This window comes from Macaca nemestrina, chromosome 9 (assembly GCF_043159975.1).
Source record: "Macaca nemestrina isolate mMacNem1 chromosome 9, mMacNem.hap1, whole genome shotgun sequence".
In the NCBI taxonomy this organism is placed as follows: domain Eukaryota; kingdom Metazoa; phylum Chordata; class Mammalia; order Primates; family Cercopithecidae; genus Macaca; species Macaca nemestrina.
Window position 1 is genome coordinate 135,811,106 of NC_092133.1, and position 70,350 is coordinate 135,881,455.

The 70,350-nt window shown below is 49.5% G+C and overlaps 1 protein-coding gene and 1 long non-coding RNA gene across 6 annotated transcripts; both read right to left on the reverse strand.

Annotated features, from left to right (window-relative positions):
* Positions 1-24,701: 24,701 nt before the first annotated feature.
* LOC105494343 (GATA binding protein 3) lies at positions 24,702-54,489 on the reverse strand. 3 transcript variants are annotated; one of them, XM_011762669.2, is made up of 6 exons: positions 54,189-54,489; positions 43,770-44,379; positions 40,839-41,375; positions 35,491-35,636; positions 30,008-30,133; positions 24,702-25,852 (listed from the first exon to the last, which is right to left on the reverse strand). In XM_011762669.2, the coding sequence occupies exons 2-6, from the start codon at positions 44,008-44,010 to the stop codon at positions 25,568-25,570; spliced, it is 1,335 nt and encodes a 444-aa protein (XP_011760971.1). In that variant the 5' UTR covers positions 44,011-44,379; positions 54,189-54,489; the 3' UTR covers positions 24,702-25,567. The 3 variants fall into 3 exon arrangements, with proteins under 3 accessions (XP_011760971.1, XP_011760973.1, XP_011760970.1); XM_011762671.3 differs by lacking the exon at positions 54,189-54,489 and adding an exon at positions 44,783-45,000 and having other exon boundaries at positions 35,491-35,633; XM_011762668.3 differs by lacking the exon at positions 54,189-54,489 and adding an exon at positions 44,783-45,000.
* Positions 54,490-57,146: 2,657 nt separating this feature from the next.
* On the reverse strand, positions 57,147-64,441 carry LOC105494344 (uncharacterized). Of its 3 annotated transcripts, XR_011608305.1 has the most exons (5): positions 64,302-64,441; positions 63,089-63,190; positions 59,010-59,177; positions 57,885-58,246; positions 57,147-57,518 (listed from the first exon to the last, which is right to left on the reverse strand). It is a non-coding gene; the product is annotated as an uncharacterized lncRNA (long non-coding RNA). The 3 variants fall into 3 exon arrangements; XR_011608306.1 differs by lacking the exon at positions 59,010-59,177; XR_011608307.1 differs by lacking the exons at positions 57,147-57,518; positions 57,885-58,246; positions 59,010-59,177 and adding an exon at positions 62,404-62,723.
* Positions 64,442-70,350: the final 5,909 nt, after the last annotated feature.

Here is a 70,350-nt window from a genome sequence, read left to right on the forward strand (position 1 = left end):
ATCCCAGCACTTTGGGAGGCCAAGGCAGGAGGATCCCTGAAGGCCAGGAGTTCAAGGCCAGCTTGAGCAACATAGGAAGAGCTGATCTCTTAAAAAAAAAAAATTATTTTAATTAGCTGGGCATAGTGGCACACACCTATAGTTTCAACTACTCAGGAGGCTGAGGTGGGAGGATCATTTGAGCCCAGGAGGTTGAGGCTGTAGTGAGCCATGATTGCACCACTGTAATCCAGCCTGGGGGAGAGAGAGAGACTGCCTCAAAAAGAAAGAAAACTTTAAATACATACATACATAAATAAATAAAAACAAAAATAAACAAATATAAATCCAGGCCGGGCGTGGTGGCTCATGCCTGTAATCACAATACTTTGGGAGGATGAGGCGGGCAGATCACCTGAGATGAGGAGTTCAAGACCAGCCTGGCCAACATAGCGAAACCCTGATTCTGTCTGATTCCAGTAATGTTAATTTCATCTTCTTATGAATGGGAAGTCAAGAGACTGGGACTCAGTGTTGGTTCAGTCAATTCCTCGTGGGTATTCTTGGGCTAATCTCATAGCCGTTGGATGCCCTTTGTTCATCTGTTTAATCAGAAGATTAATTTTAGTCTCGACTAAAAATACAAAAATGAACCGGGCATGCTGGCATGCACTTATAAGCCCAGCTACTTGGGAGGCTGAGGCAGGAGAATCACTAGAACCCGGGAGGCACAGGTTGCAGTGAGCTGAGATCGCACCACTGCCCTCCAGCCTGGGCGACAGAGCAAGACCCTGTCTAGAAAAAAAAAAAAAATCCAGGAGTTTGAGAGATTAAGCCCATCATAGGAGTCCAATAAATACTTCAGATCGATTATCAGATTTGTTTGCTGGCCTGGTTGGTTGGTTGGTTGGTTGGTTGGTTGGTTGGTTGGTTTTAAGTGGAAGCTATAAAGAAAAATTACAGGACCAGAAATTGCATCGGGTGAAGTGAGGTTGGGTGCGCTCAGAGGAGAGAGGAAGACATTTTCTTCATCTTCCCCAAAGAGAGGGATCCGGTGAGCACACAGGAGGCTAATGTCATGCTAGAGCTTTCTTTCTCTGATTATTAAAGCAATATAATTTCATTGTAGAACATCTGAAAGGAAACTGACAAAGTAGAAGTCACCATGGCGGTAATCACTGTTAACCTGGGGGCAGACTTCCAGAGCTCTTTAAAGGCAGAAAACGGCCTTTCTTTCTCCAATGGTGTCAATGAGGCTCTATTCAGAGGCAGGACCTTCTGCTTCAGCAACAGGGAACCCCAGGGTGCTAAGCTTCAGTTCCTGCCACAGGAGCCTTTGCATTCCGTGCAGCAAGACGACTAAAGCAGAGGGACCTGGAAAATAACAACCCCGCATTCTCAGGGCCCCTGCCCACCGCAGAGCAACGGGGCCCAAGCCTGGGGAGTTGTTGCCTGGCCCGATCCCCACCTTGCCCTCCTGCAACGTGAGACATCCGTCCAGGTGAGGGTGGAGTACACCACGTACTGACAAATGGGAAAGTATCACCCTGAGGCACTCACAGCTCCTACATGGAGCTCTCGGTTCAGGGAAAAAAAATAAACCGAGGGAGGAATTTTCCACTGTCGCATTAATCATGAGAGCAGCAGGCTCAGTGCAGGAAACTCATTGCAGGCACTCCAGGTCTTGGGACCCACCCAGCCCCACCACGAGTCAACACTTCCCTGGTGGGGTCACCGTCTGTTGCATAGTGCCTAATGGATCTTCATGTGTGTGAACAGCTTCTGAATATTTTTTACCTAATACGGGCACGGGCCTGTAATATGGGCCAAGTGGCCTTAGCTCTTCGCACAGCTCCAGTAGGAGAAGCTACTTGAAAAGAGTTAGAAGAAAACTCACGACCACACGTCTTCCCCATCTTGGTTCACAGTGGCTGTGAACACCCCTGAGATTTAAATCCTCAACTGGAGCCTTTCCCGGCCCCTCTAAGAGTGGATAAGAGGTCGTTCCATCACCAACTAGCTGTGCAAACTTAGGCAGGTTATTGAACCTCTTTAAGCCTCTGTATCCCCATCTGTAAATAATAGCAGCATTTCCCCTTTTAAGTTGTTATGAAGATTCAATGAGATAAATACACACATGCAACCTGACACATCACACTTAGCAAATGTGAGTTGTTAATATCAGCAACTCATGTATTCAACAACTACTTACTGAGAGCCAACATACCTCTGGGGACACATGGTTTCTGCCTTCAAGGATGACATCGTCTAGTCGGGGAGAGAAATGTTAAAAACAAACAATGACTGGCTGGGCGCGGTGGCTCAAGCCTGTAATCCCAGCACTTTGGGAGGCCGAGGCGGGCGGATCACAAGGTCAGGAGATCGAGACCATCCTGGCTGACACGGTGAAACCCCGTCTCTACTAAAAAATACAAAAAAACTAGCCGGGCGAGGTGGCGGGCACCTGTAGTCCCAGCTACTGGGGAGGCTGAGGCAGGAGAATGGCGGGAACCCGGGAGGCGGAGCTTGCAGTGAGCTGAGATCCGGCCACTGCACTCCAGCCTGGGCGGCAGAGCGAGACTCTGTCTCAAAAAATAAAAAAAATAAAATAAAATAAAATAAAAAAAAAACAATGACTACATGCTGTGATCGCTTCTGTGAGGAGTGTAAAATAATCACCCTTTTGTAGCCTATCACATGTATCTCCCCAGTGATGCTACAAGGCACATATTAGCATGCCCATTTTACAGACGATGAGTCTGAGGCCCAGAGGTCACCTTGTGGACTTCAACCCAGGTTTGAGGCCACAGTGCTCTTGGTCCACGTTCACCGGTCTTGTTTTTTTTTTTTTTTTTTAGACAGTCTCAATTTCTTGCCCAGACTGGAATGCAGTGGCAAGCTTGGCTCACTGCAGCCTCCACTTCCTGGGTTCGAGTGATTCTCCTGCCTTAGCCTCCCAAATAGCTGGGACTATAGGCACACACCACCATACTCAGCTAATTTTTGTATTTTTAGTAGAGACAGGGTTTCATTATGTTGGCCAGGCTCTCCTTTTCTGGGGAGGTGGGAGGATGGGAACAGAGTCTCGCTCTGTTGCCCAGGCTGGAGTGCAGTGGCACAATCCTGGCTCAGTGCAACCTTCACCTTCCAGGTTCAAGCAATCCTCCTGCCTCAGCCTCCTCTAGTAGCTGGGATTACAGGCATGTGCCATCATGCCTGGCCAATTTTTGTATTTTTAGTAGAGACAGGGTTTCTCCATGTTGGCTGGTCTGGTCTCGAACTTCTGACCTCAGGTGATCCACGTGCCTTGGCCTCCCAAAGTGCTGGGGTTACAGGTGTGAGCCACCACACCTGGGCTTTTTTTTTTTTTTTTTTTTAATCTATTATAGGATCCACCAAAGTTTCAGGCGGACCTGCTGAGGATAACTCAGATGATCCCTTGACGCTGTACGTGGCTTTAAATCTGAACCCAAATACACTCACCCATTACGCGAGCCATGCTGCCAGGTTGATGCAAAAAACCCTGCAGATTGTCATCAGTCGTGGTTCATGCTGTGGTCACCGCGGCTGTTCTTTGTCATTGCAGAATTGCAACCCTGCATGTCACTCTGGGACATATGGCCTTGGGCCTATAAACTGCCACCAGGCCACCGACGGCTGCTCCTCCCCGCCTGACAGTGACGATTAAACATGGTCTATTAGAGGAGCCGTAAAGAAGCCAGACATCCCTCGCAGAGGAGCAGAGGGGCGCACAAACAATGGGACAGACTTTCCCATCTCTCGGGAGAGTCACTCCCTCGTCTTTCGCCGAGAGAAAGAAAGTCATGCAATGAGAATCTGGCAGCAGAACCCAAGGGGGGTTTCGGGGCAGGAGAGGCAGCCAGGACATGGATGCCCGCCCAACGCTTCCGCTGCCCACGCTCCTACCTCAAGCAAAGAAATGGAAAGCACTTTTATTTCTTCTGAACTCACGGCCTGTCCCGCTAGTTTGGTTCATTTGCTGCTCTTGAAGGTAGAAATCTCCCAGCCCCAAGACAGCCCACCCACCAAGCCAGGCCTGTCCAGTCTCCATCCAGTTTCTGTGCCCTGGTACCCAGATTTCAGGATACGGCTGCAGAAAGCCCCTAACTTCACCCAAGCCAGCCCAAGGGCTCCACCATCCTTCAGTCATCCCCCGCGGGTTCCCTGCTGCTTTCCCTGGGGAATTCCCTGGCATCTCCAACCTGCCCAGCCCTGCGGTTCTCCCTGCAGATGGCCTGGCCTCTTCCCGCCATGACCGTCCTCAACTGCCCTGTTCGTCATTAACATCAAATACCCAGAGATGCCACAGCTGTGTGGAGACACTACCTTGTCTACCCCACTCCTTACCCCAACTTCTGAATTTTTTTCCTTCGATTTTTCTCTGTCTTGGGAGAAGGCCTTTGTCCCTGATCCTTTTCTCTTCTGACTCCTGGAGGATTTTTTGCCATTCAGCTCCATCAGTTTTGCACTTTTATTTTATTTTGTTAATAGAGATGAGGGTCTCACTATGTTGTCCAGGCTGTTCTCAAACTCCTGGCCTCAAGCAGTCCTCCCATCTTGGCCTCTCCAAGTGTTGGGATTACAGGCATGAGCCACTGTGCCTGGCCCTGTCTGCCACCTTTTATCTTTCTCTTCACTCCAGTGACTCCTTCTCTTCTGTTTGATAACCTGATTGCATCACTTCTGACCTAAAACACACGTGAGCAACCCTTTCACCCCCTCAATTTATTAATTTATTAATTTATTTAGACAGAGTCTCGTTCTGTCACCCAGCCTGGGATGCAGTGGTGTGATCTTGGCTTGCTGCAACCTCCCTCTCCCAGGTTCAAGCTATTCTAGTGCCTCAGACTCCTGAGTAGCTGGGACTACAGGCATGCACCACCATACCTGGCTTTTGTATTTCTAGTAGAGACAGAGTTTTGCCATGTTGGCCAGGCTGGTCTTGAACTCCTGACCTCAAGCAATCCACCCACTTCAGCCTCCCAAAGTGCTGAGATTACAGGCATGAGCCACCGTGCCTGGCCTCATTCATCAATTTAATACCCCAGTCTCTTCTCTGACAAAGATTTCCAAGATGAATCTCCAGGACTTCTTCCTCTCTTCCAACATGTGCTTTTGCCCCTAACCATCTGATACCCACCATGGCTATCTCACTGAAACTCTTTTCCCAGGTCAAAATAGCCACCTCCCTCCAAAAGCTAGTGATCTCTTTAACCCTGATTTCTGCAACATTTCACCTTCCCCCTTGAACTGTCTCCTGGCTTGGCTTCCAGGAGACAAGTCTTCCTGGAGGCTTCTCTCACCTCTCAAACAGGCTTCTCATCTCCCTGTCCGGCTCCAGTGCTCTCTGCCTTCCACCTCGTGTGCAGGGCGATCGTCAAATCAATGGCATTCCCCACTGATAAATCCATGCTCTCCACTGTCAAGGTCTCTCTTTATGGCCTCACAGCCTTCCCATGACTGCAAGGGGGATTCTACTCAGATCGCCCCATCATATCTCTTCCTAACTCCACTCTCTACCTGTTGAACCACTTGATCAAGATACCCCACCAGCAACTCAAGATGTCTGAAGCTTGGTTTATCATCTCTTCTCAAACACTGCCTCCTCAGGACTTGATATACCCTTCAAAGAGGCTATAGGGGTGTTTGAGAAAGCAGAATCAAGAAGTTGCCTCCGCATCACCCGGCGCAGACTCATTCTACCTCAGTCCACCTCATCTAGTCAATTTCCAGGTTCCCCTGATTCTCCTTTGCAAGTTTTCGCCCATCCATCCCCATGGCTCCAAGTTGCCCTCTTAGATGCCCCCTTTTACCTGGGCTCCTGCAATTGCCTCGGCTAGTTTCTCCTTTTCCCATCTTTCTACCCTATAATCCATCCCATATCCATTGCCAAATGTGGAGCTGTGATAAGATCACTCCTCTGCTAAAATGCCTTTAATGTTTCCATTTTGAATGGAGAAGAAAGTCCCAATTCTTTGTTTTGTTTTGTTTCCGGGTTTTTTTCTTGAGACGGAGTCTCACTCTGTCACCCAGGCTGGAGTGCGATAGCACAATCTCGGCTCACTGCAACCACCGCCTCCCAGTTTCAAGAGATTCTCCTGCCTCAGCCTGCTGAGTAGCTGGGATTACAGGTGCACGCCACCACACCCAGCTAAATTATTATTATTTTTTTTTTTTTTTTTTGAGACAGAGTCTCCCGGGCTCAAGCAATTCTCCCGCCTCAACCTCCCAAGTAGCTGGGATTACTGGCATACCCACCACGCCCAGCTAATTTTTGTATTGTTAGTAGAGACGGGGTTTTACCATGTTGCCCAGGCTGGTCTTGAACTCCGGACGTCAGGTGATCCACCTGCCTCAGCCTCTCAAAGTGCTGGAATTACAGGTGTGAGCCACCGCATCCGATTTTTTTTTTTTTTTTTTTTTTGTATTTTTTAGTAGAGATGGGGATTTCTCCATGTTGGCCAGGCTGGACTCAAACTCCTGACCTCAAGAGAACTACCTGCCTCAGCCTCCTAAAGTGCCGGGACTACAAGTGTGAGTCACCGTGCCTGGTCTGATTTTCAAAAGTGTTAAATACATTGATAGTCAGGCCTTTTTTTTTTTTTTTTTTTTTTTTAATAGAGAGACAGGGTCTTGCTGTATTGCCCAGGCTGGTCTCAAATTCCTAGGCTCAGCGATCCACCCACCTTGGCCACTGCACCCAGCAAGGCCTTTCTAATAATAATAGTCACTATCTATGGAACATTTACTCTATGCCATGCACTAGGTTAAATGTCGTACCTATGTTATCTCATTCAATTCTCATTGCAGCTCCCATTTTACTGGTAAGAAAATATATTTTCTACAGTCTAAAAGTATGTGACTCCTCCACCTCTGCCCCACTGCCAACCAGACCCCCACGGTCCTGCACTCCACTTCAGCTCTGGAAGCCTGGGGAGTTAAATGGCAATTCGCCTTGATGCCTCATTTTAAGAATATCTGAGTTTATGGAGCCACTAATTCTCCTTAGGAGGAGCCACTCATAAAGAATTTGCCACTGCTGTTAATCAGCACTAGCCACGAGTCAGCACGATAACAGGCAGGAGAAGCAGTCAGACCTGTTGGTCTTAATATGCCTGAATCATTTCTACTTCAATATTGAAGTTTTATGCATCTTTCACACCACTGGGTTACCAACAAAGGTACAGCACAATGTGTGGGACACAGTGGACACTTTATATTTTTATTGAATTTTTTTTTTCCTTTTTAGGGTGCAATTGAATTTTTGTACATGCACTGCTGTCATACATGCACTGCTGTACATACACACAAGTCTGCCTTACTCACATGGAAACACATGTCCAGAAAGTGCAGAGGAGAAAGTATTTCCCTCGTCTGCCTGCCCAGGATTCTAAAACCTTCATATTTTAGGAGAGTCGGAGATCTGAGTCCTACGTGACGGCTGACTGCAGCCCTGGCCTGAACGCTTTGGGAGACTGGTCTGCGTAAGAGGTCAGGCCTTGATTGACCCTGAAACAAGGACCTAAGGGCTCTTCCCAGTCTCTCTGGGCTCCATGGAAAGCATGAGGCAAGCACCAAACAGAACAGAAACCTGTTTACACAACAGAGAGCACACTCCCCTACACCTGCCTCACCAAGGGAGAACAGGGCCCTGAACTTTTTGGGACCCTGTCAAAGCTGGTCTCCAATCCAAACAGCAAATCAGAGTGGATCTCACTGCCTTTTCCTATTTAAAGGAAGGGCAATCCTAAAAAATATTCTGGGCCGGGGACGGTGGCTCACGCCTGTAGTCCCAGCACTCTGGGAGACCGAGGTGGGCGGATCACGAGGTCAGGAGCTTGAGACCAGCCTGGCCAACATGGTGAAACCCCATCTCTACTAAAAACACAAAAATTAGCCAGGTGTGGTGGTGGGCACCTATAATCCCAGCTACTCGGGAGACTGAGGCAGGGGAATCACTTGAGCCCGGGAGGTGGAGGTTGCAGTGAGCTGAGATTATGCCATTGCATTCCAGCCTGGGTGACAGAGCAAGACTCTATCTCAAATATATATTCTCTTCCCCACCCAAATATTGAGCCTCAGATATCTGCTCTGATGGAAGAAGGAAAAAAATACAGGCACTAAACTAATTTACATTTGGATTTGGGATGTCAAGTGAACACACAAGTAAATGCTTGCACGTCCATTAAGACAGACACAGGTACACATTCTCCAAACATAAATAGTCACTTTTGTAGCTATCTGCCATATGACTTTAACCTGATCCTATTATTGGGGGTCAATGCCTTGATCACATTAAGCTATAAACTTTTTCTTTTTTCTTTTTCTTTTTTTCTTAAGAGGCAGGATCTCTCTCTGTCATCCAGGCTGGAGTACAGTGGTGTAATCATAGCTTGCTACAGCCTTGATTTCCTGGGTTCAAGCGATCCTCCCGCCTCCACCTCCCAAGTAGCTGGGACTGCAGACCCCACCATGCCTGACTATTTTTTTAATTTTTCTGTAGAGACAGGATCTCACTATGTTTCCCAGGCTGTTCTCCAACTCCTGGCCTCAAGCAACCCTCCCATCTCGGCTTCCCAAAGTACTAGAATTATAGGCATGAGCCACCATGCCCGGCCCAACATGTTCCTTTTCTGAGGATCCCCTGAGTCTGTTTGGGGCTGATGTCCACACCACCGATATTCCACTCTGGATACCAAGAGTACATTTAGACATTGAGTCAAATAGCACGTTGCATTGTGACATTTTTCAAATACTGTCCAACTATTTGACCTCACCCTAGGCTGGAATAACAACCCTTGGGGGGGGTCACAAAATAGGCCACCATGGACAACATATTCTTATCAATACTCCCTTTGCCAAAGGACCCACAAGCTATAATTACCATTGTATTCCACCGTCTTGAAAGGAGAAAACTAGCACGAAGGAAGTAAGGCCCTGGTCTGGTATTGTGTAACAAGTGAACATTAGGACAAAGACGACGAATCTCACACGTTCTGCATATTTTTCAACACTTTCTCTCATAAACCCAGTGATTCCAAAAGGAAGAAAAGAGAACTTGAAGGATCAAATCCCAGCCCTTGGCGGGCATCCATTTCTCTTCATAAGGATGATTTTCCTTCTTGCCTTTTTATAGCACTGACAGTTGCTATAAAAAAAATGACAAATGAAAACCTGAATTGTACCTAGCATTGCTCTACTCATCCTTCCAACTCTAGGGATGTTTTTTATATATATATATTTTTTTAAGAGGAATTTCAGACACTTAGAAATTTGACTTTATTGATCTCATAAGTGGGAGCTGAACAATGAGAACACATGAACACAGGGAGGGGAATGACACACACTGGGGTCTGTCAGGGGGTTGAGGGAGGGAGAGCATCAGGATAAATAGCTAATGCATGCGATCCTTAATACCTGGGTATTGGGTTGATAGATGTAGCAAACCACCATGGCACATGTTTACCCATGTAACAAACCTGCACATCCTGCACATGTATTCCAGAACTTAACATTAAATTAAATTAAATTAAATTAAATTGGAAATTTGACTTTATTGGCCAATTCCTGGTAGGTAGCAGCATTCATATTCCTGTTTATTGCCTTCGTATGACTGATATTTCATTGTCCAGTAAATGCCTTAATAAAGTCCAGTAGCCACCTCTCAGAAGGCAAGTTATTTTGATCTTCATTTAGTTTTGCTTTGTTATAAATGCTTCAGTTTGTTCTGCCGTCCCTTGAAGGATGTCACGTATAGTAATGACAGAGTGGGGCCACCTATTTTATGCCACACGGGAATGTTTGGTTTCACAGGGTGTGCTAGGTGCAAGACGAATTCAGGACAGTGACTCCTAATACCCAGCCTAACCTTGGATATCACAGAGAGTTCATAAGTCTCCTTCACAACCCCTAAGAAATACAATGGGTGGCTGGGTACAGTGGCTCATGCCTGTAATCCCAGCATTTTGGAAGGCTGAGGTGGGAAGATCACTTGAGCCCAGGAGTTCAAGATCAGCCTGAGCATCACAGCAAGACCCCTTCTCTACAAAAAGAAAAAAAAGTTAAAAACTAGCTTAGCATGGTGGCACGTGTCTGTAGTCCCAGCTTCTCAGGAGGCTGAGGCAGGGGGATCGCTTGAGACCAGAAGTTCGAGGCTGCAGTGAGCTAGGATCAGTCCACTACACTCCTGCCTGGGTGCCAGAGCAAGATCTCGCCTGTAAAAAAAAAAAGATTTATTTATTTATTTGTTTATTTATTCTGAAATGGAGTCTCTCACTCTGCCGCCCAAGCTGGAGTGCAGTGGCATGAGCACGGCTCACTGCAACCTCCGCCTCCTGGGTTCAAGCGATTCTTCTGCCTCAGCCTCTCAAATAGTTGGGATTACAGGTGCCCGCTAACACGTCCGGGGAATTTTTCTATTTTTAGTAGAGTTGGGGCTTCACTATATTGACCAGGCTGGTCTCGAACTCCTGACCTCAAGAGATCCGCCTGCCTCAGCCTCCCAAAGTGCTGGAATTACCGGCATGAGCCACTGCGCATGGCCAAAAATTTGAATTTAAATTTTCAAAAAAAACCTTCTGTTTTCCTATTAATTCTGTTCAACCTCCAAAAGGGGGAGTGAGCCAGGCTAAGACCACCACTTCCACTTCCCCCAGACAAAGTAGGACGGGGCTCACGGTGAAAAACAGACAGACAAAGCATTGCTGCTTCTTTTTCTAGATCCATGTACAGTTCTAACAGGGCCAATCACACTTGCTGACGTTAATTAACCAGTCAGCCACTCTCAGATCTGGGACGAAAGGCAAAAGGCATGCAGAGTGTACCTCTATTAATATTACCATGGTTATAATTATATCTTACGGCAGTTTCCCTACCCTCTCCTGCTCAAGACTGGTTAATTTCTCCATCATAAAAAGAGGGGTTCTTTTATGGGACTAAGTGTTTTGTGATGAGTTTGGTTTGAGTTTTACCAGCCTAGACATAATTCAGGGTAGCAAGCCTCCACGTGGGGCCTGAAATCCGTTATGTGCTTAAGTGTGTGGGCAGGCAGGCAGTCTGAAAGGAAATGGCCACTCCCTGCAGTCTGTCCAATAGGAAACCACATCCTCCTTCTGCATTAGAAGGGGATTTTCTTTTTTTAATTTAATTTAATTTTTTTTTTTTTTAAGAGACAGGGTGTTGCTCTGTCTCCGAGGCTGGAGTACAGTGGCACCATCACGGCTCACTGCAGCCTCAAACTCCTGGGTTCAAGTGATTCTCCTGCCTCAGCCTCCCAAGTAGCTGGGACTCCAGGCATGCACCACCATTGCCATATAATTTTTAAATTTTTTGGTAGAGATAGGGTCTCTCTATGTTGCCCAGGCCGGTCTTGAACTCTTGGGCTCAAGTGATCCTCTGGCCTCAGCCTGTAATCTCAAAGTGCTGAGATTACAGGCATGAGCCACTACACCTGGCTATGGGAGGAGAATTTTTTTTTTTTTTTTTTTGAGACAAAGTCTTGGTCTGTTGCCAGGCTGGAGTGCAGTGGCATGATCTCCACTCACTGCAATCTCCACCTCCCAGGTTTAAGTGATTCTCCTGCCTCAGCCTCCCAAGTAGCTGGGACTACAGGTGCACACCACCACGCCCAGTTAATTTGTGTAATTTTAGTAGAGACAGGGATTCACCATGTTGGCCAGGATGGTCTCCATCTCTTGACCTCATGCTCCACCAGCCTCGGCCTCCCAAAGTGCTGGAATTACAGGCGTGACCACCATGCCCAGCCGGGAGGGGATTTTTTTAAACCAGAGCTTCCAAATTGGAGATGATGCTAGGCTCCTCAAGCCTATTAATGACCAACAAGAGATCAAATCTAAACTTAACCTACTTCTGCCAAGAACATTCCCCGAGTTATTGCCTCTTCACAATCCATCTCTTGGTAAAACTCACGGTTCTTAAAGTCATCATCCCACACGTCAGCGCCTACAGGAAAATAACCAATTTTGTAAAGGGGGAAGATCAAGCAGGTGCGGTGGCTCATGCCTGTAATCCCAGCACTTTGGGAAGCCAAGGCAGGAAGATCACTTACGCCCAGGACTTAGAGACCAGCCTGGGCAACACAGAGAGTCCTTATCGCCACAAAAAAATCAGCTGGGCATAGTGCACGCCTATAGTCCCAGCTACTCAGGAGGATGTCCAGACCTGAGCATCTACGGCTGTGAGTTTTCACCCCAGTGCTGATATGCTTGCGATATTGGGCAAACAACCTCTTGGGATGAAGGGTTTAATGGTCAGGCTGCCTTACAAGGGAGAAACTGCAAGGCAACCACTCAACAGAAAGGACCAGTGGAAAATACTCTACAGAAATCCAAAAGCCTGGGGACATAGGGCCTCAGGCTCCTTTTTCAGTTTCTATCTGGGGTTGAGGAGGGATAGTCTCTCTCAGTAGAAAGTAAAGATAGTGGCTGGGTGCAATGGCTGTAATCCCAGCACTCTGGAAAGCCGAGGCTGGCAGATCACTTGAGGCCAGGAGTTCGAGACCAGTCTGGCCAACATAGCGAAATTCCGTCTCTACTAAAAATACAAAAAAAATAGCTGGGCGTGGTGGCGGGCGCCTGTAATCCCAGCTACTGGGGAGGCTGAGGCAGGAGAATCCCTTGAACTCAGGAGGTGGAGGTTGCAGCAAGCAACTTCTGCACTCTCCAGCCTGGGTGACACAGGGAGACTCCATCTCAAAAAAAAAAAAAGAAAGAAAGAAAGTAAAGGTAGCAGCACAGCTCTTCGGTCAAAGCTACAGACCAGCGATGAGTTAATTCCTCAACTTAGCTTCTCTAAGCCTCTTTGTCCTCCTATGTAAAACAGGGATGATAAATAATAATACTTACATCATAGGATTGTTGGGAAGATTAAGTGAGAGCACTTATGACAACACTTGGTAAACGCTCAGAATTCAGGGTGGCCACGAAGTCTAGAAACGTCAGAGGATGCAGAAGTGCTGTATTGATATTAATTTCCTTACATGATAAAATCACTTCTATGTTGCCAGACTTGCTGGCCACCCTGCACATCAGCTGACAGTTATTATTGGACAAATCACACTGTGCTAGGTGTTGAAAGATATCTCTGCCCAAAACTATGGTATCTCCCCTGGTGCCTGGAATTCCCACAGGATTTGCTTGCTTGGTATCAGTTAGAAGGCATTAAAGGCTTCTTTTACATGCAAAGCTCAACAAAGAAGGATAATATTAAGCCATTAAGAGTCATCAATACCTTAGCTCAAAAGAATGTATCAGCTCAGACTTAGTGTGGAGCAGGACTCTAAACAGCTCAGGTTTATTCTGAGGGGCAAGGATCAGTTGATGAGGGCCTGGCACACAGGGTCCTATTTGCATCAGGGTTCCGCAGCTGAATGAGGAAACTGTATCAGGGGCCCAGTACCATTGTGACAAATACCAACATTTGTCACATTGTGGGGGCCAGAAACTGGAAGATGGAAGTAATTCTAACTTCATCTTCTTGAGTTATCGCCTCTTCACAATCCGTCTCTTGGCAAAACTCATGGTTCTTTTTTTTTTCTTTTCTTTTTTTCTTTTTTTTTTTTTTTTTTGAGGTGGAGTCTCAATCTGTCACCAGGCTAGAGTGCAGTGGCATGATCTCGGGTCACTGCAACCTCCACCTCAAGGGTTCAAGCGATTCTCTTGCCTCAGCCTCCCGAATAGCTGGGACTACAGGCGCCTGCCACCACGCCTGGCTAATTTTTATATTTTTAGTAAAGATGGGGTTTCACCATGTGTGCCAGGGTGGTCTACATCTCTTGACCTCATGATCCACCTACCTCAGTCTCCCAGAGTGCTGGGATTAGAGGCGTGAGCCACCACGCCCAGCCCAAAACTCATGGTTCTTAAGGTCTCCATTCCACAACGTAAGTGCCTACTCTATCCTGTCCAGCTGCAAGAAAATAACCAATTTGGTACAAAGGGAAGATCAGCCAGGCGTGGTGGCTCACGCCTGTAATTCTAGCACTTTGGGAGGCCAAGGAGGGAAGATCACGTAAGCCCAGGAGTTTGAGACCAGCCTGGGCAACACAGCAAGACCTTGTCTCTATAAAAAGAACTTAAAAATTAGCCAGTCGTAGCGTGCACATCTGTGGTTCCAGCTACTCAGGAGGCTGAGGGGAGAGGATTGCTTGAGCCTGGAAGGTCAAGGCAGCAGTGAGCCGTGATCACACCACTGCACTCCAGACTGTCTCCAAAAAAAAAAGAAAGTGGAAGATCATAGTTCGTCCTCCTTTTAGCACGGCAGTCCACTTTGACAGTGACATCAGAAGCCTTGGTGAGATTTCTGCATTGTAGCAAAGTTGCATTACCACTGGGAACCCATCTCAGATACAGAGAAGGATAATCCTCCCCCTCCTTTGCATAGACTGTTAAGTATTCTGTTTTGTTTAATTCCCTAAGACGTCTTCAAAGGGTCCTGTAGATGTTCAGCCAGGCCACGCCTATGCAAGAGCAATAGACAGGGTGGGATCCCACGTGAAGCTGGAGCCGTGGTAATTACAGGGCAAAAAGGTTGGTCTGACGGGGTACATGGGGTTCTGTATTAGACATTTCATATTTCATGTGGACAAGTTTGATCCTTTAAGCTCTGAAAACACCCAGAGGGCAAACTGTCAGCACCATGCACAAGAATTTTGCCATGAACAAAATGACCTTTGAGTTCTTAACTGGTTTCATATTTTCCAGGTCTCTGCATACATATTCCTCTTTGGTCACTCCCTAACATCTTAAATGCATTTATTTGCTGGTAGGGTTTGGCCTCCCTGGCCAACAGCCACTGATTAACATCTAGTCTGCAAACCATGTAGAAATGTAATCCTTAACAAAATGAGGGAAGTTCCCAGCAAGCCAACACATTGTATTGATTTGCAAACTTCAGCCCAACTTGAGCATCCCTTCTTACTACATTACAGCTGTCTGTCTTCAGCGAAAATTCATGCTTGCCATTCAGACTCTAGGATCAAGCTGGAACTCTTACTGGTCACACCTTCAACAGGCATTAAGTTCCATCGTGCAAAGCACAATTCAAAGACTTTTAATGGGGCATCCATTGACAAAAATGGGACTCTTTCTTTCTTTCTTTCTTTCTTTCTTTCTGTCTGTCTGTCTGTCTGTCTGTCTCTCTCTCTCTCTCTCTGGCTAATTTTTGTATTTTTAGTAGAGACAGGGTTTCACTATGTTGGCCGGGCTGGTCTCAAACTCCTGACCTCAGGTGATCCGCCCACCTCGACGTCCCAAAGTGCTGGGATTACAGGCGTGAGCCACTGCGCCCAGCCCAAAACAATGGGACTTTTTAAAATGACAAATCAAGGTGACAACTTTGATTTGGGATATTTCTATCTAGATGTCAAAATCTATTTATCAGTCCTAAGCCAATACAGCATTTCCCTCAAATTTAAGAATCACACTGCGGGCTTTTCTTTTCTATTTTTTATTGTTAGTGCTGAGAGCAGATATACCAACGGTCTCACAATCTAGGACAGGCCCTTGGGGACAAGCCTTTCTGTGTCCTTGGGTAACTTCAACACATCCCAGAGTTTCAGTTTCCGGGGGCGTGACAGAGAGGACAGCAGTCTACCTTAGAGGACCGTGCTGATGGAAAAAGTGGATTGATAGACGCCTCTTTTACTTACTCCTCCTCTCCTTTCACCTTTGGCCAGCCAGCTGGCTCCGAGGGCAGACATTCTGCCAGCACACTTCTATCTGGGGTAATGGAAAGCAGAGACACCTAATCCCCAAACTTCATCTTAGACACAACTGTAGTTTAAAACCTCTGCCTTCATCGGAGCTGCTGGTGATCCGTCCATGCGACCGGCAGCCATGCCGCTGCCTCTCCTTCCCCTTCTTCACAGATGTGCGACGTAACGGAGGAGTGAGCTGCCTCTGGACTCTATAAGGAAACCGTGCAACAGGGTCTGTGTCACAAACAGCCTGGACAGCCAGCCTCGGATGGAACTGACAGTGTGGAGTGCTGGCCAGAGCAGCAGTGAAGTGAATTAAGCTCCAAGTTCCATCCCTTTGTGCCACCCACAATCACATTTTCAGAACCCAAGTGGCAGCTCCAAGCCCCCTGATCCAATTAAGAGGCACAGCCCTCCTGTCTTCTGTTCGAAGAAAGGGACTGAGTGTCCCCACTTCCTCAACCAGTGAGCCAGAGCCACATTCGGGACTTCATTGTTCTCAGGCACAGCTTGTCACCCCAAGGAGATTGTAAACCTCTTAAGGAAAGGGTTGACTTCACACATAGTTGGATTAGTTGCTCACTTACTTGGTATAATTTATTGGGAGCTGAGAGAAAGCTGTTTCCTGCTACTCACCCACCATAGTCTCTGAAGTTTCTGAAGTTTCATTGTTTTTTTTTTTTGAGACGGAGTCTCGCTCTGTTGCCCAGGCTGGAGTGTGGTGGTACAATCTCAGTTCACTGCAAGCTCCGTCTCCTGGGTTCATGCCATTCTCCTGCCTCAGCCTCCCAAGTAGCTGGGACTACAGGTGCCACCACGCCCGGCTATCTTTTTGTATTTTTAGTAGAGACAGGGTTTCACCATGTCAGCCAGGATGGTCTCGACCTCCTGACCTCATGATCCACCTGCCTCGGCCTCCCAAAGTGCTGGAATTAGAGGCGTGAGCCACCGCGCCCAGCCTGAAGTTTCATTCTTAAAAGAGCCTTTCATTGGGTAGAAATACTGTCATGAAAATGCCTTCATTTATAATTTTACAATGAAAACAGGCAGAATAGCAGGAGTCCCTGTCATTTTACTACACTCCACCATTGCAGAAAGGCCCCATGTAGCAAGAAGCGATATAGAAAGAGGGTGTTCCTCCCTGCCCTGCTGAGAGATCTTGCATGAAGCCCTCACGCTGACACATCTCAGGACATTCATCACACAATGACAAAAGTCACCCTCTCACCTCACCTTGGGGTCCGAGGAACCAGAGTCATCCTGACTCTGAGATTAGAAGACATGTATAAAACTGCCCTGGGCTTAGGTAAAAGAATTTCTTCAGTTTCTTATGTCTTTAACAAATACTTTGGTATCAGGTACACGCACAATCACTGAGGCCAAGCTCCGTTGATGAATGCCTTCAGCACATAAAGCCAAGATTGCGGGCCCCATCTCCAGTTGGGGCTCACTAGTGAACTCTGCAGAGGAGAAAAACTCCCCAACTTCACCTGTCTCATCTGACCCCAAGAGCCCTTCCCCCTGCTGTAACCTCTAAGCTGCATCTTTCTGCAGAGCGAAGGACAGCCAGCTCCTCTTTTTTGACAAAAGGTGGTTAGGGGATGTGATGACAGAAGCAAGAGGTTGGAGTGATGGCAGGAAAGGGCCATGCACCGAGGAATGCAGGTTACTCCCAGGCGAGAGAAGACAAAGAAGCAGACTCTCCCCCTGGAGCCTCCTACGGGAACCAGCCCTGCCAACACCACGACTTTAGCCCGGTGACACTGATTGCGAGCTTCTGACCTCCAGAGCTGCAAGAGAATACGTGGGTGCTGTTGGAGGCAAGCAAGTTCAAATACCCATTCGTGAATGACAAATGTTATTTACATGTTAACGTGTTATTTAAATGTTATTTACAAACAAATAATATTTGTTATTTGGAAATAACAAATAACCATTTGTTACAGCAGCTACAGGCAACTAACGCAGATGCTGACTGAATGAAGGCCGGGGACTGGACATTGCAGAAGAGCGTCCCTAGAAGCTGAAGATCTCAGTGTTCTGTGGGTCTGTCCTCAGGCCTCTGAGGATCTTCAGACACATCCTGTCTGCCTCGCAGTTTCCCAGGACCTGCTATCTAACAAGAATCAGGGGAGATTGGAAGCCACTGTTTCTGACGGGTGATTTCAGTTTCTCCTCTGAAAAAGGGACCTACTTATGTTCAAAGCAGTATAACACTGGCCTTCATGTATTCAACCAAACCTATTGAGTGGGTCTTGCCTGCCGGCCACTGTGATCCTAGCAGGATTCTGGGAGGAGCAAAAGGGACCTGGTGCCCCTCCTTATGTTGAACTCCTGTTGGAGGCAAATTACTTACCCTTTCTATCCCATGATTTTCCTACCCATAAAATAAGGGGAGTGATCTTCCCACATTCCAGAGCTTTTCTGAGTCAAGGGAGAAAATCTCTCCAAAGAGTTCAACACAGAGCATGTGCTCAATGGAAACACCCGCTGTCATTTGCCAAGGGTTTGATGTGTTACAAGCTTGGTTTGTTAGCCTCTGTGCACTGTGCGAGGCCAGCCTCCCAGCCCATTTTCTCAGGTGGATTACTCTCATCGTCCAGGCTGAGTGAGTCCCAGCGGTTGCACTGAACAAATCCATTCCCTTGTCTTTCTAGGACAGCCCCATGGGTCTATGCAGTTGTCTGGAGTTCGGAGGTCTGGTTTTCAGAACAGTGACTCCAATCTGGAAATTGAGAATTTGCCACTGGAGGCCCATCTTGCATCAAGGCACTTCAGGTCACTCTGGCACAAGGGAGCCCGAAGATGTTCAAAGTGAAGAACAGGGTGGTTTCACACACTTGGGTATCGAATTTATCCAAGACAGGCCAGCTCGTGTGCCTGGCATGGGAACAGTCTTCCTAGAGTAGAGGAGAGTCACAGAGCTCCTGACTCGGGATCACCAGGTTGGCGATGGAGGGAAAGCCAGGCAGCGTCTGCTCAGAGTCGGCTGTGCCCGTGGTGGAGGCTGTCCTGGAAGCTGCGGGAGGTTGTGGGGCAGAGTGGACCACTTGTTGCCCCTGCTCAAGCAGTCCCTGTGCTATCCTTGGCATGGCTGTAGCCTAGTAGACCCAATAAAGAGGAACAAAGACTCCCCAACAGTAAGAAGAGGAGGGTGGCCACAGTTTACAAGGTGGCTTTTACTTAACGACCCCTTCCAGTTCATGAGATGAACTTTCAATGACCCTCAAAAAAACAAATGCTATACGAAAACTTCCCCCAACCCCACCCCCAGAGACCATCAGGTTCAAGACAGCATTCGGGACAAACCCTTCCTAAGACTGCACTGCACGTGGTCAGTTCAACAGCAAGGAGGAAAGCTCGGCGGCTTCTGCTTTATTTATTTATTTATTTATTTTTTATTTATTTTTTTTTTTTGAGACAGACTCTCGCTCTGTCGCCAAGGCTGGAGTGCAGTGGCGCGATTTCAGCTCACTGCAACCTCCACCTCCTGAGTTCAAGCGATTCTTGTGCCTCAGCCTCCCGAGTAGCTGGGACTACAGGCGTGCACCACCACGCCCGGCTAACTTTCATATGTTTAGCCAGGTTGGTCTTGAACTCCTGACCTCAAGTGATCCTCCTGCCTTGGCCTCCCAAAGTGCTGGGATTAGAGGTGAGAGACACCACACCTGGCCCTTCTGCTTCTTCTGAAAAACAGTTTGGTACTTTACAGGTTTGGTCAATAAATTATTCACTAATTTTATAATTTTTTAAAAAAAGGAAAGAAAACAAAACTTTAATTTTCTGGAAGTTTCTTATGCCCACGGGCAGCCCATCCCCAACCCCCTCAAAACAAAAACAAAACCAGATTGGCTGGTTTCCTTGCAGAGCACGCAGTAGTCTGGGCATTGTGCAACCCGCGTCTCTGAAGCAGGGTCCTCTTTAGACCTGTTCTCTGAATGAGGACCTGGTCCTGGGAGCCTCAGTTCCCCACACAACATCCCTTAGTTACACAACGCAAGGCCCAAGCACAAAGGCTCCTCCAGGTGTTTACATATCTTTCAGGCTCTTGCTGGGGACCCGGCCCTGCCACTAAAGTCAGGGATGAGATGAGTGGCTTTATACAGCATCTTTTGTTTAGCTCGAGACCGGTGGGGGTAGGGAAGGGCGAGGGGAGAGGGCCCACTCTCTAAATCCTGGCTCCAATGTGCAGCCTGCCGCACTGCACCCAGACATGACAGGGGATTGTAAAAATGCACCACAGACAATGTAGCTAATGGACCAGCGTCCCCTGCACCAGAGCTCAAGGGCGTGTCAGGAAGTGACTCGGGGACACCAGGATCCAAACAGAGCATCCTAAAAGGAACCACTTTTCTGAGCACTGATCCACTTCCTCTGTTGATCCCCTTCTCCAAAGAGAAAGAGAGACAGGCGGGACAAGGAAAAAAAAAAAAAAAAAAAAAAGACTGGACTCTGGCTATAGCCCTAGAATAGCCTGTAAGCAATTCAGGCAGAATTTCTTTACACAATGGATGAGAGAAATATGAACCAGGCTGCCAAAATCAGCAGGACAAGCAAGCCCTGTGTGTTCAGTTCGAGAGAGGCCTGGACACATTTCAGAAAGAGCAGACTCCTAAGACTGAGGCGCTGACTCGTATCCCGGGTTGACAGTCATGAAATACAAGTTGCAGTTCACGAGATAGCACTAAGGGCAGATAGAAGTGGAACTCCCCCAACCCATCTGGAATCTTTTTTATTTATATTTATTTATTTATTTGAGGCTGGGTCTCGCTCTGTCACCCAGGCTGGAGTGCAGTGGCAGGATCTCGCTCACTGCAATGTCCGCCTCCTGGGTTCAGGTGATTCTACTGCCTCAGCCTCCTGAGTAGTTGGAATTACAGGCATGCACCACGACACCTGGCTAATTTTTGTATTTTTAGTAGAGACAGCGTTTCACCATGTTGGCAAGGCTTGTCTCGAACCCCTGACCTCAGGTGATGCGCCCATCTCGGCCTCCCAAAGTGTTAGGATTACAGGCATGAGCCACTGAGCCCAGCCCCCATCTGGAATCTTTAATGGGCTACTCTCCCTTCAGGCTTTTCAAATACCCTGGTCAAAATTATGGGCCAGGCATGGTGGCTTATGCCTGTAATCACAGGCACTTTGGAAGGTAGAGATGAGCGGATGACTTGAGGCCAGGAGTTTGAGACTAGCCTGGCCAATATGGTGAAACTCCATCTCTACTAAAGACACAAAAATTAGCCGGGCATGGTGGTGGGCGCCTGTAATCCCAGCTATTCCAGAGACTGAGGCACGAGAATTGCTTGAACCCAGGAGGTGGAGGTTTCAGAGAGCCAAGATTGTGCCAGTGCACTCCAGCCTGGGCAACAGAGTGAGACTCCATCTCAAAAAAAAAAAATTAAAAAAAAAAATATGGCTGGGGCTGCGAAGAATCCTTTCCTCAGAAAAGTTCTCAAAAAAAAAAAATAATAATAAAATCTCCCATAAGTCTTAGAGAGTATCTCACTAATTACAGAGTTACGAAGCATGCTCCCAGAGAAATCAGAGAGCCTCACATCATCCCGTTAACTGTCAGCACAGCCAAGAACGAAACCCTAGTTTCCAGACTTCTAGGACAACAGTCAAAACACGCTCAAATGATCAATGAGTGTCTCAGAATTCCAGAGTTTCCCGCTTCCTGGGCTCTTTGCAAAGCGTAGGGACAAGACAGAGCTGATGATGTCAAATCTGCTGGAGCTAGAGGGTACAAAGAGAAATGAAGATGTTTTCCAGAAGTTTGCTTCATTTTGAAGGGCGAAAGGTGTTGGTGTGCTGCTCTGCTGATTTAGATAATGGCTAGCATTTTGTTCTATGGATAAAATTATACGCCAGTGTCCAAATGTTTTCTTTTGGTCTTTTAATCTCTCCTTAGCTTGGAAGTTGCAGAGGACCCACCAGTGTCCTCTGTCCATGCAGGATCACAAAAATGGCTCTAGGGGTAGATTTGGGGTTGAGGATGTGGACAGGGGAATGGAACAAGAGAAAATGGAGTAATAATACCTCTACATCTTCAAAATGTAAATAGGACAATTTACCATGAGGAGGAAAACATCCAAGGCAGGCAATGGATTGCATTGGAGTTTGTGGGTTTGAATTTGGGAACAGGTGTTTCACTAAACTCGAGTCACGTATGCAATATTTGGAAAGAATCTGCACCCTTCACACACTTTTAAACTTGTGAAATACCAAAATGAAGCCTTGTGATGAGGAGTACGCTTTAAAAACAACTTTAAGACCTTAGAAAGTTTTAGAAAGCAAGGGCCGGGTGCGGTGGCTCATGCCTGTAATCCCAGCACTTTGGGAGGCCAAGATGGGTGGATCCCCTGAGGTCAGGAGTTCAAGACCAGCCTGGCCAACACGGAGAAACCCCGTCTCTACTAAAAATACAAAAATTAGCTGGGCGCAGTGGCGCGTACCTGTAATCCCAGCTACTCAGGAGGCTGAAGCAGGAGAATCACTTGAACCCAGGAGGCGGAGGTTGCAGTGAGCCGAGATCGCACCATTGCACTCTAGCCTGGGCGACAGAGCAAGACTCCGTCTCAAAAAATAAAGAAAAAAAGGTTTAGAAAGCAGACACTGATCTCAGAAGGTGAGCTCTGGGTAACCTTAGTTCCATCACAACCTGTCTGCTTAGGGACTAACCCAGCGGCCCAGTGAGAAGCTCACCACAGTTCACGCAGTTCATTTTTAAGAGGAACAACAAGGTAAATGTCACAAAGTAAGAATGACATCACTGGAATCTTGATTTCTCTGTTTCCTGATCTACCTTTTAAAAAATTAAAAAAAAAAAAAAAAAAAAAAAAAGGTCAACTTAGACACTTGGGTTTTTGTTGAATAAATGAAAAAAGTGCTTAATCTAGAAGCACTACAGAAGCGTTTATAAATAGCAAAACTTTTCGATTCCTAAGTAATTTTTTCTATTTTGTTGGATTTTTAAATGTTTTAAAGAAATAACCCAAATCCTCAGATCTTTTCCAAAAAAACCCCATATATTTCTCAAATATTCTCCTATAGATGTGCTAATACAACTTCAAAAGTGAGGTCAAACAGATTGGAAATTGGTTAGGAATATAATTTACTCAAAAAAATTTTAGCAATATTTTAGATCTGCAATCTTGTTCTACTTTTCTAGATTAAACCCTCTTTAGTATTGCTATTCTACTGTGTCTTATAGTTTTGAAAAAAGAAAAAAAGAACCAAACCATTCTGGCCATTAAAATATATGATAATATTCCAAAGAATAAATTGAATGAGCCGGGCGCAGTGGCTCATGCCTGTAATCCCAGCACTTTGGGAGGCTGAGATGGGTGGATCATTTGAGGTCAGGAAGTCGAGCTCATCCTGGCCAACGTGGTGAAACCCCATGTCTACTAAAAATACAAAAATTAGCTGGGCATGGTGGTGGGCACCTGTAGTCCCAGCTACTCGGGAGACTGAGGCAGGAGAATCGCTTGAACCTGGGAGACGGAGGTTGCAGTGAGCCGAGATTGCGCCCCTGCACTCCAGCCTGGGCGACAGAACTAGACTCCGTCTCAAAAAAGAAAACAAACAAACAAAAAGGATCTGAATCACTGTTATTATATATAGATACTTATATTTCACAGCTGTTGCATCATCTGCTAGAAACATCTTAGAAGGTTCAATCCATGCCCACAACCATGAAATGACATTTCTTTGAAGAAGGAATGGGATGAAATGTACCTAAAACAAAACGTAGCTGAGATACTGAGTTTGGGATTTTTCCACGTGTCCCCCGCCCCTTGTCCAGCCCTAAGAATGTCAAGAATTTGAACTCCCTGTTCTTAAGGTGAAAGGGCATTAACTCAAATCTGTTCATGAAGCAAAGCGGTGGCAAACCTGAAGACATTGGAACTACGTGACAAAACCTCCCAAGTTAACCACGGCCAGCAGTGATTCTTTCCTTCGGTGTTTCAAAAGTAATTGGAAACAACATTCGAGTTGTAGGTCATTAATTAGGAGCCAGAGAGAGCTCCATTTGCATCTCAGTAATGCGCTACACCTTTACTTCAACATTTAGCTTTAGGTTTAAAATATTTGCCAAGATAGCGCAGAGGCAATTAACAGATTTCTTTTAAACGTGTGCTATAGTTACACACTCCCTCCACAGGAAAAGAAAACTATACAGCAGAAGTTACAAAATGGTTATTTAGTGTTTCGAAAACATTCCAATAATCCCTTCACTGTGGTGTTATTCACTCAACGGTAGAAAAGCAAAACAGAAATGAACATAAGCGCAGCCGGCTCGTTTCCATCTCAAAGAGAACCTCGAGGAACCCATCAGCTGCAGTTTGCGCCTGGGAATCTCAGCATAAAATCTTCCCAGTCCTCCTTCGATGGGCAGGAGGAGAGCAGGAAGACACACTGCCACTCACTAGGGGACCCCAGATGTCACCCCAGCCCCAGGATAAATTCCTCCGGGCCGCATGTAGAACTCCAAATACTCCCAGTTTCCCCCAAAATAGACGTTGACCCTCTGGGGTTAGCATCGGCTCCTAGTGAATAACTCAACATGTCTGGTTGTTGTCTCTTTTAACTCCTTTCTCTGAAATGAGCTAGAGCTACCAGATTATTCTGGAAGAGCTTGGCCACCACGTGGATACGATGTCATTTTGTAGTTTTAAAATATTTTAACTTTATTATTATGCTTATAATAGTATTCCAACAGACTGTATTAAAGGCAGCGATCACTAACACAGAACACGACAGGGCGAAGAGGCAGCCGGGCCGCTTGCAGGACATGGCCTGTCGGGCCGGGGTCGCTGACATGCACGTTGCTAGCTCATACACTGCTACCCTCAGCACAGGCTGCAGGAATAGGGACAAGACAGTTGCCGCCGGACTCTTAGAAGCTATTTAATAAATATCATCCAAAAACAAAATGGAAAAGAAATGAGAAACCCTCTGAGCACAACCACCTTAGGCCAACTGAATGTAATCTAGTTTATTCAACCAAAAATTGAGAGAGAAGGAAAATATTGAAACAAACAAAGGAAAGAAAGCAGTTCTTAAGACTAGCAGTAAATAAATTTATACAACAATTCAGTCTGTATAATATGATGAAATAAATCTACATCTTTTCTTATTTTGGTGCTTTGAATTATACATACAAACAACAATTACAGGGACTTGTTCACAAAGCATGTAGGCCTGGTAAAAGGTTCTCTGAAACCCTCAATGGCAACTGGTGAACGGTAACACGGATTGCCCGGAACTGGTATTTCCTTTGCAGAGGCCAACAGCTTTGAACGAATGATTTGCCTACAACTTTTTTCTTTTTTTTTTTCTTTTTTCTTTTTTCTTTTTTTTTTTTTTCTCTTAATGCATCAAACAACTGTGGCCAGTGAAAGGAAACAAAACTGGCAGTTTGTCCTTTTGAATATCAGACCTAGTTTCTTCTTAATTTCCACACTCTATTTCTCCCATATTCCTTAAACTTCTTGGCATCCTTCATGCCTTACAGCTACCCAGATGCAATAAAGTCATTGTACAGTATTTCTTACAATATAAGTTATATGCAATGTTCAGCATTTTTTTTTTCACAGCACTAGAGACCCTGTTAAATAGGGGATATGAGTCAGAATGGCTTATTCACAGATGGGGTCCAGATTCAGTGGTTGGAACACAGACACCACAGTGAGCTCCTTTGCAAAGTGGCAAACATAATTTTGCTTTCTGCCTTCAAAAACATATATCCATCGCGTTTAGGCTTCATGATGCTGCTCCTGCAAAAATGCACGTCGAAGGGGGCTGCAGGGACGCTCGCTGGGGGCCCTGCCAGCCTCGAGCAGGGCTCTAACCCATAGCAGTGACCATGCTGGAGGGGTGATGCGGTCCAAAGGACAGGCTGGATGGCGGGTGCATCGGCGTGGGCGTGGTCAGCATGTGGCTGGAGTGGCTGAAGGGCGAGATGTGGCTCAGGGAGGACATGTGTCTGGAGAGGGCGGCCGGGTTAAACGAGCTGTTCTTGGGGAAGTCCTCCAGTGAGTCATGCACTTTTTTGCACTTTTTGGATTTGCTAGACATTTTTCGGTTTCTGGTCTGGATGCCTTCCTTCTTCATGGTCAGGGGTCTGTTAATCTAAACAAAGATCAATTTTTTTTTTTTTTTTTTACTTTTTGGCTGCCTCTGAAATGCACAGGCTCTCCCACACCAACAAGGGTTCCACCGGCCGCCCTGGATCAGGGATCCGTTTCCATTTCAGCCGGCCCCTTCCTCTATCCCACTTGCTCCTGTCTCTTTCCCAGGGACTGAAGAACTCAAATACATACAGTTACCAGATGAGAGACCCATCTAATACGATTGTATTTCTCTGGTAACGAAAATGGAGTTCACTTGCCTTATTTCTTTAGAACTTCCTTAGACTATTTCATAAGAATCAAGGTGGTGAAGAATCTTCAAGAGGGAAATACCATTGTGTCTACTCTGACAAATCTGCTTCAGAACTTGAACAGCACTCCCCAGGTCATCAGCCTCTAGGTGGTTAAGGCCGTCTGCCTTGAAGAAATGAGGACTGTACCGCTCTACTGAATAACTTGTGGTTGCCTCTTTTCTACCTGGCCTTTGAGAGGTCATAAAATCTTCCCCCAGAATTTATATGTAGCAGGGTTGTATTTTATGAAACCATGCCTTTCTTAAAGGTGATCTCTTTTTTTTTTTTTTTTTTTTTTTCTTTGAGACGAAGTCTCACTCTATTGTCTAGGCTGGAGTGCAGTGGTGCGATCTCGGCTCACTGCAACCTCTGTCTCCTGGGTTCACGCCATTCTCCTGCCTCAGCCTCCTGAGTAGCTGGGACTGGAGGCGCCCGACACCACGCCTGGCTAATTTTTGTATATTTAGTAGAGACGGGGTTTCACCATATTGGGCAGGCTGGTCTCGAACTCCTGACATTGTGATCCACCCAGCTCGGCCTCCCAAATACTGGGATTACAGGCGTGAGCCTCTGCGCCTGGCCAAAAGCTGATCTCTTGCCTCTATCACTCCAGCAGCAGCTGCAGTGGCTGCAAATGCTATTTCCACCTAGCTCTGACTCTCCACTTCTAACCAGACAAACAGCCAACCAACAAATTAACAAGTATTTCATAACCACGTATGGGGTGCAAAGCACAAAAGGGCACTCATCTTAAAAAGGAAAGACCAAGAATGTGCTAGAGTAAAGAGACAGAGACCAGATCCTACTCGGAAGATCAAGAGACTTCAATCTCGGAGACAGCTACCATTTCTCTCTTCTTGATAAACCTCATTTGCCTTTTAAAAATACACTTGCTTTGGGGGCCCAGAATCAAGAAAGGAAACTTTACAAAGTGAACAGAAGCTACTCCCCACAGGGAGGCAGAGGCAGATTAACCCCGACAGCAGACATCTGCCCGGAAGAGCAAACTCCACATCTGGCCACGTTCCCAGGGGAGGGTGGCAAACAGACTCAAGGAGTGAATGTCGGTGTCCTGGCCGTTCCTGATTTCCCGGGATGAAAGCATCGCCTTCCACCACAGTTCTCAAGGGTGGAGAACCCTCGGCTCTGGGTTTTACCTGTCTATTCCCAAAGCCAGAAAATCACACCTGAGAAAGGGAGAATTCAAATGGCCAACGTGCTGAGAGCAGCCAACACCCAGCTTCCCGAAGCTGAGCTGGGAGAGGTCACCTGGAGAAAGAGACAAAGCCCCACACTGGAGCTGAGACCTTATTTCCCCCATACCCGGGAAGGCAATGTGACCGACGGCAGGAGAGCCCAGAAAGGTCACTGCCAGAGGAACATCTCCGGGTTCCTTCTTCAAAGTTTTCATCAAGATAAAGATGCAGCCTACAGAGATGACAGGAATCTACTCCCACATCAAATCTTCACCAAGATAATGTCCAGATACACAGCTCTGGATGCCGACATCTAGCTATACATAGCCAGGTATCTAAATATAATATCTAGTTACACCAGTAGCCACACAACCCCAGATAACCAGTCACAACACCACTGAGAGATGCTGATACCGAGGTAGGCAGTTATCTCAACACCTAGATAAGAAGAAAGAGCTTGTGGCATCCATGTAGGGATGTCTGGAAGGGCAGAGCAAAACGCAACGCGATGACAACGTTAATAGATTATTATATCTTACTGTTCAATACACATCAATCCCCTCCTTTTACGAATTCCTGGTAAACCAGAGAAGACAGAAAAACCACTGTTGAGGATGAGGAAGTTTCTGTCTCCCATTCACCCAAGCCCAGTCATGAAGACCAAGCTCATTAACACTGAGGAGGTAGAAGTGAGGCATGGAGAGGATTTATCGGCTTTTCTTTGATTTGAGAAATTCATATTCTTCAGAAATATATTACATATATATATGTATATGATCAGACACAAGTGAGATCATATCTCATCCCAGCTAACTATTCAAAAAAGCATATAACTAATCTTCTGTAATTCCTATACTTTCACGGATATAGGGATGAAATATACACATACACACAATTCGTTACAATGTTGTTGTACTCTAAAAAAAGACAGCGACCCCTTTCCCCTGGTTCTCCTCTTAGTTCTGACACTGCCAACCTCCCAGGAAAGCCTCCTGACTCTGAAATGGGCCCCGACTCTTCTACTTTCTCAGCCACGTTACCTTGTGCAAGCGACTTGCTTTTCTGAGTCATAATTCCTTCAAGTAAAACCGAAATAAAAATAATTTCTGCCCTGTCTACATCATGGGACTATCTCAGGCTCAAATGTAATCAAGTAACAGGAAAATTCTTTGAAATCCATAAATTACAGCCCAGAAATAACTTCATAGGCAGTGCTGATGACTGGATAGCTAATAAACCCTAATGCTAATAGCCTAATAGCTTATAAGCCCAAGTCTTCCAGATTTGAATCATGAATCTCTATCTCTACTGCAGTCAGCAAGTAAATTCCCCAAAGTGAAAACAGAACTTGGATTTAATTGCTGGTAAATGTATATGGACCACAGTCCCAGGACCTAAGGGAGAATAAGGGATCGTAGTAAGACTCTGGTTTCATTCACTGGACCGGGACCACAGCGAGAGAGATGGCACAGGCAGGGAAATGAGTGTATAGAGCTCCTCAGAATCACAACAACTTGTTCCCAAGAAGTGAAAAAGAAGCAGGGTGCCGGGGTCACCCTAAGAAGTTCTCTATGACTCAAAATATCCAGCCAGAAAAGCTTCCTCCCCAATTCCCAGGTATTCCTGAGTAATATGAGTTCATCGCCAGAACCGCCGCAAGCAAACGTCCCTGTCTCCTCCCCACTCAGCCCCGGACTTTGCCAAAGTCAGGTTGGCCAAGAGAATTTAGGAGAATCAGAAAGAGCTAAAAAGGAAGGAGAGAGAACAAGACAGAGAGAGACCAAAATGACCATTTTTGTCTTTGGAATTAATGTAAACTTGAAGCCTCACTAGGATCATGAGCCAGAATGGTTTCAGAAAAAAGGAAAAAAAAAAACCTGAAAAAAAAATTTTTAAGATTGAGATATATTACGAAATGAGAGGACCCCAAATGGAAAGATTAGAAATGACACAGCTAAACTCAGGTGACTGGCAATTACCATTCTGCTAACATGACATAAAAGGAGAAAATGACAGTTTCTTTTCCCTGGTATGGTAACTTCTCCCAGGTGAGCCACCTTCCTCAGGAGCTAGCTCTCTGCACGTAAAAGTTGGTTCGGACAAACACATCAGACGAAATCTCTCAGACATTTGTTCCATGTCTTTTATACGGAGAATCCATTTCAAATTCACAGCACAGATTTAGCCAAGATTTTTTACCTCTCAGTAACCGAATGGATCCTCTTGGTTCCCAGAGTCCCTGCCACTCATTACAATTCTATTTACCTTTCTCTTTCACTCTCTCTTTCTGTAAAAAGTTTAAAATGTCAGGAAAAAACAACATAGGACCAGTGGCTTTTTTTGTTTTCCAAAAGGAAGATTTTTTTTTTTCATTATAAACCAGACAGGCCCAGCCAGCACATCGGACTGCTGCATTGCTGCATGGTACGTGGAGTGTCCAATGCATACCAAGGGGGTTGTGTGGCTGCCAGGCTGTAAACCCCCTCGGCCTCTGCAAGGCTATGCTAGACAAAGTCGTTTTCCAAGCTAGGTCCTATTGCATCGATTATTTGGAGCCTGTGATCTGCCCCCGCGGTGGGCGATTCACATGGAAAGGGCGGTGGTGACGCTGTTTGCCGGTCACCATCAGGAAGGGAGCCCTGTTCTTGCTGGTCCCAGTCCACTTACATTGTGCAGCTTGTAGTAGAGCCCACAGGCATTGCAGACAGGGTCGCCATTGGCGTTCCTCCTCCAGAGTGTGGTCGTGGTGGTCTGACAGTTCGCACAGGACGTCCCTGCTCTCCTGGCTGCAGACTGAGAGTGGGGAGAGAGGAGAGGGTGAAATCAAAACAAATGGTAAATGTGTTGTCATCACTATGAAGACAGGCTTAAAAAAAAAAAAAAAAAAAAGGAAGGAAGAAATTGTCATTGAAATCAAAACTAGCAAGTGGCCCACATGAAAGTGATACAGATCCCCAAAAGCTGCCTCGAGAAGAAAAATGTCACCACTACACTGGAGCATGTCAGGATTGCAGTAACGTGGCCAGAATTTCACCCACCACTCTCCGGTAGGAGCAGGAAGCCAGGTCCTCCTCCCTGGCAGTCTTAGCCTCTTACCCTCCTCCCACAAAGTACACCAGAGGGTTAATTTTTATGGGTGGTTAATTTTGAATTAGCCAGCCAATTTTGGAACTGGGCTTTCAGTTGCATTTTTCACCAAGTCCAGGGCCATAAGAGGTCGTTTTCAAACTCAACTCCCAAGAATATCCATCCTCAAATAGGCTCCAGTCATCAGGAGGCACTCACAGCAAAGGAAGCACAAAGTCAAGCACCAGAAACACTCTGGATCCCAAACAAAGAAATGCTGAGTTATCAAGAGAACAGCCTGCTAACACAACAGCAAATTCTGCAAAGAACGTCTGTGCAAGTGAGTGGCATGCACACATGGGTGACACACCTGAGGAAGCGCCGAGTAGGACATCCTAAGTCGACAAGACCTCCTAAATTTATACAGCCTGCACGTTCTTGTTTTCTCCTTTCGAGACAGAGTCTCACTCTGTCACCCAGGCTGGAGTGCAGTGGTGTGATCTCAGCTCACTGCAACCTCTGCCTCACGGGTTGAAGCAATTCTCCTGCCTCAGCCTCCCTAGAAGCTGCAATTTATAGGCACCTGCCACCTCGTCCGGCTAATTTTTCTATTTTTAGTAGAGACAGGGTTTTACCATGTTGGCCAGGCTGCTCTTGAACTCCTGACCTCAAGTGATCCGCCTGCCTCGGCCTCCCAAAGTGCTGGGATTACAGGCGTGAGCCACCACAGCCTGTGCTTTCAAGCTTGGTCACTTCCCATTCATGAGACAGCCACCCTCACTCTCTTTAGGTGGCTGTCACCTAAATTTGATTCACCAATCAAACAAACTCAAAAGACCAAGGAATGTTGCCACTCGTCAGGAACTCTGGATCCCTTGCCTCCTCTGATACCAGTTCACCTTCGTGAAATCAGGCATTTCCTATTTGCTGTTCACGGAGTAGCATAGTTGCAGGTCAAAGGTCAGCCTCAACTTGAATTTTAATTCCTTGGTTGTGTTACTGCCCTAATTTCCTTTAAAAGAGAGATTTTTCTTTCACTTTTTGACATATTTAAATTGATCAAGTGACTATTCTCTGTTCATGCTTTAAAAAGAAATGAAAAAAACCGTTGGAAGAAAATGGAGTTGGGTCACTTCTAATATTAACCTGTCTCTCTTCCTCACCTTCTATCATAAAAAAAAAAAATTTTAACTGCAAAATTATCCCCGTTCCTGGATCAAAAATATTATCAAAGGAAAGGTGAGAGAAGAAAGAGTTTAGTCTCTGTCTGTGATGAAGAAAATTCTGGTAGGGTTGTGAGAACACAGAACAAGAACTATGGGGATCCTGGTACAGTTTTGTTTTTTGTTTTTCGTTTTGTTTTGCTTTGTTTTGAGACAGAGTCTCGCTCTGTCGCCCAGGCTGGAGTGCAGTGGCGTGATCTTGGCTCACTGCAAGCTCCACCTCCCGGGTTCATGCTATTCTTCTGCCTCAGCCTCCCGAGAAGCTGGGACTGCAGGCACCCGCCACCACGCCTGGCTAATTTTTTGTATTTTTAGTAGAGACGGGGTTTCACCATATTAGTCAGGATGGTCTCGATCTCCTGACCTCATGATCCGCCCACCTCGGCCTCCCAAAGTGCTGGGATTACAGGTGTGAGCCACTGTACCTGGCCTGGGATCCTGGTACAATTTATATCAATATTTTATCAAGCAAAAAGTTGAAGCCAACACCCAAAGCCACCAAATATGGAGAACCCAGTGGCAATTTTGAATTAACCTGAGTGACCCTTTTTCTTTCAAAGTTGCTAAATTGTTCCACAGATATGCTCCTGTGGGATGTAAGTAACAGAGTATACTATGACCTTTTTAAACAAATTCTTTCTTTTCTGTATTCTAAGGAACTGGAAACTAAAAACTGCCCTGATCTATCACAATGGAGAAGATGGGAGTCTTTTGCTGTCCATCTTGAATGTAATTCACATTGTCCATGAGTGTCGATTCTAACCCCATATGCCTCCGCCAGACTGCCTTTATGAAACGTGATAATTTAAGGCTGAAACAACTGTTTCATTTGTGTACTCTTCGGGAGAAAGTACAACATAAAACCAGTGCTTAATGATTTTGACAATTAAATTATATGTGATTATTATCTTCCTATAGTTTTTTTCTTTCTTTAGAAGAGCTACTCAGTTATAGCAGATTAATATCACTCAGGCACCTGGGTTTCCTAGCCCAGCAATTCTGAATGTACACAGTACAAGCGTATAATGCCAACTGGTAAAATCAGAGCTCCAGATGACAAGGTGCAGCGTGTAATCTTTTGCAGTCTATTGACAGCAACCTAAATAAAAGCAAAGGAAGATGCTTCCAGTACTACAAACTTTATGGGAACTTAGGGTCTCTCAAGCCATACTGTTTGGGTCACTAGCAGGAGGTAGAATATATTAAGGCAAGCAGCTCAGCCTCTCGCTAGTGGTGAGATGTATGAAAATCCTGGCAATGCCAGGGGGAAAAGAATCTATGAATCTTCCTTTCAGTTCTCTCTCCTGTTTCCTGCATTAGTTTATTCAGGGTTAAATATGCATCTCACAGAAGAGCTAGCTATGTATGGGCTGAGTGGTCTTCAGTGAATCTGCAAATGTTTTCAACAAAAATAGCAATCTGGAACTGGAATAAAGGGTCAGGGAATACAGGAAAGAAGAAAACAGAGGGTTCTAGGTGTTCAGAAGTCAAATACATCTCAGGGCTGAAAAAAGACAGACAGACAGAGAGAGAGAGAGAGAGAGAGAGAGAAAGAAAGAAAGAAAGAAAGAAAGAAAGAAAGAAAGAAAGAAAGAAAGAAAGAAAGAAAGAAAGAAAGAAAGAGAGAGAGAAGAGAAATCTGAATGTGTCCTGTGCTCTATCTCCCTGTAGCTTATGAATTCTATAGAACTAAAAACATCAAACCGCCCAAGACAGATGATTAAGAAAGAAAAGACAGATGAAAATGTGACAGTCATTGAACTCTAAAATTCAAAGCAATTATTACTCAGAGTTCTAGAGCTTTCCTATGAAAGGTGAGTGGAGACAAAATTGTATAAAATGGAAGTACGATCCTCCTCTGCAATCTGACCAGATACAAGAAGAAAACCCAAGAAAATGTCAAATAAACTTTTGCTCACCAATCAGCCCATACCTTAAGACTTTTAATCCCTCTCTTTTGCCTTCTTTACTTTTATTTAAAAAAAAAAAACCAAAAACAAAACAACAACAACAAAAAAACCTATAATGGTACCAAGACACATTTTAACAAGAAGGTTTTCGTTGGTTTTTTTTTTTTCCTCTCTCTCTCTTTCTCTCTCTCTTTTTTTTTTTCTTTTTTTTTTTTTTTTTTTTACTAGGGCCAGGTTTTTGAGTGATTCAAAACATTCTTTTGTGGTGTGATCATATTCATTCTGCACTAACACCTCTAGCCTTTTTTTTTTTTTCAAACACTTCTTGTTCTGATACGTTCAAACATCTTGGTGTTTAGGTTGGGGAAGCTGAGTTGTTGTTTATGAGTTATCTCCAGCGCTCAGATATCCGGCAGCTTTTTCCTAGGAAGTCAGCTTTGCACATGAGAGAAAGGAAAAAAAAAAAAAAACCAAACTGCAGGAGGAGAGCTGGGGGAAGGTTGAGAAAGTTGGAGAAGGGGGCAAAGATCAGAAAGAATAAAGCCTAGATATCCAGGATTGTCAAAGATTAAAGTCATGTGGACATTTCCATCCCTAGAAAGTTTTTCTTCTTCGGCCGGGAGCGGTGGCTCATGCCTGTAATCCCAGCACTCTGGGAGGCCGAGGTGGGTAGATTACCTGCGGCCAGGAGTTTGAGAGCAGCCTGGCCAACAAGGCGAAACCCTGTCTCTACTGAAAATACAAAAAATTGCCAGGTGTGGGGGCGGGTGCCCGTAGTTCCAGCTACTCGGGAGGCTGAGACAGGAGAATTGCTTGAACCTGGGAGGTGGAGGTCACAGTGAGCCGAGATTGTGCCACTGCACTCCAGCCTGGGTGACAGAGTGAGACTCTATCTCAAAAAAAAAAAAGTTTTTCCTTCTTCAAAGGAGGATGTGAAACGTGTTGAGTTGCACTACAATCTGATGGGGAGGGCAAATAATTCTTTAAAAAGAATACAAAGGTGTTCTTTTTCCTCTCTTAGAAATTGATGGATGCTCATGTATCCATTAATCTGCATGGGGAAATCCCCTCCTCCCATATCTACTTGGTGAATGTCAGCACCACATTCACATTTTGATCTCTTAGCTGTGGCTAGAGTTGTTATTTTTCCGTCGCTTACATTCACTATTCAAACTTCCAAAGAGGAGCTTGCAAATGAATGTCCCTTGTGAGTCTTCCTTATAAATGCTTGACAGAGCCAGGTTTTCTCAAGGATCCCTCATGCTTCAAAAGATTTTTAAAGAAAAATGAGAGAGGAGGGAAAAAACTATCCTCTGGTAGTAGTTCAAAGAGAAAATAAGAGCAAATGCCAGGTATGAGAGGACTCACACGACGTTGCCCACAGGAATTGCCTGTGGAAAGTTCTCAAATGCTGAGACCAAGAAAGGAAGGTGGCATTCGGCTCACTGGTTGCTGGTGAAGCCTGTGAAATTCATTTAATCAGCTCCAACCATTTTGAAGCATTAGCATAACAAGTCCATCCACTGCACCGAGTCTGTGATCCTTCCTGGGAAGCCACACACCACAACTTCAGGAACCCATTCTGGAACATTCTATCCTCATACTAAATGTCTCTACCTGTCAAACAGTGCTCATCAATACATTTAAACCAGCTGCTCTGGTCCTGTTCATACCATTATTCTATTCAGGAATACACTGCAGATTTGATAACCAAGAATTCAGTCTCCTTAAAATTTTCACAAGTGACTTAAGAAACACGGATGGGGAAAAAGAGTTGTTCTGTGTATCAAATTTGAAAAAAAAAAAAAAAAAAAAAACTATCCCAAGCCAGCTGACATGATTGGAGGCTATCCTGTCAATCAATTTCCTGCAGAAAGCTGTCCTTCCGGAAGAGAGGAAATGAGAAACCGGGAATGGTCAGCGTGGAATCCATCCCTTCCCGAGAACTTACCAGCCTTCGCTTGGGCTTAATGAGGGGCCGGTTCTGTCCGTTCATTTTGTGGTAGAGCCCACAGGCATTGCACAGGTAATGCCCCGTGCCATCTCGCCGCCACAGTGGGGTCGAGGTTGCTCCGCAGTTCACACACTCCCTGCCTTCTGGAAACAAAAGCACAGATAAGCCACTTACGGAAGGAAAACACGCGGGAAGGTTGACAGCATTTGGAACTAGGGGAAGAAAAGTAAAATGGAGAACTTTTTTCCTTCTCCTTCCTCTTTTGGGGAGCGTGTCCACCTCCCACCTCTTTCCAAGACGCTCCAAAGTTGAGCTGGGGAATGCTGTCCCCGCGTGACCGCTCCCCCTACACACATAGAGGCGCCCGCAGAAGGGGCAGATGCATCGTTGCAACAGAACCCTGTTCTTGGCTTGCCCGACTTGATGGAGAAGATCGGGCAGGACCGAGAAGGAACGCAGATTCCAGCTCAACTACTTCCCTGAGAAAATCCTGAGCCCTGGATGGTGGCAAAAGCCAAACATTCCATTCATTTCCCTCAAAGGAAAAAAAGGAAGACAAAGGTGACCCATTATCATCATGGGTCTGTCTATAGAGATTGATTAAATAATGAAGATTAGGATGGGGGAAAGGAAGGATTAATCAATGGCTAGATAGGTGAACAGATAATAAATAGATGTATAGATTGATCAATCGGCTGATTGATTTCAGTAGCTAGGGTTTTAGATTTTACTTCCAATCAAACTGTAAACGTCCCCGGCCGGAGAGGAAGCGATTAGGACCCAGCAGGGGTTTCCATAGCTTTCCAGCCACTCTTACAGAGACTGAAGTTAAAGTATGACCCCAGCCAGGCTGTGCAGGGGGGAGATGCAAACTTTAGGCGGGGAACCCGGAAGAGGGGGAGGGAGGGAAAAAGGAAAAGGGAAGGTTTGGGAGGACAGAGTGAAGCCAATCAGAGGAAGATCAGGAGAAGAGGCAAGTTAACGAAGGGGGGTGGCTGCTCATTAACCAAGGCCTGCCTGCAGTTTCTCTTTTTCCAAAAACACAAACAAACAAAATAAACGAAAAACCGGCCAGGCCGGTAGGGAGTTTGAGCGGCATATTCACTCCCTCAGCCCGGGCTGGAAAATGACCCAGACCCACCCAGAAAACTCCTTAGAAGAATCCCTTCAATTACCATTTCAAGACACGGGGGAGTTTGCTCACTGATTTCAACTTCTGCAGGACGACAAGAAAGATGCTTTCTAGGAGAATCTCCTTGCTTCTGGGGGGCCCAGGGACACCTGGGTCTCTAGTGCCCAGTGTCTTGGTGCCCGGAGAAAGCCAGGACTCCCCTTCCCTGTAGGAACAGGAGGCTCAACTCCAGTTGGTCCCCCAGAGAGGGGAGGCCCAGAGGAGGACCCTGGAGGGTGGGTAAGGAAGAAAAATGAGCCCTGAAGACTGTTTTGTTTTAAGAGAGTAATTAATGACCTCCAACCTGCCTGGACCACTGGGGTGGAAAAAGAGAACCCAGTAGGGTCCTTAGAATTTTGATTCCCCTAAAAGGAGGAAAAATCTGCCTTGGCAGATACGGGACCTATTGGGCCTTTGGAAAGCCCCAGACCAAGTAGGAGGGATCTAGGGGGGAGGTTCACACTTGGGGGCCTGTGATCCTCTCCAGGGATAAGTTCTTCAGGAAAGTTAAAGTCTTTTGCAAATGGAAGAAGGTCTTGCACTCTTTTCCATGAGAGTCAGGGATGGTGCCCACTAGTTTTTGTCTACTTTGCTTTTTAAAAAAAAAAAAAAATTGAGGACATAAGAGAGGTTTTTTTGTTTTTTGTTTTTTTTTTTTTTTGCTCTACATTCCAAAAGGTTCTTAACCTAGGGTCCCCAGAGTGCCTTCGCTGTGCCCCAGAACCCCTGAGATTAAACACAAACATGCCGCAGTGTGTGCCAAAGGCGCCTTCCTAAGTACCCAACGACTCTTCTCAGTTCTTGAAAAAGACTCAGGCCTGAATCACACCCAGACACCTTTCAGTTGGGGTCAAAAGCCTGAGGGATGTGGCAGACTGGATGTGGGGGAGGCTGGAAGGAAAGAGTGAAGGGTGAGTGGGCGAGCAGCCGGCTACAGCCCAAGCCAGGAGGCCACAGGCCTGCCTTTTTGTGTCCCCGGTGGCCTCTGGGTTAGCTGCTTCTAGGGCAGCACTGGCCCTGTCCCAGCTAGGACTGCAGGCCCACTACCCACCCTGCGCAGACAGGGGACCCCTTAGGGCTCCTCCCCTACTTGGGCACTGGGCAGAGGGCAGTGTGAGGAGAGGCCGCTGTGGCTGGAGGCGGGGACCGTGGTTGCCACCCGGCTCCTGGGCACCCTGGCGCCGGGGGACCTCCCAGTCTGACGTGATCAGTCTGATTTCCTTTCATTTGCAGTGCGCTGGGGAGGGTGATAGCTTCCTTTTCAGAAACACCTTGAAAGCTAGCAACGGTTACCTCTTCAACAAGGATCTGCACACTAGGGCAATTTTCTGTCTTGATTCACTCGGCAAGTTTGCCATTGCCTCTCTGGGCTTTTCTTCTTCTTTTTTCCTTGCTGCCTCTGGTCTGTGACTTCAGCAAACAGCCAATTTTCCTAATGGAGGCCCTGACTCTCTCCTGCCTTCTTTCCTCCCCACTCCTCACCCCTGCCTGTTGTGAGCTGCTCAGGCAGACACCTCTCTCTTAGGTGACAAGAACCACAGAGCTGCGAGGCCTCTTGACATTCAACAGCTGCTGGCAAACGCCTCTTACTCCGCCTTGGCCTGAAACCCTGAAACCAGGCTGTGGGAGGGGGTAGGGAGCAGGGCAGGAGCTTGATCAGAGGACGGTGGAGGGAGATGCCCAACTGGAAAGGTGGCAGGGGAGCTAAGAAGCGGCCCTGGATACAAAGACTCTGTCTTTTGTTTGCAAAAGCTTCGTCCCAGCCCCGAAAGCCTAGGCGTTAAGACAGCAATAGGTGCCCTAACCACAACTTCAACCATTTCCAGCGACAACCCCAAAAACTCTCTCTTCTGTGTGTCCTCCTTCAGCAAATGCATTTGCAAAGAAGAGGTTAAAGGGGGAAAAAAATAGAGAGAGAGAGAGAAAGCAACCACTAAAACCAAGAGAATCCCCTCCTCAAGAATTCCCACCACCTCCACCCCCTGCACAAGGAGGGGCTTCTCAAAACTTCCCCTCCACACTCCCAAAAGTCCCAGCTCTCTCGCCGCCCCTGCCAGGTGTGCTGTTCTTGGTTTTCATGACTGTGAGAAAGGAATTAAGAAGGAGGAAGTAAAAAGGCCAAATTGCAATGGCCTCCTCTCCCCCTTGCCAAAAAACCAAAATCGGTGTATCGGTATTCCTAGCTCTGGCTTAGGGAAACCACGGCCCTCTCTTTCTCCCCTCCATGTTCAGAGTCTCACAGAAAGAAATGAGAGGAAAGAAAAGACTAGACTTAAGGCAGAAAGTGTGCACAAGAGGGGGAGAAATCAAACACGGAAATGAGGGTAAAGAAACCAGAGTATCTTGGAAAAGTCACTCTGTCCCCTCCCCCCCGCACAAACCACTACCCCGGCCTCAGATACCACGAGCTCTCCCCAACCTCATAGCCTTACCAGAAAAGAGAACTTTAAAAAAAAAAAAGAAGAAGAAGAAGAAGAAAAAGAAAAGAAATCCCATCATGACCTCAAAATGCACAGGTCTGCTCTCTTTAGATTTAGCGCCCCAGCCTGTGTTTCTGAGTCAAGCTGCACCCCACTTCTCCTTAATCCTTCCCTCCACCCCCAAGCCCAGCCCCTGCCAGGCACTGCGGCCACTTTGTGCCTCCAGCTCTCCTGGCCTCTTGCTTTCTTTTTTGACTCCACCAGCTAGCCTGCCTCCCTCTCCCTCCTGCCTACTTTCATGTACTGAACATGCAGGTCTGAGTTCTTCTGTCAGCCTAACCGCATCCGGACTCTATTAAAGTTCCTGGCTCGGGATAAACAATGCAACTGTCGCGTGCAGCAGTCTGAAAATAATTGGATTAGCTAAAACATATCAACTAAATAGAGACAGTCCTGCTCAGGCAGTCAGAGTGAATGTCACCCTGGAAAAAAACCCTGAAAACCGATCTCATGGTCACTGGGCTCCCAGAGTACTCCCTCTGAAGTTTTTCAAACCGGAGCTTTGGGAGCTCGATTTCAAGGCTGCTCATCTCATCCCTAAAAGACAAGTGATTTTCACGATTGCTTTCTATGTAGGATCTATACAGAGAGAGAGCAGAGGCAAGATACCCTGAGTGGATCAGGGAAGAGATGCCCACTCTGAAATGGACACACCTAAGGAGACATCAAAATCTTCACCAAACCCTGTCTAAAAATACAGTTAAATCGATCTCAGAGAATCCCTAGCTCTCTTTGAACTCAATTACTTTGGTTAGAAATGGAATTGGTGATGGATTGATTTATTTTTAAAGCCAAAGTATTTTGTGTGGGGTTTTTTTCATGCAAGTAATGACACCAATTGAATAAAAATGCAGCGTGCTGCTAGGCAGCGCTTGCATTTTGGAAAGGAACAGAGCACAGGAAACTGAGATGCACACCTGGAGCACTTTTCCGTTCCTTTCTACCTCCTCTGGCTGCAGCTCAGCCAAGCAATATGTCCTAATACGGCTTCCTGCCCCTGCCTGCCCTGAGAGCTCTAGGAGACGCTTCAGGTAACTAACTGGGCCAGGCAATATTTGATTTTCATTCAACTCGGCTTCCCCAGTGCAAAGCCACCGCTTTCTCTCGGTTCAGCTGAGAGCCCCCTTTTCCACGCAGAGAATGTGTGCAGCTTTGGCCAGGCTCTTGCACACACACTTTGTATCTACATGTCTGATAAAGGACTGTCCTCACTGCATGGTCCCCTTTGAGCTGAGCGAGAGGAACAGTCAGAATGACAGAGGCCAAAGGGGTCATAGAGGGACCTGTGTTTGTTTAGGCTTGAGGAGGTTTCGTTTTAGCATGAAACACTCAAGATTTATTCCCTCGGCCTTCCATTTGGTCTTGGAAACTGACTAAAAGTTACCAACCGAATCCAGAAGCCTGCGACACGCAGAAGAGGGCATGACTTTGTTTTTGTTTGTCTTTTTCCTTTCCCAGCTCATTGGGGGGTTTTAAATCAGATCCCACTTCCCCTCTGCTTCCGAAGCCAGGCGTGAGCTAGGATGGGAGGACATGCAGTGCCTTCCCGGCAGGAAGAATGAGAAGAAATGGCATCTCAGCAGGCTTTGGGACACACCGGCTCCCCTGAGGGGTCCCTCTAGGTGCGGTCCTGGATTGAGGAAAAGGGGAGGAGGGAGGAGAAGAAAAGGCCCCAGGGGAGAGCTGGCTCCTACCTGTGCTGGACCGGGCCTTGGGCCTGGACTTGCATCCGAAGCCGGTGGGGGAGCCACCCAGCAGACTGCTGGGGGGGAAGAGTCCGGAGCTGTACTCGGGCACGTAGGGCGGGTAGGTGGTGATGGGGTGGTGGGCCGACGAGGAGGGCCCCCCCAGGGCGGTCATGCTGCCACGGGAGTGGGACGACTCCAGCTTCATGCTGTCGGGCAGCGGCACCTGGTACTTGAGGCACTCTTTCTCGTCCTGCCGAGCCGAGCCAGCCGAGCCCGGGGTGGACAGCGACGGGTCCGGGGAGACGTCCTTAGGTGGGGTGGGCGGGAAGGTGAAGAGGTGCGGGCTGGCGTGGCCCCCCGACAGGGAGGAGGACGAGGCCGGGGGATAGACGGAGAGGGGCCCCGGGGAGCCGTGGTGGATGGACGTCTTGGAGAAGGGACTGAGGTTCCAGGGGGAGGCGGCGTGGTGGCTGCTCAGGGCTTTGCCGCCGTCCAGCCAGGGCAGGGATCCATGAAGCAGAGGCGGGCGGCACACCTGGCTCCCTGTGGGGCAGCGGGGAAAGGGCAGGAGAGAGAAGGAGGGTGAGTGTGACCCTGCAAGGCCGTCAGGGACACCTGGGGACTCTCTCCCTCGCACCGGCCTCCCTTTCAGCAAAAGTTCAAGCACAGACAAGGGCTCAGGCCCGCTCTCTCATCCCAGTGGTCCCAGGAGTACCTGCCTGGCACACCTGGGGGTCAGGCTAGGGACAGAATCCTTCACCCCTGTCTCCCACAGGGATGTCCCATCAAATCCAGCAGAATGAAGGGCCTGTGGCTGACACCCGAGAGGTTGCTGCTGAGTGAAGGGCCCCTTTGCTTATTTGGCCTCTCCAGATACACTGCCTAAATCACATTCCCCAAAGTCTCTCTCTAGAACCTGACTTGATTTATGGGTTTCCTTCAATGGCCCTGAGTTCCCTGACTCGGACTTAATCCCAGTCAGCCTGATAAGAGAGCCGGCTGTGAGTGAGGAGGCCTGAAGGATGGAGCCCGGCCACACAACTGCTCCACACCAGAAAACTACCCTGGAGTCAGGCCCAGCTCCCAGCACTGAGTGCAGGAAGGAGAGGCCTTGGGACAGAAGTCAGGAGACTTTCAGGGTTAGTTCCCGGAAACCCAACCCAGTGCTTGCTCAGAATCAGCCAGGCTGCCTGCAAAAGGCCTAAAATGGGATTTGCAGGGACATTTTCATTGCTTGGGCTGTTGGAGAAAGTTCACAAGGCTGGACCCTGGGATGGCCGTTTTCTCTACTTTTCTCACCCTCCCAAATCCTAAAGGAGAAGGAGATAATATAAGCCCCATGCACCCTCAATAAAGCTATGATCCCACCAGTGCCATAGGTGAATTTTCACCTGAGCCCCAAAGACACAAAATTCCAGTTGATGTATATATTTTAAATCAAAGATGACTCAGACAGAGTCTGCTTAGCCTTCATTTAAAACACACACTCTTAAAGTAGCTGTAACTCATACACTCTGAGGGGTTCATTTAAAAAGCAAGTGCAAATCCACACACTTCTTGATCTTTAAATCCGGTACCTGCCTCAGCATTTGACATTCGATTCAACCATTAAGAACAATACTGAAACTAAACTTAAGAGAGAGGAAGGGGAGGGGAGTGGAGAGGGAAAGAGAGTTCTGTGAACACCAAGGGTCAAGATTCATATTATGCAGGAAGTAGTATAGTAAATAATATTAAGTCTGCCTCTACCGCATTTCCACTTAACTGTTGATCTGCACCGAACGTGGGCAGAGAGCGCCCCATCCGCAGAAACGATTGTTTAAAACCTGGCCACAGCAGGGTAGAGGACGCCTGCTGCCGGAGGGGCTATGTCATCGGTGCCAAGGCAGGCTCTAAGTAGGGGGACCAGGGCAGAATTCGGTCTGGCTGGACTCAGAAAGCCTCACACCTTTTCTGACCAACGTTTTGCCCCTGTTTCTTCTTTAGGAGCAAACTTAGAGCTGGAAAGTATTCGATCATTTTTTCCTCAAACTACATAGGCCCGGTCTTCTTTTTTTACATTTCAGAACTCTCCTAAACTTCTCCAGGTGAAAGGGGGAAAGAGGTGGTTCTGGAATTGCCTCTATTGAAACGGGGGTGTATGCTACATCTTAGGTGGGAGGTTAGTGGAGGGCAGAACCCAGAGACAGAGTATAAGACAAGAGTTGCAGGCATGGAGGCAACTTGAAAGCAAAGACGCAGGAAAATTCTGTGCAGCCGGGAATCTGGGAAACGTCAGATCCCTCAAACTTAAGACAAGGGTCTTCCCCTCCAAATCCCTTCAGCATCAGAATTCCATTCCTGAAGCCAAGAGGTAGGAGACCTGTCTAAAAACCAAAGGCGCTAGCTTTGGGAAAAGGTCAAGGAGAAGGGTGTGAATAAATAAGTCTCTGGGGCCTTTCTGAAAATGTGCGAATTGAGGGACGCTGGCAGAGGCCGCCCCCCTAGAAAGAGCTAGCGGGTAACAGGGAACGCCAGGTTTTTTGGAAGAGCCGGGTTCCAGCCGGGCTTGGCCGGCGCCGGCTACCGGGCCCAGAGAGCCCGGACCCGTGGAGACAGAGCCAGGGCACCCCACGCCTGGGGACATCCCGAGACCCCCCAAAACCTGCAGCCGCGCAGGAACGAAGGGCTGCGGCCTGGCGCCCGCCAGGTGAGCGCCAGGCCACAGGGCCACCAGCCGGGAGAGGCGCCTGCTGTGACTGTTTCAAAACACACTCTCGCGACGAGCCAGAGGCCTTCCTTGCCCATTTCCGGGCCCCAGTTTTTTTGTAAATGAACCAGGAACGGCAGATGGGGGCTTTCGATTGACCTCTCCCCGCCCTCAGGTCCTTCCCGACCTCCCCGAGCCGGGACGACTGACGCAGCCGACAAGAGCCCCCGCACCCCGGGCGCACTCACCGTGGTGGGTCGGAGGGTACCTCTGCACCGTGGCCCTGACCGAGTTTCCGTAGTAGGGCGGGACGTGGTTGCCTTGACCGTCGATGTTAAAAAGCACATCCACCTCCTCCGGCAGCGGGTACTGCGCCGGGTCCATGTAGGAGTGGCCGAGGCCCGGGTGGTGCGTGTCCGGGTGCTGCCCGTTGAGCACGGCGGGGTGGTGGTGGCTTACCCAGCGCGGCTGGTCTGCCGTCACCTCCATGGCCTCGGCTGCGCTCGCGCCCTCTCGCCGGGCCCGGAACCCGCGCGCGGGGAGGGAGGGCGGTCGGCCTGGGAGGTCGGGGGGCTCCTGCCGTCGGAGGGTCGGGGGTCGTTGAATGATTGGCTTTCGGTGGGGGGATGGGAAGGCTGGGAAGCAAAGGTGAGCAAAGGAGAGGATTTTTAAAAAATAATCTTGGAGGGGTCTTTTAGCAAAGAGAAGACGGGGAAGACAAAAATCCAAAAACTGGGTACGGCAGGATAAAAGGGAACCAGGTTGTAAAAAGGGGCGACGACTCTGGAATTCTGCGAGCCAGGCTCCTCTGCACCGGGGTCCTCAGCCGCTCCGAGGCGGAGTCCCTTCCCGGGTCACCTGCAAGGGAGAGAAGGGGAGACCTGGATGAGCCCCTGGGTTGCTGGAGTGGCACCACCTCCCTTCGCGCCGCCCGCCCGCCCAGCGCACCCGAGACCCGCACAGGCGCGCGGGGAAACGGCCAGGGAGCCCGCAGGACTCTCAGGGACGTCCCTGCAGCCCGACTCGCGGGAGCCGGAGCTGGCTGAGCAACTTGGAGGACAAGTCCCGGGGCTGACTGTTGAAAGTTGGAGGACAAGTCCCTCCCTCGGGGACACCGGTCCCGGGACCGTCCCCTCAGCACCTAGAAAACCTCCAAAAGAGGAGAGTTGAGTTTTTAAAATTGCTTTACGTCCTCCCAAGTGGTTGGGGGCAAAAAATAAAACGTAAAAAAAAAAAAAAAAAAAAAGTCACCAGTACCAACCTGGGTAGCGAAGAGCAGAGAGGAGGAGGAGGCGGCGGCGTACGACCTGCTCGGTCAGATTGCGTAGCTCGCTCTGTCTCGCTCTCCCTCCGTCTCTCTCACTTCTTCTCTCTCTCTCTCCCTCTCTCAGTATTTTTTTTTTTTTTTTTTTTTTTTTTTTTACAGGGAATGCATTCTTTCTGAAAGTATCAAGACGGCGCCAGGCAGCTCAGTGTTCGCAGACAGCTGTGGCGCGACGCAACTTAAGGAGGTTCTAGTGTCATCCGCGCCGAGGGGGGAGGAGCCTGGCGCTGGCGAGTAGGGGACAGGATCCCCGGCACAAGGAAACTGCAACCCAAACCGGCTCCAGGACTTCTCCCCCCGCCCCGCGCACCCCCGCCCCTCCTCCCGCCCCTCCACTGACCGGAAAGGGGCGCCGCAGAGGGCGGCCGCGGGCGGAGGGGCGGCGGGCATGGTGGGCGAGGCCCGCGGGGCTTGGGGGCGGACGGGAGGGAACGCGCGCTCTGGCCCTTTAAATGTGGCCGCGGCTCCTGCCGATTCATTCGGGTCGGGTGGACGATTCTGTCCCAGTGCAGCCAGCCTGCCCCATTCATGAAGTTCATTTTGATGGGCAGACTTTTCTTTTTCAGACTTTTGAACAATAGGCACGCATGGATTGTTATTAGGATCCAATGCAGACTGTTTGGGAGAGCGCAGCGATGTGGGGAGACGTGCGCGTTAAATTGATCAGAAAAACAAAATGTTTCGTGTGAAGGTGCTTTGAGATTTGCCTCTCCGGCCGACTTCCTAAGAGGATGAGGCATCGGGTAAAGGAGAGATGCCTTTGACTGGAGCGCCCGTGTCAATTTTGTTGTCACTGTCACCTCTTTCCCGAGCCTTCTGCGCTCTCAAGCCCCCAGAGTGAACACGCTTCAGCTGTTGCAGCTGCCCTTTCCAGACCTAATATTTGTAATCAATGTGTGCTTTTGACTTGAGTGGCAACAGTGAGGGATTAGAAGGGGGGAGGGGAGGGGAGGAAGAGACTGGCTCTAACTCATTCCCCGAGTACGCTCAGTGTAGACGGACAGAAAGAATTCGGTCTTCACTCCAGGGACCCAACTTTTCCTTTCGCCCCGCCCGGAGCCCTACTTACTCTGGCTCCCGGCGTTTCTCCCCCAGTCGAGGAAACCAGCCCTCAGTCTGCACCGACCCCAACCCCGGCCTCTGGTCGGGACTCCACGGCGACCTTTCCCGGCTCGCGGGTCTCCAGGCCACGCTCTGAGCAATGGGCACCCCGGCGCGGAGGGCACACGGCGGCAAGGCGCCCCAGAGAGGGGGCGGGGCTAGAAGGGGCGGGGCACCGAGGGGCCAATCAGCGGGCTAGGCTGCGAACTAGCCGCGATTGGCCCGCCCCGCGGGCTCCAACCTGCACGGCCCGCTCGGTCCTTTGAGCCACTGCATCCCCTAGTGGCGCCTGGGTGGCTGCAGCCGCCGGCCCGAAAATGCTGCTCGGGCGATCAGGGGTCAGGCGGGAAAAGAAGACTCCAAATCCACTCTCTGCTCGCCCCCAGGGCAATGCTGCGAGGAGAGGGCGTGGGTTCCCCCGCAGGCTATCCCACCGATGGGGCTGAGACCTTAATTTGGGGTTTTATTTGGAGACATTGTTCCCTCTTCGCTCCTCTACCCCATAAAATTCCCTACAAATGCAAAAATTCGAGATAGAAGAAGCCGTCCCTGAAAGTAAGTTCTGAAGGATTCCTTTCATGCGGTGAAGGAACATCAATATTCAGCTTCAACTTGGTGTGTGAGGGTTGTCGTGTTTTAAAACACTATCTCTGTAGAAAGATTAGTGAAATGTATTGGAAGAAGTAATGGAAACGTAGCTCTTCCTGGTCTTGCGTTTGGATCTTCTTTGGAGTCCTCACCTTCTTAAATCTGATGTTTGTTTGAAATCAGGGCTGAATTTCCATATATAGGACAGAAAGAAAGAACCCTAATTTTTTTTAAAGAAAGCTCTCCCCCCACGTTTCTCCTGAGCCCACTTGGTCTCCCGTTATTAGGCGGCCCAGTTAAGAGGCATCGATTTTCCTTTCATTCTCTGACCACTCGTCTCTCCTGGGCCAGCCAAGCTGCCCGCATCTTCTCCTGCTCACAGTGCTCTCTAAACCTTTTAATTATTTAGTTGCTGTCTAACATTCACCGGAAACCTCTCCATAAACAAGGAGAAACGAACGCACATGCATTTTTTGCTAAGAAGCCCGGGATTAAGATGAAGGATAGAAGCTGAAAGAAAAAATGAAAAATGTTTCTCCGCCCGTCAATCGGGGGGTGGATGCGCCACGCAGCGTGAGCCCAGCTTACAGCCACGCGTAAAACCAAGAGCAGCCCTGGGTCCTGCGCGCGGAGACCTCAGAGCCGAAGAGAGAAGTCTCCGCGACAGAAACGCTGCGGATGCCAGGTCTTGAAAATGCTAACTTCTGAGGCTAAGAATTATTTTAAAGACAAAAAGAAAAGAGTGGTGAGGAGGCCTTCCGGTGCGGAGGCGCCTCTCCGCTAATTTTGGATGGGGAAATTGGGATTATTCGTTTAAATTCAGTTGCCTGCACCAAGTCGGACTGGCCGGGGATGGAGAACAGCAACCCCCACCTTTAGAAAAATAAAAAATCTCCGAAGGCCCTTCTTGGTCTGGGTGGTTTGAGACTGGCAGAGAGGGGTGGGGGGCCTGGGGCTGGATGCCCCGGGTAATGGAGCCAGCCGGTAGGGGGTATTTAACATTTAATTCCCAGCCGGTCCGCCCCTGTTCCCGGACTGACAGTGGGTAATTGGGAGAGAGGACGTTGCTCTTTTGATGGCCCGCGCCGGCCAGTCTCGCCGACGCCACACTGGGTTTGACGTCACGGGCCCAGCCCTGGAGCCCGGAGCACAGGGCAGCGGGGGAGGGAAAAGGATGGGAGGGGGATACCGAGGAGGGAGGGCCGAGGTCGGCACCGGGACCCACGGGGAAGGAAGGGGGAAGGGATCGAAGTTGGAGAGGCTGAGGCGCGTGGCCTGAGGCGGAGAGTCGGGCTGCGGGGGTCCGGGCCAGGCCCGGCGCCGGCATGACCCGCCTCGCCAGCAAGAGCAGGCCGGGCTTCCTCCTCCCTTGGCGGGCGGGGGAGGGGAAGGGGGCTCACGGCCGGGGGGAAGGTGGAAAAGGTGGTCCTGATTCTCCCTGTGCCACAGCCACAAAGCTGATCCTGGCCTCCTGCGGAGGAGCCTGAGCGCCTTCCCGCAGACCTGACGCGACCCCTCCCCAGGTACCTGGGCCTCGGCCTGGTCTAGCGAGTCCCCTTCCTCCCAAGGAGCAGCCAGCGGAGCTCGGGTGGAGGAAAGCGAGGAGGCGACCAGGAGGCTGCCGCCGCCGCCGCCGCTGCAGGGCCCGGGGCTTCTGTAGGGCACAAGGCCTCCCTCACCAGGGTAAGGGACTGGCGATCAACCTGGACGCCTAGGACCCTGGGAGCAAGCATCCCGCAATCGAGCAGGCGACGGCGCGGCCACCGCCTGGAGAAGAGCCGGGGCCCGAGGCGGCGTGCGGAGCGGTGGCAGCCGGCTTGGCCTACCCAAAACCCCAGGCCTGGAAGCGGCTGCTTTAGGCGTCAAGTTGAGCCGGGTATGTGTGTCCTCTTGGGGAAAAGGTGAGAAATGGAGCCGGAGTTTCTCCGCTCAGTAGGGGTTAAGCTGGGACCCACACACACCCCTAAACACATGCCCACGTGCAAGTCCCTCCCACCCGCCCTCCCGGGGCGAAGAGACCCTGTCCCGGTGGAAGTGGGGAAACCCAGTCGGGTACAGAAAGCAGAGGCCATGGTGCAGAGAAGAGTCGCGGCTTTCCGGGGCTCAACCCTAGGGCTACGGACCCAGGGTGCGGAGATGCTCGCGCCACCCACCCGAGCCAGGCAACCGATGCTTCCAGGCGAGCTCCGCGGGGCCGAGGTGCCTGGAGAACCGGCCCCGGGCGCCCGCGCGCTGCCCGACCTGGGTAACCGGCAAAGTGGAGCCCCGGGGTCGAAGTCCTAAAGTTACTAATCCCGCGCAGGGGGAGACAGCGTGCCTCGGGCCGCCCGGGGCGGTCATTTGAGCGTGTTTACTTAAAGACTTTGCAAGCAGAGCGCGCGCGAAATCGTCGGATTTCCAGCAAGGCAGCAAATATTTGCAGGCAGGAGAAAGAAGCGGAGCCGAGCCGCGCCGCCGAGTCCCTCCCCCCTGAGCCCCGGCGCCGGCCTGGGCGGACCCGGCCGCGCAGTTAAAGACAGAAAAGAAACCGGGAATCTGCGAGGCTTGGGGGGCGGGGAGCGACACGAAAGGCCAGAAACTGCAGCACGGCCCGAGGCCCTGGCGAGCCGGGCCTGGGGGAGGAGAAGTCCCTTCCCATTCCAGCTCGATCAATCTTGCTGGGCTGCGATCGGTCAATAAAAACAGTGTGAAGCGGCCGTTGTCGCTGAGTCTGAGGAGGAAGTGGAGGCCAAAGGTGTCGAGGCCGGCGCCAGCGCGCAGCACCAGCCAGGTCCGCGGCCCCGCGGTCTGCACGCCGTAGGCCGGGGGCCAGAGCTTTGCCGGGAGCAGAGCACCGCCCGGCGGGGCCTTTAATTGGGTGTCTCCATTTTAATAGAGGCCATTGTTCGAGCAATTAGCGAAAGACAATAACCGCCCAGAGGCGTTTAATTCGATTCCCTGCGCCGGCCGCAGTCCGCACCGGGGCGCTCTGGAAGAGTGGCCGAGGCTGCGCGGAAGGGAGGGTCCGCTTGGGGAGGCGCCGGCTCCTTTCCTTGCTCGCTTTGCCTTCAGTGTGGGAACTGGAAAGGGCGACTGGGGCAAGATGGAAGCGGGGCGAGTGCGAGCTGAGCCAGGCCAGGGCGGGAAACCTGTCCCCGGCCTCGCCAGCCCACGCCGGGCGCCCCCGGGACCGCAGCGCCTTTCGCTGCGCGCGTCCAGCTGTGGCCGCCGCGCAGGTCCCCAGCGCCTGTTCAAAGGAGAGAAGCCGGAGGACGGGGTCGTGAAAACTGGCCTCCTTCCTCCTTAGCCCCGGGTCCCCATTTCGGTCACCCGAACCATGTCCAAATTTCCTTCCCTATGGTGGGAGGAGGGGCAAAGGAGAGATCCCGGATAGTGGCGCGCGCACACCTCCCTCTCCAACCCAGCCAGTCTCACTGTCCCCTCCTCCGCCTCGGCCCCTGGATTAGGTTACCCTGGCCGAGCGAGGGTTTTTACTGGATAGGACTATAGCACAGGTAAAGCTGTATAAACAGCTCGCCGGCTGCCGGGCGGGAGGGTTATGCCGGGGACACGGCTCCAGGCGCCACCGCTGGCCCCGGCTGAGCGGGCCACACCGCGGGGATCTCGCTGCGGCACGGCGCCCCGGACCGCTCAGGTTAAATACATATTATCTCTGCATCTGCCACCCGGGCCCCCTTTTTCTTTCCCTAGCGAGCTGAAATGCGGAGAGCAGGGAGCAAGATCTAAACCGGAGAAGAAAGCAGCCAGGCAGTGGGCAATGCTGGTTGAGGATCCCGGCCCAGCAAGGCTGGCTCTTCTCAAACAAAACCCAGCGAGCAGGGAACTTGGGGGAAAGCCGAGAAAGAGGGACCCTGAAACTCACTGGCAAAGGGAAGATGATGGAGGCGGGTGCGTCCAAGGGGCAACTCTCCCCGCGGCCCCCACGCCCACGCGCCCCGGGCCCGGAGTCTACCTTCCCTGTGAAATGAGCCATCGTTTTGGGGGTGGTATGTGATTTGATTTGCCCTTTTTTCTTTTCCTTCATTTCTTTTTTCTTTTTTTCTTTTTTCTTTTTTTTTTTTTTTTTTTTTTTCCTGTTTGTTTGTTTTGCTTATTCATCTACCACCGTTTAAAACTCGGAAGGAAACCCGCCCAGGCCAGGAGGAGCCGCGAGTGGTGGGGAGAGTCAAAAAAGAGGAGATGCGCTGGGAGATTACCCCCGCCCCCGCACTCCGCCCCCAGCCCAGCCCCGGCCTCCACTTCGAGGGATCCTGAGCCTCCCACAGCCACTACCACCTTTTCCCCGGTTGAGAAAACCCCTGATTGTAGCGAGATAACAATTGGGTAGGTAGGGGTGCAGCGGAAAGGGGGAGACGGGAAGGGAGAAGGCAGGGGATTTCTGCTTTCGGGTTTAACAATGCACACGTGAGGCGGGCGGCAGTTGGGGGGAGCCCTGGGTTGGGTGGGAGAGGAAGACCTCGCCTTGAGGGTGAGTGGAAAGGAATTGGAGTCACCCTGGAGGAAAAGTGCCCTTTTCAGCTCTCTCCCTCCCTCCTGGCCTTGGCAGGTGGGGGGACAGGTGGATGCCGCCGGAGAAAAAGAAGGGAAGGAGGCAGCCCAGCCGGCGGCCCTGGGTCTCCAGGGTAAGCCGGGACCGCTTACCCTGCCCTCGGCATCAGTGACTCTTAGGAGCTTGCTACTTCTAGACCCGGCCTCTTCTCCCTCCCAGGGCACCCCTTAGCCTCACCGCTATAGCACCCAGGACTCCAGCCCCTGCACCTAGGAAAGGCTCCAGCCTGGCAGAAATTCACCCATTTCAAGGCTTGGCCCACCAGGCCTTAGCATTGCCGGGTGAGGTGAGGTGCACGCGGTTCTCAGGACGGCCAGTCGGAGTCACCTGCTCCACTCCCCCCGCCTGGACACCCACCTCCTCACAGCCACCCAGCTCCTGAGGCCCCTGGCCAACTACAGCCCCAGCCCCCAGCGCTGGCCTCAACCGAGTCTCCTCCGTCTGCTTCAGTTTGGCCTTTTTGGAGGAGAAGGAGGGCTTTATCTGGGGACTATTGTGTTTTTACTCCTCTATATTAGCCAAGGAACTGGAGTGTGATTGTAGCGGGACGATCTGGCAGGCGGAGTGTTCACAGCAGGGGTAGGAAAAGAGGGGGAGGAGGACTCCGTTCAGATCCTGGAGACAGTAGAGGCGCACTTTTAAAAGCACAAGCCGTTCGTGTCTTCCTTTGGACGTGCTAGAGACCCCCTGGTAAAAAATCCATGTTTGTGCCTGGCTCAGAGGTGCAAAGGAGGAGGTTTGGCGTGCGCACCCTTCTCCCGGCCTGTCTTGGTCCCGGGCTGCCCCCTACCCACAGCCTCTCCCTCCCGGCAGCTCAGCTGTAGGCTGCCTTCCATCTCGCGGACCCCAAGCAATTTGTTATATAAAACAAAACAGCAACCAGACGCATGTGCCTGTTCTTCACTAGCGCCAGCAGTCCAGCAGCGACGGACACCCGGCGGACCTCAGCCGGGACGCCTCGGGCAGCTGCTTCTTGCTCACTGCCGCACCCACCTCTGCACCCCAGCTCCGGTCAGCCCAGCAGCCAAAGCAAAAAGGAGATTCCTCAGTTTCCTCCCTTGGAGGCTGCAAAGCCTCTCTCTGGTTATTCCAACCATTAAGGAAAAAAGAGGTGATGGGAAAGATTTGGTCTGCACACAAAGACATACTAGGAGAAGAGTGCACATTTATGTATAAAATAGCCCAGGCACCAAGAATGAGACATTACTTCAGTACCGCCTAGAAATAGTTAAAAATAACTGAATGCTAGAGGACAGAAGTGGTTTTGGGATCTGCCCCACACACCTTATCAGGATCCCTAATTCCCTGCCATCTCCTGTGGTTCCAGGACACAAACTGCTGTAACCTCCAGAAGAGGGCTTCTCAGCCACCTGGCTCCCACGTACCTGCCGGTTCCCCAGGCACACTGTGTCCCGGGGCAGCTGGAAACCCTAACAGAAAACCCCTACCGAAGAATGCTCAGGAGTTCCCACTCCCATCCCTTCTCTGCACCCCTGACGGTCCCCACCTCATTTATCTTTTGCAAGAAGGCAGGTTGCAAATGTCAAATAAAGAAAAATGCAGCTTGCCAGGTCTCCTCGCTTTTGGTGGGGACAGAACAGCCCCAGTGCTGGGGCTGGCACAGACCTCTTGTGCAGAGTGGAGGATGGGCCCGTGGATTGCAGCCACTCCGCATTTTCTAAGCCCTGCGGCTTCTTGGGCCAGGGACTTTGGGCTTTAGGAGGCAGCTGGCTGGAAGCTGCAAGCAGAACCTCCTGCTTGATCCCACCCAGAGACTCCATAATCAGACCCCCCCATGCGACCAGACACCCGATGGGGTCTTGGTCTGAACTGACACCACACCCCGACTGGGTTCAAATGGGTAGAAAACAATTTCATTCTTCTGAACGGCACAAATAGGTCATGGTAAGCCCCTCACACACACACACACACACACACACACACACACACACACAGACTACCAGCCATGTGGGCCCCCAAGCATCTCATTTACAGATGCCTGGATGGACTCAACATGACTGGCTAGCCCCCAGCCCACCCATGGTCACTACCACTACCTTCCCTGCAGCGGCCGGTAAGCAGAGGAGACTTCGGAAATGCTGCTTCATCACGTATCCCTTTAAAGTTCTTAATGTCCCATCTGCGACCCCAGCATCCTGGTGAGCATGGACAATGGGGAGGAGAGAAGGACCAGGAAATATGGGAACCAAGCCTAGGGAGATGCTGCGCCACTGGACTCCCTTTCCTCCCTGCCCTTGTCAGAATCACCCATGTCACTTTCCTCAGGCACCCTGTCGGTATCCCAGAGAAAGAAAAGGGGTGTATAATAGCAGCTGTCCTGCCCAGACTCACTACACTTCTTTGACATTTTAACATTATCTGTCTTCAGGGGGCAACTGCCTTTGAGTGACTTTTTGGAGGTCTGTTGTTCTGATGTCCGAGGAGTTAAGTCCAAATCCTTTCCTCTCTGCTCCTTCCGCTTCGGATGCCCCTGGGCAACCTCTGGGGAGGCTGCGGTTTTCTCACCCACCTCAGGGTGCTCCTGGAAGCAAAGAAGCCTCCCAGCCCCTAGCTTCCCCGGGGAATGCCAGATGCTGACACATCTGGGTTCCAACTTTATCTTACAGCGCACAGCTGTTTATTTAATTGTATGCAGAGACAATGAGCCTCAACACACGCTTTAAAACAGAGGAAAATAAACACGAAATTGACACTGAAGCCACCTTTAGGAGAAGGCTCCTGGGCACAGGGGTTGTTTTCCCCAATCCTCTGCCCTCCTTGCAGTGGGAAACGTGTCTCCGGCCCTTTCCAAGCGTTCTCAAGGGCTCTCATTCTTCCGCTGGGTTTTTCTTCACATCCCTACTTCTACCAGCTCTTTCCCGCAAACGAGGACATCCATACACTCACACACCGTGCCCGCCCAAGGTCACCACAGAAACCCAGAGATTTCCAGGGACCACAAAGAACAATAAGAACTGGGTTCTAGTTTAGTTTCTTCCAGAGGCAGTCTGCCCTTTGGAGAGGAGGCCTCCTCCTAATTCTCTCCACGTGGAGCGGGGAGAGGGCGTGCGGAGTTAGAGAGGGAAGAGAGTGATATTCACTGACCTGGGCAGCTCGCTCCCGAGGGCCAGCTGTTTTTTATTTTTTTTTTTTCCTGACTCGCCCGGAGATCTGAAGGCAGAAATGACAGGCAGAGTTCGCCACTGTGGCCGCCGCTGCCGTCCTGGCCGCTGGAACTGCTCACCGCATCTCAGGCGGGCTTCCAGCGAGAGGTAAAACCTGGGCGCTGTGCGTTCTTCCTGGGAGCCCCCTCCCCTCCGCCTTCTCCTGCTCACTGTAGAGAGCGGAGCTCTTCCGGGTTGTGAAGAGGGAAAGGGAGGGAGGGAAGGAGAAAGAGCGAGGGAATGAATTTCACCCCCTTTTGCAAACAGGCAAACCGCACATCAGGGTGTGTGAAACTGACAGAGCTGGGTGGGGGGGGTGGGGAAAGGCGGCCTGAAATGTGACCGGCACCTGGCGCCTGCACAGCCCGCTGTCTTCTGGTAGGGTTGGAATTAACACTATACATGTCGTCAGAAGTGTGGACTAGGTCATTACCGTAGGCATAAACCTATGCATGGCATTTTCCTTCCACTTTTGGGAGCAGTGGGGATCCAGGGGGAGCTTGTCTTGGTCCGGCCAGTGGCATCCATTAGCAGGGCGAAGGAGCTAGGGTCTCTGCCCTCCAGGGCTCTCCCTCTCCCTTCCGACTATTTCTCCTGTTTCTGTCTATGCTGACGCCTCCAAAACGCCCCCATTCTACCTTTATCTCTCCTAAGCCGTAGTTGCCCTGTAAAAGTTAGGAGGTGCAGGATGCTGGGTGACTGGCTGCTACCCCTTGACCCTCCTTGGAGTAGACATGAGAATGTTTGGAGATGCAGTATCCTTGGGCACACATACTAGAGGCTGGGGGGATTCTCTAGGGGTCTCAATTCTTTTTTTTTTTTTTTTTTTTTTTTGAGTCGGAGTCTCACTCTGTCACTCAGGCTGGAGTGCAGTGGTGCCATCTTAGCTCACTGCAACCTCTGCCTCCCGGGTTCAAGCGATTCTCCTGCTTCAGCCTCCCGAGTGAATGGGACTACAGGCTCCCGCCACCACGCCCGGCTAATTTTCTGTATTTTTAGTGGAGACGGGGTTTCACCATATTGGCCAGGCTGGTCTCGAACCCCTGACCTCATGATCCGCCCGTCTCTGCCTCTCAAAGTGCTGGGATTACAGGCGTGAGCCACCGTGCCCTGCCTCAATTCTTTTTAAGAAAACTTCTAGGACAAATCTACTTCTAGGAGAGTGAGATAAGAAAGCAGGAATCAGAGGTCGCGCTGGAGATAAAATGTCAGAAAGAAAATGATCCCGTTGGGCCACCCGTAGGGCCATGTAAACTCCAGCCCTCCCTGCAGAACCACCTCTCTCCAGTGCCATCCCTACCCCTGCTGGTGAGGAGATCAAAATAATCCACAGAGAGAGAATCTGTCATGAATAAATTTCGGCAAGAGTAAAATGAAACTCCATAAACATTGGGGTAGAAAGGCCAGAGTCCATTTGTTTTGACAGGTAGACTTTTCCCTTCACAATATTTATACAATAAGAATATGGAGACTGACTTTAAAAATAAATAAATCTTTGGGGAGAAATAAAACAAAATTTGTCTGTGGCTGGGCCAGGAAGTCAAGAAGTTTCTTGTGCTCCAACCGGTTGAATAGAAAGGAGTTGCTATTTTCATGGGGCAAAGGGTTTGGGGGTGGCCATTTCGTGGCGGGGAGGCCAAGACACTTGGTCCCTAGAGTCGGGAGAACTGAGGTGTGGACAGAGGTGGAGGTGGGATGAGGGCGAAGCTGCGTGGACATGGGGTTCAAAGAGCGGCTGAGCGCGATGCCCAGGCTGGGGGCGCCACGCTAGGAGCCGTGCCGCAGCTCTGCGCGGTGGGCCCTCCTGCCCTCCCCTCTGGTTCCGTGGCCTGCCTCCAGCAGCTATAACCCCAAACCAGCCTCCATCCAGGCGCACCCCAGCCCGTCAGCCAACCCGTGTGCGTCTCCGCTGCACAGTCCCTGGGGGAGGTTTAGGCCGAGGGTCCAGGGAAAGGGACTTATGATTTGCCAAGCTGGCCAGGTCTGTCTGCCCTCTGGGGAGTCCCGAAGTCCTTCCCCCTCCGCCCCCCGTCGTCACGAATGCAGCCCCTCCTCCACCTTCCTGCCCTGTCCCTCCCGCCTTCCGCCACCAAGTGGCAGAGCCACGTTCTTGGCGCGTTTCGAGGACGCAGGGAGAAGGCCATCTCTTGACAGCTTGCACCCAACCTGTTGCCTTGACGAACGGGATCGAGGGGGTGAGGGCTGCCTGGCCCGTCCCAGGAAGGCCCCTGCTGCTGGGAAAAGAAGTGTCGCTGGCATTCCGGATCCCCGGAGGGTCCCAACACCGCCTTCTCCCTTCTTGCGCGCTGCTCCCCCGTGGGGACTAGGGCGGGGACCCAGGGAGGGGGCATCGGTCACCAAGGCGGCGACAGTTGTCTCCTTGGCCCGGGCATTAACTGTACCTCAACTAGGCCGGAGGGGCCACATGCGTCTTCCTCCAAGCTCCCCTCTCCGGCTTCTCGTCCTCATTTTCCTGCCCCTCCTCTCTTCCCCGCCTTTGGCTCGCCTTCCAGGGAAAAGCCCTTTTTTTCCCTTAGAACCTGGAACCCGCAACAGCACCCTCTGAGACCCAAGGCGGGCTCTCCTGTCTCTCCTCCGTCCCCCGGGCCACCCGGGCCCTGATCGCCGGCGACCCTCTCTCCGCCTGTTTCCCGTCGGTCTGGCGGCCTCGCTCCCCGTTCCTTTTCTGCTGACGCGGGCACTTGCTTTTCTCGGGTCTAAAGTGACTCCTTGGTGAGGGGTTGTGAAATCTGTTGGCCTACACACATCTCCCCATCACCCCAATTCTACCTTTAAGGGAAGACGCCTTGATGGAAGGAAATTTAGCTGCCAAAGAGACTCAGGCTTTAAAAAGAAAATCCAAAGAGCTTAATAAAAATACAGCTGTTTTCCAATTTAATGGTCAGACAGGGGCAAATGCTGCCAGCTGGACATTTCTTGCTGTCTTGACGGGCTTGGGGTGGAAATCCTACTGATTAGGGTGAGGTATTCCAGGAGAGTTGGGACAGGTTTGAGGGTGGGGAGGAAGTGGGGGAGGAAGGAGAGAATTTACTCTGAGAAGGAAGCAAAGTGAGAGAAATCGTCCCCGGTCAGTAGCTCGGTCGGACTTCCTGGGCAGTAGGGCTGAAGATTTATTTCTGACGAGTGGACATTTGGCCAGGCACACGGCAAAGATACTGCCTTAATGAAGCCCCAAGTCGCTTCCTGAATTTTAAAAGCTACCACTCTGGCTCACTGATTCGTGGCTCTGGTTTCTGTGTGTGTAAATATACTTGGGGGTGACAGAGGACAAGAAGAGAAGAAAGAGTAAATGGCATTATGTATACAGGGACAACTGTCTATAGCTTACACACTAGGGAGCAATGGAGGCCGGTTGCTCAGAGCCCACCCTAACCTAAAATGCCTGAGGGGACAGGGGTGGCTTTGCTCCTAGGTTTTAGGACTTTTTGGAGGGAACCTTTTCACCGAAAAGTTTCTGAGTGGGGTGCATGCCTACAGTCCCAGCCCAGGCACGGATCCATTCACAGCCACACACAGACACGAACACCCACTGCTGGTCACCTCTTCCTCGCACCCCATGATCCTGCACCCTGCTTCAGGCCTCCCTGGCTCCATTGACCCTCGCTGAAGCACCTACCACCAGTCTTTTAGCCTTTTGTCCCCAGGCGTTCATGCTTCTCAGAGGGAGATTCAGAGCTGAACCAGCTAGCCAGATGGACCAGAACCCTGGCCCTGGAGACACAGCTTGGCTTTGGGACTCTTCCTGAAGGCAAACACCTCATCCTAATTGGCATCGGCGCCAGCCACTTTCAATCCTGTGGTACATCCTGCAAGTTTTATCAGACCACATTTCTAGAAGCTAAGGCATTTGATTGGATTTTAAATATAAAGGGAAGTCACCGGACATGTGGAGGTAGAAGATGGATCAGTAAATGACTGATAGATAATAGAAACAGCATGTTCAGATCTCCACGATGGCCACGTAGATATGAAGTTTACCTGTTGGATAAAGAAAAAGGAGATTCCATAGGAAGAGGTAATCAGTGGCAGAATCTCCAATCTTCCTAAGAAAGTGCGGCCACATAGAGTAGCTCTATGTGGAGCTGCAGAACCAACATATTTATTCATCCAGGTTTCCAAATCTTGTTTCTTTTCTCTAAAACACGTATTTTTCTTTCTGCCCATCAGTATTCAGAGTCACCCTCCCTCTTCAATTGTTCTACCTTCCTACAAATACTCAGATTGGTTTAGTTCTTTAAAGTGCACTCTGCCACACGACAGCACACACCACCGGGTATGAAAGTTCTAATCTTCCAATTCCACTCATTGAGATTTATTTTATTATAAATATGCGTGGGGTGGGAATTGAGAGGGCATAAAGGAGGTATCACATGGGAACAATCCAGTTTTCTGCTTCTCCTTATAAAAGAACATTTTTGTTAAACTCAACTTTCAGAACCGTGACTACCACTACATTTCCGGGACCAAGAACTGCAGCCTGGGTGGGGCGGGTGGGGCGGGTGGGGCGCGGCGGAGGGGGTTGTTGGGGGGGGCTAGGTGGTCTGGAACTATGGACGTCGCAAATGAAAGTTTCAAAAGCAGTGACTGGAAATTTAAAAAAAAAAAAAAATCAGACCTTTTCCACCCAGGCGCCCTAAATAAATAGCCCCGTTTGCAAATTCCTATCAATTATTACGTGATGGGAAAAAATCCTATCTGAAAATAAAGCACGTGGACGTGGAGAATTTTAATTAAATCTTACTGTGGATATAATAACATGGAAGTGATTTTTCATTCGGCGCTTGCCTGCTCACCAGTGTTTTATGGCGTTTTCTTGCCTCTGACTTTATTTTAAAATATTAGACGAGGTGGAGAATTATAAACGACTCTTTCCTTATCTGTGCTGCTCACATATCCAGGATCAGAGGAGCTGATTAAGAAAGAAGTCAGAGGCAACGTTGGATTCATAATGATTTGGAATAATGAATCCTTATCTCTGCTTTCCAGATTATCTGCCTTTCAGCTCCCAATGTTTTGTTACATGGGATAATTTATTGCATCTAATACATCACAATGAATCTGATGGTAGAAAGTGATGGCCCATGTTGTGAAAAGGGGGCCCTTATTTTTTATCCTGGGGCAATGAAACTGCTTTTTGCAGTTTTTAATTGGGAAAATATAAGGTAGATCTGATAAAAAAAAAAAAAAAAAAAAAAAAGAGCTGGGTATAATCTTGCCTGCTCGTGCTTTACCACGCTGCTCTTTAATTAGTGTGTCAATTTCAGGCTGAAATTAACAAGATCGACCTGAAACCAGTGCTTAGTTTCTCCCCAGCGTGGAGATCCTAATTTTTAACATAATTTATTTTTATGAAAAAGGAGATAATTAATCATAAACACTGACTAAAGCACAGGGCCAAGTTAAGATAAAATGCCATTTGCATCTTTATATAGAAATATACCAATAATGTTAATTTTTCTGAGATTTTCTCTCTCCTCACCAGAGCTCGCCCCCCACAACAACCCCACCCTAACTGCTGCCCACTCCAGCCCTATTCCAAGTAAACAAGAAAAAAAAAAATCAATTCCTGGTTCCTCTCCATGTTTATCGCTCATTTTTATAAGAATATGCGTGTGTGTGTGTGTGTGTGAGATAGATAGATAGATAGATAGATAGATAGATAGATAGATAGATCTACAGCTGTCCTGGCTTTGTCTATTAACACAAGCAGAATACATAGGTTTCCTCTAATTAGATCTCAAGGGTGAGAGGGTGCTCCTAGACCCCACCCCACATCTACCCTCATCAACTTCCCTCCATTTTAGAGTTAGAGGGAAGAGGGCACATATCTCATTTAAAGGTTAATTAGGACCAATAATAGGCATTTTAGTTTCTTTTGTCTTTTACCCTAACGCCAAAGGAACAAAAGCCACCTCAACGCAACAGGCTTTACTCGCTGCTTCTTGCAGGAAGGATTTCAGAATCCAAGGCTGTACGAGGAGTGTCCTCCCAACCACTGACAGCACCAGAATCTCTCGGCTTCAGGAAGTGGAAGGGGCAGGAGTCATTGGTAATTTGCTCTTTAAGCTTTTTGTGCCTGTTGATTACTTTCTGGTTGCTTGGATTAAACAATCGTTGCAAATATGCAAACCACTGAGAGGAGATTCATACATATTCGTTCTCCAATTGTTCCTCTTGACGTCAGATCATAATTTCCTGGTAATTGGACAGCTTGCACCGAATAATGCTCGTCTGAAATTCTCCCCGTTTCCCTAAGTTGCAGCAGATTTTGTACTGGGAGATGGGAGGATGACTTCTTTTTTTTTTTTTTAAGAATTATTTTCTGTTCACGGTAGTTCCCATTGTCTCCCTTCTCCCCCATACTTAAGAATATTTATTCCTGAAGTGTGAGGATCTGGAGTTTATTTCCTGGGAGTGTAATTTCCCAGATAGTTCTTGAGTAGTTTGAAGAAGGTTGACATGGGCCAGTAAAGATGGAAGAAATGGGTCTGATTGGGGCAGAGGCAGGGGTGAGGTTCCATAGAGCAAAGCACCCTGTCCTCCCTCTGCTTGGATCCAAAAGAGCAGCCTGGAGTGGTCACACCCGTCAGCCACGCAGTTTTCCTCCCCTGGGGTAACCCAGGGTTCTCATTTAAGTAACTCCTGAGTTGAGTTCAAGTCTCAACTCCTGACCCTGTCCTACACTCTCAAGCTAAGTAGGCAGCCAAATAATTATCAATTTCTTAAAAAAAAAAAAAAAAAAAAGCTTGAATCTTGATCATAAAGATATTTCAGGTTTTAGGTGGTGGTAGAGGGAGACCCAGAAAATATCCTAGATTTCCTGGACTTCAGACTTCAGATTCCAATTCTGTATTCAATAATGTGTGACTTCCCTCTTCTTCCTCTCTCTTCTTTTCTCCCTTTCCCCTCTCCCTTTTCCTCCCTTCCTCTCTTCCCTTTCTTTATGACACATCACTCCAAGAATTTCAAGTATCAATTATAAGTAATATTAATTTCTCAGCCCAACCAGTGAAGTGCGGATGATCTGATAGGAGCATAAAAACGGTGCTTCCCTAGATGAAACAGACCAGTGGAGCCTACTGGGCCGTTTCCCATGCCCAGATGAACATTCAATTTTCCGGCATTATCTCCGCACTTAAACTCGCTTTCTCCATTTCTGTGCCAAGATAAATTTGCATAATATTTGCAGCTGTAATTAGCTGATGAGCATCTCCCAGCCTCCCCCTTTTGTTTCCCCCTGCATTTGGTCTTCCATTGATGCTACGTTTGATCTTTAATATCACAGGATTCCCGATAGAGGATTGCATATCTTATCTTCTCTGCTCCAAAATCTTTTAAGAAGGAGAGAGAAACGGAGAGAGGGGGCTTGGGGGAAAAGCGTGAGTGAAGAGAACGAAGCTTCTACTAATCAGAGTTTGGAAAGATTACATTGGAAGAAGCTATGGGGAGTGACAGGACAAATAAGATAAATGGAAAAGGAGGGTGGAGTGGGGATGGGAGAGGCTGGACCAGCCTCTTGGAATGGGAGAGCCTGGGATAAACATGTTATTACTTAGAGACTACGGGATTGGGGTTAGGGGCGATTGGGAGTAGGGACTGGACAGTGGACGGATGAGGGTGTGGGAAGTGGGGTTTGTGGCCAGCCTCAACTGCGGGGCCTGCCTCCCTTTCTGGAGAAGCATAACTGCCACGCTCTGAGTGAGACGTCTCTGTCCTTTGCTCCCTTTAAGCAGAAACTGGAACTTTTGAAACCAGGTGACTACCTTATCTGCTCATCTGTTTGTCTCTCGTTAATAGAGAGCCCTGCACTCTTGAATTCCTAATATGCTACGGACACTTTCATTCTCTCCAGCCCAGTTAAAAGCAATAACCACCCCCCACCCAAAAAAAAAAAGTAGGAGAAGAGAAAAATAAAAATGATACAAGAAACTGAAGAAGAGCAGGCAGTGAGTCGGTGGCAGATGAATGGGGTCGCCTCCAGGAGCGGAGCAAAACCAGGAGAGGTTCCCCCACTGCCCCCTCCCCGCGGCCCCGGCTGCGGCCGGATTGTCATTGTTGTTTTCTTATTTTTCTCCAGATCGGTAGTTTTTCGGACTTGGGTGGCGCCTGGTAGGAGGGGAAGGAGCATTGGAGGAGCCACTGGTTGGATTAGTATTTGTGGGAATGCGGAGGGGGAGAGGGAGAGAGGAAAGGAAAGAGGGAGAAGGAGGAAAAAAAGAAGACAAGAAAGAGTCGATTTTCATGCCAATCATTGGAACAAATAGCTAACATTTAACGTTTACACCCGCACTGGCGGCGCCCTGGCGCTCCGCGGACCCGGAGCCGGGCTAAAATGTCCCGAAAGCCTTTGGAGAAAACGAGTTTCCAGCTATCAGGTTCTCCCCGTCTCCCCCCTTTCAAGAGGCTTCGGTTTCAGGCTGGACTTGTCCAATGTCTGCGTTACCGCTGCGAGCTCCTAAATGAGTGTCAAGGAGGCAAATATCAAATAGCGCCGGGGTCAGGGCGATTGAGTTAACCATTGGGGCCTCAGGACTGGAAACCTGTGTGAGACTCCGCGGGGAAGGGGAGGCGGCGGAGGGAGGATGAAGGAATAAATGAATGAATGAATGAATGAAGTGGCAGAGGGGAGCGCTGGACACCCAGAGAAGAGGGTGGCCTGAGCCACAAGCCAGCCCCCTTCTCCAGCCCTGGCCCCTCCCCGGGCAAACTTAAGGCTCTCAGTTTGAGAAAAGTTTCCTTAAAACTTTTGCTGTCTTTTAAATAGGGCCAATTTTCTAAACCGAAGTTTAGAAACCGAAGTTTAGAAAATTGGGCTCTAACCTCGTCCCTGTCCATGGGTGGTTAGTCATTTCGTCATCTCCAGGCCTCAGTTTCCCCATCTGCTAATGGAGGGAATTGACAAGAAAATGGCGAGGTCTCGTCCTGTTGGGAAAAAGAGCAGGCTGTGGGCTTTGGGCAAACAGGGAGTGCGGGTTCTGCTATCCCGACCCCTGTCAACCTGGGCACCTGGTGCCACCCCCAGCCTGGCCCTTGGGGCCGGCCAGAAACCCGGGCAGAGAGAGCCACGGAGCTTCCCCACCTCCAGCCGAACCCCAGTGCTCAGCAGCTGGGACCCAGTGGTTATCCCGGGGTCACCCCCCAGGGAGGCCCCCGTTCTCCTATTCCAGCAGACCCAGGTCCTTATGCGTCCCTTCCAGAGTCTTGTGCTTCTCAGGTATTTCCAAAAGAGAATCATCTCTCTCTTTTTTTTGGGGGGGGGGCTGGAAAAGGGGTACACCCTCTCCAGGGGTAGGTGTGGGGGGGAAGCGGATTGAGGTTTATGTCAAAATTCCTGACTCAAGCGCCAGAGCGGAAGTAAGAGCGGACTCAGCCTCTGCGCGGAGGGGGTCACTGAGCCTCACCACAGGCGTGTTTGAAATCGATTAACCAAAACCCGCTTCTTCGCGCCGTAAGGTCTTTTTTTTCTTTATTGTTGAGACCCCCATGTCACGTGTGCAAGGTCTGCGTGCTTGGGCGTGTGTGTGTTTGGCGGGGGCGGTTGTGTTGCAACCTGGGGGAGGGGTGTGCACCAGGTTCGATGTATTTCCCCAGCGCTGAGCGGAACATCAAGACAACCAAGGCAGGGGACACCTACAGGGTTTGCTGCCAAGGACAGGCCGCTCACTGTCCTGCCTCATCCCCTCTCCCCGCACCTTCCGCGCCCCCGGGGCGCAGCTCCGGGTCCCTTTGGGGCCGAGCAACGGGCGCGTGCCCCGCAGTTGGATGCCGGGGAGGACTCGGGCTGCGGAACAGAGATCCCCCCCGAGGCAGGAGGTACGGCAGGGAGGGACCGAGAGGGGCGCAAGAGCGAGGCGAGGTGCCCAGATGTGCTGGGCTGGGGTGGGGGCACCTGTCTCCTTAAATACCCCTCCTTTTTGTGATCCCTTCCCTCCCTCAGTGTAATTCTCAATGATAGTCATGAAGAATAATCACGATGATACTTTCCCCTTCTTTCTCAAATTAAAAAAAGAGAGAGAGGGAAAAAAATACGCACCCAACTCCACTACCATGCAGGTTCCGGAGAAATTCTCAAATAGAGCAGTGTAATTTCTCAGTTGATTTTGATTGACACACTGTCCCTGGGATCATGTGTTAATCCCTTCTTCACTCAAGCCTTTTCATAACTCATTTCTCTCTTGCTAGATGGGGACTCTGATGGTTACCGAGGCAACGATGATAGCACTAAGCTATTTCCCTCTCTGCAAGGAGACCATTATTCCGCATGCATAGGCCATTTGCAACAGAGGTCGTCACAAAGTCATCCACGACACAGCACACGTTTATTAAACTTTTATTCGCTTTTTTTCCCCAACACAGAAACTAGTTTGCACTTGTACGGGGGCGGGGGGTATCGTTGTCCTGTTCTGTGTTGGTAAGGATCGCCCTGAGTGTCACGGTCATTGACACAGCGACACGGCAGGCGCAAAGGCCACCAGTCTCTCCACTGCCCGATCCGCCCGTCGGGGTCGTCTCTGACCACCTCGGGATGGCTGGGACCTTCAGGACGAGAAGAAGCGGTGGCCACGTCTGTAGGCAGAAGGGACCCTGGCTTCCAGGCCTCGCCACCTCTGTTGCGCGGGACTTGGTGACCCACGCCCCTTTCCTGGCGTACCTTCTGAAATAAAGCCTTTTGTCCCACTTCCTCAGAGCCCCCCCCCCCCACCAACCCTCCCGCAACGCCGCTTTTCCCGTTCCCTGCTTCGGATCTGCCGCCCCCCCACCCCCAACCCCCGCCGACGCCAAGCCCTCCTCGGGCGCCCGCGGACGCCAGACCGGGTCCCCAGGCGCCACCAGGCCGCGCTGGCAGCCCTGGCTCCGCAGAAAGCCACCTGCCGGGAGCGCGAGGTTCTTAGGTTTCTTCCCCCAGTTTGTCCAGGAAACAGGGCCTGCTGGTGGGGGCAGGTTCCTGGGAAGTGGATGGATGTGGTCCTCGGCTTCTCTGCGGAGGGTTGGGGCGGGAGGGTGTGTGTGTGTGGTGGGGGGGGGGGTCCCCGGAACATCTGGGGACAGTCAACCAAGAGCTTGCCAAGAGGCCAGTCTGAAAGCGAACATGGCAGACTCGATTCCCGGCCTGCAAGGCCACCAAAACCAAAGGGCAGTTATGAACATAGGCCACTGGTGACCAAGGCCCCTATTTCCCCTCCAGCTTTCCTCAGTCGCCCACACTCCCTTTTCAATTTCTTCCCTTCCACACCCTCCGCCGCCCCCGTCTTTGTTTTTTTATGGGAGCAGGGGGCCTCCTGGGGCTCTGGGGCCAAGCCCAGGCCCCTCCCGCCTCTGTGAACTTGACCCGGGAGGGTCCCCTTCGTGCCAGCCCCCCGCCCCCAGGGACGGCCTTCGACGCCGCTGCAGCCCCGGAGCGCCCTGCTGTCTCGTCGTCTCGCAGCTAGGGGCACGACCTCTCCGGACCACTCCGGTCGCTTGTCTGCGTGCCACCCGCGAGCCAGGACCAAGCCGCAGAGCTGGCTGAGGCTCCGCAGACACCGGCTGGGACTGGAGCTGGGCTGATCTAGACGTGTGGCGCGGTAGAGATGCGAACTGGGCTCCTAGGTGACAGGTGGAAGGACTCCTGAGAGCTCCAGGGATCAGCCTCCTGCCCAAGCCCGGGACTGTCCGTCACCTGGGCTGTGGTGACCCTGCAGGCGGAGGGGATGCCACGTGCACAGGGCGATCCCATCCTGGTCCTACCCTAAGAGTTTGGGAACCCTGAGTTCCTCCATAGAAACGTAGTCGCCTGCCAGCTGGGAACTCAGAAGAGCTGGGGGTAGATCCCCAGGGCCTCCTTCGCGGCGCCCCACCCCAGAGGCAGTGGCCTAGAGCCGGCGAGTTGGGAGGAAAAGGGAGGAGGCGAGCCTTGTCCTGGGAGTCAGCAGGCTGCTCTCCTTCCCACATCTACAACCGTTCCCAGGAAAATAAACCAGAAAACAACGCATCGCCTTGGGGTGCCGGCGTCTAGAGCCTCCAGACCAGGGCGGAGAGAGCAGAGGGGTGGTGCTGGCTGCACTGGTTGGCGCAGGGACTAGTGGGGTGTGTTGGTGTCTGACCCAGCTTTTTTAAAAGAAGCCCCCAAGCCCTTGGAGTGCGGGTTGGGAACTGGATGTGGGGCTAGGAGGAAACAGAAAGAGTGGGCTGCTGGGGTTCCGAGGGTCAAAGCAATGCCAAATTCCTCACTGCTTTTGACAAAGCCTAAGTCAGAGGGTCTGGCTACCTGGGCCTGGGTGAGGGTGGCCTTTGGAGAGAAGCCACAGATCTAGGAGGGTGTTGGAGTGCCCCCACCGTGCTTTCCAGTGGAATTTAAGTTTACAGGTAAATGGAGGTAAAACTATAATTTTTTATTTTATTTATTTTATTTTATTTTATTTTATTTTATTTTATTTTATTTTTTTGAAATGGAGTTTCACTCTTATCGCCCAGGCTGGAGTGCAATGGTACAATCTTGGTTCACCACAACCTCCACTTTCCTGGTTCAAGCAAATGTCCTGTCTCAGCCTCCTAAGTAGCTGGGATTACAGGCTCATGCCACCACACCCGGCTAATTTTTGTGTTTTTAGTAGAGACAGGGTTTCATCATATTGGTCAGGCTGGTCTCACACTCCTGACCTCAGGTGGTCCACCCGCCTCTGCCTCTCAAAGTGCTGGGATTACAGGTGTGAGCCACCGCACCCAGGCCAAAATAGAAATATTAGGACTCTGGTCACCTGAAGTATTTCTTGTCAGCTTTAGATCTGATCAATCTGCGTTTTGTGGGGTTTTTTGTTAGTGTGTCTTGTTTTGGTTTGTTTGAGACAGGGTCTTGCTCTGTTACTCAGGCTGGAATCCAGTGGCGCAATCATGGCTCACTGCAGCCTCAACCTCCTGGGCTCAAGCAATTCTCTCACCTCAGCTTCTTGAGTAGTTGGGACTTACAGGTATACGCCACCAAGACCCGGCTAATATTTTTTATTTTTAACATTTTTTTGTAGCGATGGGGTCTTGCTATGTTGCCCAGGCTCATGTTGAACTCCTGGCCTCAGCCTACGGAAGTGCTGGGATTACAGACAGGACCCACCACTCTTGGCCTGAGATGAATGGCTTCGATGCAGGTCTCTCCTCTGTTAATAGACTCATGACAGAAAACATGTCTGGCTTTCAGCTAAATGAGAAGATTTCAGCTCTCTCTCCTCCCATGTGCACCAAAGAAAGTAGCAAAGTGCTGGGATTACAGTGTGAGCCACTGTGCCAGGATCCTTCACCAAACTGAGTCATCATCTCAGGGGAAACCAAACTGATGGAAATCCTGTCTTACAAGAAAAGACCACCCAATTACTGGAAGCTTAGGCTCTTGCACCAAAGGGCGTAATATTATATATATATATACATATATACATATATATATATATATATATATATATAGTTTGTTTGTTTGTTTGTTTGTTTGTGATGGAGTCTCACTCTGTCATCCAGGCTGGGTGCAGTGGCACAATCTCAGCTCACTGCAACCTCTGCCTCCTGGGTTCAAGCGATTCTCCTGCCTCAGCCTCACCACCACGCCTGGCTAATTTTTGTGTTTTTAGTACAGACAGGGTTTTGCCATGCTAGCCAGGCTGGTCTCAAACTCTTGACCTCAGGCGATTCACCTGCCTTGGCTTCCCAAAGTGCTGGGATTACAGGCATGAGCTACCATGCTCGGCCAATCATATTATTATAGAATGACAGTAACTGCATTCATCATAAACTAAGTAGGTTACAAGCATCATCTCACCCAATACGAGAAACATCCTCTAAGACAGGTGGATCTCGCCCCCGACCCCTGCCCTTGCATTTTTTTTTTTTTTTTTTTTTTTTACAAGTGACACAGTCTCTGTGTCCACAGCCCCAGCTCTCACCACCACTCCTTGGATTTCCTTCTTTCCTTCCAGCAGATCTCAGTGTACACCTAGGCGTATGAGTAGATTCAAGAGCGCGGATATCTATTCATTCATGATCCTCTCCTTCCTTCATGATGGTGTTCAATAGGCCCCCTGCCAAGCTCTGAGACTACCAAGTAGGCAACTTTCTCTGTCCTCAAGATGCCCCCCAGGTAGAGTGGCGAGAAAGACAAATAGATCAATAACTATGTGAGAAGTCTGGCCCAATGATGTGTGAGCCCAGAGAGAGAGTGGCAGGAGGTGCCCTCAAATGTTCCACCAAAGGGGCAAGAGTGGTCTGGCCTACAGAGGAGGCCAAGGAGCTTACAGAGCACAGCAGGGACAAAGAGGGTTCCAGGAGGGAAAAGAAAGGGGCAGTGGCACAGGGCAGAAGAAGGGAGAGTGTGGCAGACCCTAAGAATGTGGTGTGCCCTGAGTAGAGGACAAGTGAGGGAGGCAGATCCGTGCCACGGTGATTTACTTCATAAGTCAAGCAAAGTGCCTTTATCCTGTGGGCTGTGGGGACCCAGGGATGGGCTTTATGCAGAAGAGCAGCATGCTCAGAATGAGTTAAGGAGGTAGAGATTCTAGGGCAGGTGCAGTGGCTCACACCTGTAATCCCAGTGCTTTGGGAGGCCAAGGAGGGAGGATTGCTTGAGCCCAGGAGTTTGAGAACAGCCTGGGAAACACACCAAGGTCCCATCTCTATGAAAAATTTAAAAATCAGCCAGGTACATGGCATGTGCCTGTAGTACTAGCTACTAGCTGCTAGGGAGGCTGAGGTGGGAGGATTCCTTGAGTCCAGAAGTCTGAGGCTGCAGTGAGCTGTGATTGTGCCATTGCACTCCAGCCTGGGCAACAGCGCGAGACCCTGTTTCTGAAAAAGAACTTATACATTCTCGATGCCATTCTGGGAACTAGCGTCTGCCCTTCCCTCATCCACACACCCAGTGTTTGTCTTGGTGTTTCAAATTTTGTAAAACTATACGTGGTAACATTGTTTTTCGCAGAATGCTTCATGACACCGAGGCTGTGTTTCTCTGGGTTTTTTCGAGAAGACCGCATGGTCCTATGGGGTTGTGTATGTGTGATGAGAAGAACAGTCCTGCTCATTGACTTTGTTTCAAAGTCACAGACTTGCCTGGACCAAACTTACCCTGACAGTTTCCCTATGGCAAGGGGGACAAAGTAAAGCCCAGAAGGTGGGCAGAGACGCCACCTGGGAAACCACACCACCAGGCACCTGTCCGTGATGGGAGAGAGAAAAGAGGGCAGCGCGCTCTCATGAATATATGGCAGGTATCTACAAACCCTCCAGCTAATTGATGAGCTCTCTATATATCATCCTAGATAAAGGGCCACTATGCAGTAAATGCTGATGTTTAGAACATCCTGATAGGGCTTTGTTAACAAGAAGATAACAGAAGAGCAAGATATGTTTGTTTAGCTGCCTATAGATAAACCCAATAGGTCTTTGTTAACTTTTCATGACTGATGGCAACCACTAACCATGATAAATACTCCTGGAATGGTGAACTTTATTTAAAGGGCTAGAAAGGGGGCCTATGATTTTAGCTTTTCTGAATGAGGAAGAAGTATTTTCTGAGTGTGACTATACATGTTCTTGTTCACCAACATCTGCTTTTCTGTTAATACTTTTATTTTTATTATTTTTTTTGAAACTTGATTTCTTTGTGTCACCCAGGCTGGAGTGTAGTGGTGCGATCACTGCTCACTGCAGCCTCGACCTCCTGGGCTCAAGCCATCCTCCCACCTCAGCCTCCTGAATAGCGGGGACTACAGGCATTCACCACCATGCCTGGCTACTTTTTAATTTTTTTGTAGAGACAATCTTTCTACATTGCTTAGGCTGGTCTTGAACTCATGGGTTCAAGGGATCCTCCTGCCTTGACCTCCCAAAGTGCTGGGATTACAGGTGTGAGCCACTGCATCCAGCCTCTCTTAATAATTTTAAACCATCAGCTGAACCTCTGAACCAGACTGGCCCTTGATGCTTTTTCAGGGTATGCTATGTTCCCATCACATGGAACCTGAGCCGGTTTAAGAATGGCATTTTATAAACAAGTCTTCAAAGGATTGGCAGCACCTTGAGAAATTAATGCAAATGTTTTTCTAGCAACTGGAAACAGGTATAAA

Bases quoted from the DNA above. Each gene is read 5' to 3' on its own strand.
- LOC105494343 (XM_011762669.2), bottom strand. From the start codon at position 44,010: ATGGAGGTGACGGCAGACCAGCCGCGCTGGGTAAGCCACCACCACCCC. The intron at 30,134-35,490 runs GTAAGTTCTCGG...CCCCACTCTCAG, and splicing joins TTAAGCCCAAGCGAAGGCTG to TCTGCAGCCAGGAGAGCAGG. The intron at 25,853-30,007 runs GTAAGTGGACTG...ATCTTTGTTTAG, and splicing joins TCTACTACAAGCTGCACAAT to ATTAACAGACCCCTGACCAT.